General features: G+C 45.0%; 1 protein-coding gene across 1 annotated transcript; it reads right to left on the bottom strand.

Moving 5' to 3' along the window:
• Nucleotides 1-6,187: 6,187 nt before the first annotated feature.
• Nucleotides 6,188-48,805, bottom strand: Ttll6 (tubulin tyrosine ligase like 6). Its single transcript, XM_042674072.1, is given in 15 exon segments — nucleotides 6,188-6,611; nucleotides 8,273-8,633; nucleotides 12,676-12,950; nucleotides 14,281-14,453; nucleotides 15,795-15,983; nucleotides 18,496-18,671; nucleotides 20,124-20,349; nucleotides 23,910-23,995; nucleotides 24,618-24,761; nucleotides 26,017-26,173; nucleotides 32,770-32,900; nucleotides 33,026-33,144; nucleotides 34,324-34,364; nucleotides 35,399-35,614; nucleotides 48,769-48,805. Coding segments are annotated over 14 exon segments (2,520 nt in total). The 5' UTR covers nucleotides 35,572-35,614; nucleotides 48,769-48,805; the 3' UTR covers nucleotides 6,188-6,342.
• Between the last annotated feature and the right edge of the window lie 7,009 nt (nucleotides 48,806-55,814).

A 55,814-nucleotide genomic window follows, 5' to 3' on the forward strand; every position in this document is an offset into this window, starting at 1 on the left:
TTTTTTGCCAGTCCTGGGGCTTGAACTCAGGGCGTGGGCACTGTCTCTGAGCTTCTTTTGCTCAAGGCTAGCACTCTACCACTTGAGCCACAACACCAGCTTTTTTTTTTACTGTGGTATTGAGGAATTGAACCCAAGGTTTCATGCATGCTAGGCAAGCAATGTACTACTGAGTCATATTCTCAGACCCAAGCTGGCCCTATCTTTAGGAGAAAAAGTTCTGGCACCAAAATGTCTCTTAGAAAAATAAAACAAAACATACCTTATGAAGAGATTTTCTTTTTTTCAGTGCAGGACCTTTGATTAGCTGGAACTAGCAAGGAGTAAGAAGAGTATACACAGCACTTTGAAGAGATCCCGTTTTGGTAAGATTTGCATCTTGTGCTTGGGCCAGGCTGTGATTGAAGCAACTTGAAATCAGTGGAATAACTGGCCTCAGGTCAATCTAATTTGAACCTTCTCAATGGCATTGGAAAGGGCTGGTGAAGTGGAGGTTGAGGTAAGCATGAAGACTATTATCTTTTTTTTTTTTTTTTTGGCCAATCCTGGGGCTTGAACTCTGGGCTTGGCCGCTGTCCCTGAGCTCCTTTTGCTCAAGGCTAGCACTCTACCACTTGAGCCACAGTGCCACTTCTGGTTTTTCTGTGATTAATTGGAAGTAAGAGTCTCACAGGCTGGCTTTGAACTGTGATCCTCCGATCCTAGCCTCCTCAGTAGCTAGGATTACAGGTATGAGCCACTGGTGCCTAGCTAGCATGAAGATTTTGTCTCCTGTTCTAACCAAGATCTCCTTCCTCCATCATGTGGCCTTGACTTACTAAAAATAAAACTATGTCAAGAATCCCTGAAAATCAGGCCTGAGAGATGAAGAGGTGTATATCTGTATTTCACAGCTGGACATAGAGTTTAAGTTTGAGTCAAACATCTCCATTCAATAATTTCGATCTTATGCTTGAGGAGTACTATGAGGTTTAAGTATTTCAGATTCTTTTGACATCCTTGAAGCCAGAAATTTATCCCACCAGGAATCCACAAAGGCAAAGTTGGGTTAACATTGTGAAGCAGGTAGACCTCACTTCTATCCCTCCTCATGCTTGCCCTACACAGCTCTTACCAGAGATTTAATGCCCAAAGAGCAAGTCCTGGACCACACTCCTGAAGAGACTAGAGAGTGCCAGGTTCTGGTGGCTCAAGCCTGTAATCCTAGCTACTCAGGAGGCTGAGATCTGAGGATCACAGTTCAAAGCCAGCCCAGGCAGGAAAGTCCATGAGACTCTTTTTTTTTTTTCTTTTTCTCAGTCATGGGGCCTGAACTCTGGGCTGGGTGCTGTCCCTCAGCTCTTCAGCTCTAGGTTAGCACTCTACCACTTGAGCCACTGCACCACTTCCAGCTTTTTCTGCTTATGTGGAGCTGAGGAATGGAACCCAGGGCCTCATGCATTCAAGGCAAGCACTCTACCACTGAACCACCTTCCCAGCCCCTCCAGATACTCTTATCTCCAATAAACCACTAGAAAACTGGAAGTGGAGCTGTGGCTCAAGTCATAGAGTGCTTGCCTTGAGCTAAAGAGCTGAGGGACAGCACTCAGGCCCAGAGTTCAAACCCCAAAACTGACCAAGAGAGAGAGAGAGAGAGAGAGAGAGAGAGAGAGAGAGAGAGAGACTAGAGAGTAAGCCAGCAGATAAGATGAGGTATTAATACCTGCAGTCCAGGTAGGTCCTGTGCTAGACTGAGGTGAAGAAGGTGCCGCCATAATCCAAAGAGGGCCACCTCGGGCTGTGGGCTCCTAGCGAGAAGAGAAGGGCTAACTGTGGCCCATTCATCTAAAGAACTCCTTAAAGGATCCTGACACATTTCAATAGATCCAGAGCTTCCTTAGTGAGGAGACTCAGGAGAAATATCATCCCACCTCTCCCCGACCCTGCTCTGGCTCAGGCTCCTTGAGCACTGGTGTCTATTTTCCTAATGTACATGAGGCAAAGGCATAGCATTTTTGCAGGTCAATGGGAGAAATATCTGCAGGCTGGTTATTCCTATCACCTTTGTCTTTGCCAGCAAGACTGATCGGGCTAGAAAGGGAGGTGCACAGCAGGAAGATGTCTGGGTATGGAAGCAGCTGTTCTTTGGGCTGACTAGGATGGGATCTTTTGCTGGTGAATTCACAACTACCTCAGTTCGCTCACTTAGGACACAAGAGTTATCTGCCATACTCAGTCTTGTCCCCGTTTTCTTTCTTTAGAGAAGAAGACCAACCGGCACAGGCCTGTTGGTAGACTGAGGGCTTTGGGCTCTTAGAAATGATGGGTGTCTCTGAATCACTCCTTCTTCAAGTTGCTGTACCTGGAGGAGTGTTCTGGATGATGGTGCCACCTGAGGGACCCAAAAGAAAGCCCCTGATGAGGCAACTGGAATGTGTTCTGGCACAGCACCCATCAACCTGTACAAGTCATGGCCCCTACAGTGCTGTGAGCTACCTGGGAGGGCATTAAGGCAAGGTTCTTGGCCTTGGAGGTGCCAAGGAGAGGTATGTTTCAGACCACGATCTCTAGGTAGGGATATGAAACTAGTTGTGTTTGTAGACATTGTAGACACTGTGGGGATAGATAAATTATTTCTTGGAGTAGGGGATAGATAGAAAAGGAAAAAAATGGCCAAGATCCAGTCTAATTATGGGGAAAAAAAGAATAAAAGATTTTTCTTATGTTTTTCTTTTAAAGTAGCATCCAGAATGTTCAAATCTGTCATGTTTATTTTGCTTGGTTTTTTATTCTTGTTTTGGTTTTTGTGATCCTGGGGAGTAAGTACAGAGCCTCATACAGAGCTTCAATACTGAGCCAGAGGTATCTCCAGCCTGAAAGTAAAATAATTCCTCATTATTGTTCCTGCCTAGTAGACTAGCAAGTATGTTGGCTGCCTAAAGAAAATGGAAGTGGATGAGAAAGTTAACTTGCCCTTAGACAAGTTACCTAACATCTCTAAGCCTTGGTTTCCTTATTTGAAAAAAAGGAATAAAAATGCCTTGAGGACTGAGGTAAGTATGCCAAGCTTTTAGAATGCCAAAAACAAATGTGTCTTGGTTGCCTAGTTCATGCAAGGCTTAGCAGCAACCACACAATATTGGAATTTATTATGACTCTCACCACCATTACTACTAGCACCATTCCTACCAATCCCGCCATAACCATCACCACCACCATCACCATTATTATCACCAGCATTATCACCACTATCATTACCATCATAACCATCACCACCACCACCATCATGATCACCTTCACCACCATTAAGACATCATTGAAGCTACCCACTTCTTGAAGCTTTACTTATTAAAATACTATAAAATGGGTTATTTAGCCCTTGGATTCAAACTGTCAAAAAGATCTTCACCCTAGGCTCAGTGACCAGCCCCCCATAAAAACACATCCAGAGGAAGGATCATAATAGCAATGTCAGCAGAAAAAATAAAGAATTCATCAGGACTCCTTTCCTCTCCTCGGTCAGCATAAGCTTCAAGTTTGTGGCAAGAAGAAATACTGAGCTGTCTGTCCCGAGTCCGTCACTTACATGAGCTTGGGCAAGTCCATTGAATGTCCTTAGACCTGGGTTTCCTTCCTCTATAAACAGGCGACCCCATGACAGCATCTATTTCCCTTGCCAACTTCACAATTCTTCCATAAGGATTCCATGAGACATGGAATCTAATCCTGATATGTGAAGATGTATCATGACAGGTGCCAAGAAAACCCTGATGTGCCATCTGAACCCTTGTACGACTCTCCCTTCTTTCATTCAGCCATCATTTATTATACAGAAAACTTTTCTTATACCATCCTGTTCCATTTGTGAATCAATGCATGAGAGATGAATGTTCTGCTGAATATAATCAAGCTTTTGTGAGTTCACTATTTACTTTTTATTTTTATTTTTGCCAGACCTGGGGCTTGAACTCAGGGCCTAGATGCTGTCTCTGAGCGTTTTTTGCCCAAGGCTAGCACTCTAACACTTGAGCCACAGTGCCACTTCTGGCCTTTTCGGAGTAGTTTATTGGAGATAAGAGCTTTTCCTGCCTGGAGCTGGCTTTGAACCACAATCCTCAGATCGTAGCCTCCTGAGTAGCTAGGATTACAGGCATGTGCCACCAGCGCCCTACTGTGAGTTCACTTTCTATGTGTCAGTTCTTTATGATCTGTTGGGTTTGGGGAGAATTTGTGGAAGCCATTATTGGTCCTGAAAGCAGAGGGCCAGCTCATATCTAGTGACCCCCTTTGCCATCCCTACCTCAGAGTCATTAGCAAGGAATATTGTATAGATTTGAGTTTTATTCCCAGGATATCTCATTATGTAAATGCAAATATTCTAAAATGCAAAAATATCTGAGATCCAAAACACTTCTGTTCCCAAGCATTCCTGATAAGGACTATTCAATCTGTAGTAGGAATATAAATTAAATAGCGATAAACACATAGCCATTTTTACTTAATCCTAGTACTAGAAAATTGTGAACCCCTGCCGAATGTAGTAAGGATGAGTTGTTGCTCCTTAAAAAATAGGGACTTCGTTGTTGTTTGGGGTTTTTTTTGGAGACCGTGTCCCCTTGTGTACCCCAGGGTGGCTACACAATTTTCTCCTAATTCTCCTGCCTCAGCCTTCCAAATGCTAGTATTACAAGTATGCACCACTCCCCGATGCTAAAATATGTGTGCATTTTTACAAGTATCTAAATGATGCAATGGGCTAATGTTAAGTCTCAGGCCCTCTTGCTGTGTAAGCTACTGGTCACCAGGGGGCCATGTAAGAGTATTTGGTGGGGATGGGAAGGTAGCTCAGTGGTAGAGTGCTCATCTAGCATACATGAAGCCCTGGGTTTGATTTCTCAACACCACAGAAACTGAAAAAGCCTGAAGTGGTGTTGTTGCTCAAGTGGTAGAGTGCTAGCCTTGTGCAAAAAGCAGCTCAGGGACAGCACCCAGGCCCTGAGTTCAAGCATCAGGACTGGGGGGAAAAAAAGAGTGTTTGGTCACATACTGCTTATGGCAGATGAGCTTTCTTCTACAAGCAGCCAGGGAAGAGCTTCCTTCTTCTCCATGCGACACCATGTCACAGGGTTCTCCTGAGATTCTACATATAACTTTACTTTAGAAGCACTAAAGGCTGGAGGAGCTGGGCATGGTTATACACACTTATAATCTCAGCACTCCAGAAGCTGAGGCAGCCAGGTGCTGGTGGCTCACACCTGTAATCCTACTCAGGAGGCTGAGATCTGAGGGTCATCATTCAAAGCCGGCCTGGGCAAAGAAAATCCACGAGACTCTTATCTCCAATAAACCACCAGAAAACCAGAAGAGGCACTGTGGTTTAAGTGGTAGAGTGCTTGTCTTGAGCTGAAGACCTGAGGGGATGGCACCCGGGCCCAGAGTTCAAGCCTCAGGACTGACAACAAAAAAAAAAAAGCTGAGGCAAGAGGCTGGCAATTTGGAAGGCAGCCTGGACTACAGACACAGTGATGAGGCCAGCCTAGACTACATAGCAAGACTCCGATTTAAGAAGAAAAGAAAAAAAAACTGAAAAAAAAAAAGTTATAAGGGCTGGGAAGGTGGCTCTGTGGTAGAGCGCTCGCCTTGCATGCCTGAGGCCCTGGGTTCAATTCCTCAGCACCATATAAGCAAAAAGAAAAAAGCCGGAAGCGGCGCTGTGGCTCGAGTGGTAGAGCGCTAGCCTTGAGCTGAAGAGCTGAGGGACAGCGCCCAGGCCCAGAGCTCAGGCCCCACAGCTGGAACAAAAAAAAAAAAAAGTTATAAAAAGCACTAAAAGTCTTGCACTGACAGCTCATGCCTATAAGCCTAGCTATTCAGGAGGCTGAGATCTGAGAATTGAGAGTCAAGGTCAGCTTGGACTGAAAAGTCCATGAGACTTTTTTTTCTCCAATTAATGAACGAAAAGCTAGAAATGGGAATGTGGTTCAAATGGTAGAGCACCAGCCAGTGAGCAAAAAAGAAGAAAAAGCACAAATCCCTGAGTTCAAACTCCATTATTGACATGCGTGCACATGCACGCGCACACACACACACACACAGACACACAAACATCAACGGTGTTGGAGGTAAGGCTCTGGTGGTAGAACAACAATCAATGAGCAACAATATCAGATACCAAGTCTTGGGGTAGGGGGAGGGAATTGACAAAGAGTAAGGGTCACGTTGACTGAGGCAAGTCTCAGTTGTTGATTTACTTCCATGTCTTTATCAGTCTATCCATTCTCCCACATACTCATCACTCCGGAGTAGTGGAGCATGTACCTGCCAATGCTCCAGCACATTAAGGGATTCTGGGTAGGTACCTACTTAATTCCTCTCATATTCTTTTTGGCCAGAGATCAAGCAGTGGCTCTCTGCTTCCTGATTCTGTGTACACGGTTCCCTTATAGCACCTAGATTGCTTCTGCCAGGTCTTGGATCCAGTCGAGCTTGAGTGGCAACCACCAGAAGGTCACTCCAAGAATTGTTCTGGCTATGAGATCTCTTCAAGAGGAGGAGGGAGGGTATATCCAGCTGTCTCTTCTTGCTAGAGTTGTGACTGTAGGAGCAGCACTCCATGGACAGGGAGGGGTTTTCTGGAAAAGCAAAGCCATCAGCATCATCACTTTGTGCTATTGAACTCATCACAAATTCCCAGAGAGGGCCACCTCCCACAGGGTCTCAAGGGCCTAAAACTGACTGAAGCTCTCAGAACCAGAGTCAGCCATTTGCTCCATTTTTCCAAATAATTTCCCTTCTCTACAGTTGGTATAGACTCAGCTGAATGAGAACCAGAACTCTAGGATTTTGTCCTCTCAGAGTCCTGAAGATGATGGACTATGTCTCCACCATCAGATGGGTCTCTTTAAGGGCAGTGTCTATGTAACCCTCCCTCCTCATTGGCTGGGTATCCCCAAAGACTAGGCCTAGTTCTCATGGCTACTTATGTTGCTGATGGTAGTGTTGTGTTTCAGGGTTTTTGTTTTGTCAAGTCAGAGTGCTGTATATAATCTATGCTGGCCTCCAACTCATGTTTCTACTTCTCACCCTCCCATGTACAATGCCCCACTGTTATAGTGTCTTTTTTTGGGGGGGGTCTGGTTGTGAGGCCTGAACTCTGGGCCTGGGCACTGTCCCTCAGCTCTTCAGCTCAAGGCTATCACTCTACCACTTGAGCCACAGCGCCACTTCCGGCTTTTTTCTTTTGCTTATGTGGTGCTGAGGAATCGAACCCAGGGCCTCATGCATGCAAGGCAAGCGCTCTACCACTGAGCCACCTTCCCAGCCCCTATAGTGTCTTTTTTTTTTTAAGCTGAGGACTGAACTCAGGGTCTCATACTAGCAAGACAAGTGCTCTTCCACTGAGCTAAATTCCCAACTACTGTTTCGTTTTGATGTCAATACTGGGACTTGAACTCAAGGCCTCACTCTCTTACTCTTGCTTGGCCTTTTCATTCAAGACTAGTTCTCTAGTACATGAGACACACCTCCACTTCCAGCTTTTTTTGCTGCTTAATTGGAGATAAGAGTCTCATGGACTTTTCTTCCCTGGCTGACTTCAAACTATCATCAGATATCAGCCTCTGAGTACTAGAATTACAGGTGTGAGCTACCAGCTTCTGCCCTAGTGTTATCGTTTGAATGTTGAGTGCTCCCCAATGGTCCATGAAGTCTTAGTTCTCAGTGAAGTGTGGAACCTTTAGGGAATGTTGTCTAATGGGAAGTTCTTTTTTTTTTTTTTGTTGGTCGTGGGGCTTGAACTCTGGGCCTGGGCGCTGTCCCTCAGCTCTTCAGCTCAAGGCGAGCGCTCTACCACTTGAGCTACAGCGCCACTTCCGGTTTTCTGGTGGTTTATTGGAGATAGGAGTCTCACGGTGTCTCCTGCCCGGGCTGGCTTTGAACCGCGATCCTCAGATCTCAGCCTCCTGAGTAGCTAGGATTACAGGCGTGAGCCACCAGCGCCCGGCTAATGGGAAGTTCTTATATGTCTAGAAGCATATCCTCTAAGGGGAGTATGGGACCCTGACACTTTCCTCTTCCTCTTTTGCTTCCTGGCCACCAAGTCAGTGGTTTTGCTCTATCACATGCTTCCTGCCACACACACTGAAGGCCTCAAAGCAATGAGCCTGCCCAATCATGAGCCCGAATAAACCTTTTCTCTTTATAAGTTACTAATCTCAGGTATTTTATCATAAGAATGGAGAGCTGACTAGCACACCTAAGCTTCAGACACATTACTACATACAGCAGCACTCACGTGACCGGCCAGTCAGCTCTGGGTTGCAGTGAGGTGGGAACAAGAGGCTCCCCTTCAGCTGAACCTTGGTCAGTATCTCTGACATCAGATGATGATGCTTTTTCATGTTATTCTTTAGCAAAGTCCAGTTTGGGTTCAAACTCCGTGAGAAGCTCTGGGATTTTGTAGGCATAGGTTTCAGTATTTTCTCCTGGATGAAATGCTGAGGGACCTTCTGTTCCTTGCATTTAATGGAGACCACTCTAATCATCTCTGGGCTGTTGCGCTCAGACATGGTAGACAGATTCATGTTTGGTAGAGATTCTGGAGAGGCCAACAGCTGGGTGGTGGATTCTACAGGACTTTCTACTGGGGTACTTGGCTGAAAGAGAAAACAGCCTAAAATGAGATTGTAAAACACAAAGAGCTTCTTCTTGTGCTAGTCTTTTTTGTTTTGTTTTGTTTTGGGCTGGTCATGGAGCTTGAACTCAGGGCCTGAGCTCTGTCTCTGAGCTTCTTTTTGCTCAAGGCTAGTGCTCTACCACTTGAGCAACAGCACCACTTCCAGCTTTTTCTGAGTAGTTTTATAGGAGGTAAGAGTCTCACAGCCTTTTCTGTTCAGGCTGGCTTCAAATCTCAGTCCTTAGATCTCAGCCTCCTGAGATCTAAGGACTGGTCTCCATTAAATGCTAGAATTACAGGCAGCACCCAACTCTTGTACTATTTTTTAATAAGACAAGCAGAAACTATAAATTAAGAGCTGGATTCATCAGGAACAAGAAAGACTGGGCTAGAATGTTTTCCTAGCAATGAATCGGCTAAGCACTAGGGCAGAAGATAAATGATGGTAGGGACAGTCTACAGCTTCCTCTAGCAGGCCTCAAAATGAGATTTTCTGGTGGCAGAATCTGGTGGGGGCAGCACACAGAAATGGCACCTGACAAAGGAATGGATAAAAGGAAGAATTAGACTGAAGGTGGCCAAAGGTGAGAAAGTGCCTTTCTTTGCATCCTCTAATAACACTTTATTGTGTGTGTGCCAGTACTGGGGCTTGAATTCAGGGCCTCCTGTACTCACTTGGCTTTTTCATTCAAGGCTGGCACTCTACTGTGATCTGAAGATCACAGCCAGCCTGGGCAGAAAAATTCATGAGACTATTTCCAATTAATCACAGAAAATGCCAGATTGGTGCTGTAGCTCAAGTAAGTGGTAGAGTGCTAGCCTTGAGCAAAAAAGGAGATCCCGGAAAGCACCTGGGCCCAGAGTTCAAGGCCTAGACTGGTAAAAACAAAACAAAAAGCCAGGGGCTGGTTGCTCACGCCTGTAATCCTAGCTACTCAGGAGGCTGAGATCTGAGAATCACAGTTCAAAGCCAGCCCAGGCAGGAAAGTCTGTGAGACTCTTATCTCTAATTAACCATCAGAAAACTAGAAGTGGCACTGTGGCTCAAATGGTAGAGCACTCGCTTTGAGCTGAAGAGCTCAGGGACAGCACCCAGGCCCAGAGTTCAAGCCCCCACAACTGAACATAAACAACAAAAATAACAACAAAAAAAGAAGAAAAAGACTGTTTAGAGAAATAAAATCACAAAGCATTACATATCATTCATCATGTCCAGCATCCAAACATAAAACCACTAGATATGTAAAGAAATGTAATACACACTTGAGAAAAATAGCCAATAGAAATTGACTCTGAGATGACCCAAATATTGAGCTATTAGGTCATACAAAGATTTTAAAGCAAGCATTCATTATAAATATGGTCAAGGATGAGCTGAGAATGTGGTTTAGTGGTAGAGTGCTTGCCTAGCATGCTTGAAGCCCTGATTTCAATTCCTCAGTACCACATAAACAGAAAAGGCTGGGGCTGGGAAGGTGGCTCAGTGGTAGAGTGCTTGCCTTGCATGTATGCCCTGGGTTCCATTCCTCAGCACCACATAAATGGAAAAAGCTGGAAGTGGCGCTGTGGCTCAAGTGGTTAGAGCCCTAGCTTGAGCTGAAGAGCTGAGGGTCAGCGCCCAGGTCCAGAGTTCAGGGCCCACGACTGGCAGACAAACAAACAAACAAACAAACAGAAAAGGCTGGAAGTAGAACTGTGGCTCAAGTAATAGAACATTAGCCTTGAGCACAAAGAGGTTCAGGGACAGTGCCCAGACCATGAGTTCAAGCTCAGAACTGGCAAAAATAAAAATACAAATAACAAACAAACAAACAAATAAGGTCAAGGAATTAAAAGAATATATGCTGAGAAAATTTTCTTTCTTTAATTTTAATTTTTTGGTCGGTCATGTGGCTTGAACTGTGGGCCTGGATACTGTCCCTCAGCTCTTCAGCACAAGGCTAGCACTCTACCACTTGAGCCACAGTACCACTTCCGTTTTCTGGTGGTTTATTGGAGATAAGAGTCTCATGGAGGGCTGGGAAGGTGGCTCAGTGGTAGAGCGCTTGCCTTGCATGCTCAAGGCCCTGGGTTCGATTCCTCAGCACCACATAAGCAAAAAGAAAAAAGCCGGAAGTGGCACTGTGGCTCAAGTAGTAGAGCACTAGCCTTGAGCTGAAGAGCTGAGGGACAGCGCCCAGGCCCAGAGTTCAGGCCCCACGACTGGACCCAAAAAAAAAAAAAAAAAAGAGTCTCATGGACTTTTGTGCCTAGGCTGGCTTTGAACCGTGATCCTCAGATCTCAGCATCCTGAGTAGCTAGGATTAAACAGTCGTGAGCCACCAGCGCCTGGCATATGCTGAGAATTTTTTTAAGTTATGACTAAACCTGGGCACCAGTGGCTCATGTCTCAGGAGGCTGAGATCTGAAGATCACAGTTTGAAGCCAGCATATGCAGGAAAGTCCATAAGACTCTTCTTTTTTTCTTTTTTGTCAGTCATGGGGCCTGATCTGGGTCTGGGTGCTATCCCTCAGCTCTTCAGCTCAAGGCGAGCACTCTACCACTTGAGCCACAGTACCACTTCTGGTTTTCTGGTGGTTAATTGGAGGTAAGAGTCTCATGGACTTTCCTTGACCCTCCACCCACTGCTGGCTTTGAATGGCGATCCTCATATCTCAGCTTCCTGAGTAGCTAAGATTCCAGCCGTGAGCCACTAGCGCCCAGCTTCATAAGACTCTTATCTCCAATTAACTACCAAAAAGGCCAGAAGTAGAGCTATGGCTCAGGTGGTAGAGTGTCAACCTTGAGCAAAAAAAGCTCAGGGACTGTACCCAGGCCCAGAGTTCAAGCCCCATGACTAATAAATAATAATAATTTTTGATCAGTGAATATGTAGGGCTGGTTATATAAAAATTCATATCCAATTTTGTGTCTACATTTATTTATGAGTTTTTTGTTTATTTATTTTTGGGGCTGATCCTGGTCCAGGGCTTGAACTTAGAGCCTGGGTACTGTTCTTGAGCTTTTTTTTTCCCCTCAAAGCTGGCACTCTACCACAGCTCCACTTCTAGACTTTTAGTGGTTAATTGGAGATAAGAGTCTCACACAGACTTTCTTGCCCAGGCTGGTTTGGAACTGTGATCCTCAGATCTCAGCCTCCTGAGAGGCTAGCTAGGATTATGGGCATGAGCCAACAGTGGGGATTCTTACACTCCTTGAGGTCAACCTAGTCATTAATTAAATGCAAATCAAAACTATAATGAGCACAGTGTGGTAGTACAAGCTTATAATCTCAACACTTGGAAGGCTGAGGCAGGAGTTCAAGGCTAGTCTAGGCTACCTATGGGTATTCTGTTTAAAAAAGCAAATAAGAAAATGAAATATTTCTTTGTTGCTTTGTATGTCCCTCCCCCACTGTATAATCCCTGTTTTCACTGTATTTGATGTTGGTATAATTTGTGGAGGGGAAGGGAAAAAACAAATTGTTTAAATAGGGATACAGGCGGACCCATCGCAACAATGAGATGTACAAGATGTCATGTAGAAAAACAAACTTTACAGCTTTGGCTGAGGGAGAGGGGGAGGGGGCGGGGAGGGGGCATGGATGGAAAGGAAGGCGAAACAAAGGAGGAGGCAACAATACTTGATAAGAAATGTACTCATTACCTTGCCCATGTAATAGTAACCCCTCTGTATGGTATTTTCACAATAAAAAATTTTAATTAAAAAAAAGGAAAACAAAATATTACAATGAGATTTCACCTCATAGTTATTAAGGTGGTTAATTACTGCCCCCCAACACACACACATTAAAAAAAACCCTAGAAAGCAAGCATTGACAAGACACAAAATTAGGTATTAGAGAAACAGATCTGGGTTCATGGCTGGAGGCTGAGATTTGTTTGTTTATTTGGAATGGGGAAACTGAGGCTCGGGGAAGGTCAGAGGCTTACTCAAAGGGTTACAGCAAGTGAGAGATAGAGAAGAGACCAGAAAGAAAGACTTTTACAGCTCCTTCCAAAAGCTCAGCCCCTCCACTTACCACAGTGCTGTCATATATGTTCATGGTCAAAGACGACTTGGCTTCTGTGATTTTGGAATTGGGTTTACTGAGCTCTATTCCAAAGCAGCTGAGATTTGAACTCCTGAGGTCAGGTACAGAGCTGGAGTGCTTTACAGATTGAGAGTAGTAGGACTCCGGGCCAGCCTCCTTCTTCGGGACTTCCTGGTCGAGGCTACTGTCCATCACATTTTTCTTTACATCTTTGACACTCAATAACAAATCAGGTGTGCAGGACACTAATGTCAATGGCTGGAAGTGAGGAGACCAAACAGAGCCTGTGGAAACCCAGCATTGTCTACATCCAAATACATCTGCACCCAAGACTAGGTGCAAAGGAGATAATGAGAAGGAAAACAGCCAGTAGTTAAGTCCCTCTAATCTAGGGCTCCTTGACTGGAGTTCCAGGACCCTTGGAGGGTTCTTGAGCGGTTTTAAAGAGTCTTTAACAGCTGGCGCTGGTGGCTCTCGCTTGTAATCCTAGCTACTTAGGAGGCTGAGATCTGAGGATCACGGTTCAAAGCCAGCCGGGACAGGAAAGGCCGTGAGACTCTTATCTCCAATAAACCACTAGAAAACCAGAAGTGGCTCTGTGGCTCAAGCAGTAGAGTGCTGGCTTTGAGCTGAAGAGCTGAGGGACAGCGCCCAAGCCCAGAGTTCAAGCCCCATGACTGACCCCCCCCCCCAAAAAAAAAAGAGCCTTTAATACCTCCCAATTGTTTTTGAAAGGTGTAATGTGAGCCAGGCATGGTGATACATGTTTGTAATCTAGCACTTAGGAGACTGAGGTAGAAGGATCATGAGTTCAAGGCCAGGGTGGATCACAGAAAGACTTTGAGGCCAACCTGGGCTATATAATAAGGCTCTGTCTTTTTTTTTTTTTTTAAGTATACTGTGTATTTTATAGCAAAAGATTCCATAGTTTTTATCAGTCCTCAAAGGGTCTATGATCTTTAGTAAAGTTAAAACAAAAACCCTGTTTTAATCCTGTCTTTCAGGCAAATCTTTAAGATAGAGTAGATGTACTAAAAAAGCAACTGCAACTTTCCACCAAGCTACAAGAGAGTACCAGATACAGAAGATGAAAGCCAGAGACTGAGATCGTAATAGAAATGGACAGCTGTCCACAGTCTGAGGGCTGGACCACCCCAGGCAGAGAATCAGGACAGAAGGAGCAGTCTTGGTCAGCCATTCCCCTGTAACGTTCTGAGGGGCCTGCTGTCCAGAAGCAATTCCCCGTGGCCTGCTGGAGTGGGCCTTCCCACCCAGAGTGGAGTTGAGGGTCTATGTACACTGGTAGTCTTGGAGCTTGCTCCCTACATGGAATCAGGCCCACCTCCCAGCATGGCAAAGGAGGACCAATGAAAGTGCTCTGCTGCCCAGATGGAGGGGTCCTCTGATGGGCGCTGGGCTGTGTGTCCAGGGAACCTCCACCCCCCCATCCCGCCACCACCTCCTGTGGCCCAGCTCTCTGTGCAGCCCATCAGTGTGTTTGAGCTCGGAGTAGTGGTTTCCGCAGCTGCCCCCCATGCATGGGTCCCAGCTGGGGAAGGGTGCTGGGAATGAACGTTCCCCTCCCATCCGGGTTTACTTGTCTGGGGGCTTGGACAATGGTCTTGTATTTCTGTTTCCGTTGCCAGCTCCCTGTTCTTCTGCCTCTTGCTTGCTCGCCTGCAGACTCGCCCTGCAACTCCACCTTCTTCTCTTTCTTATGGAAGGATTTCTTCTCCTTTTTCAGTCTCAGCTCCTCGATCAATTGCCTGCCCATTGGGAACAAATGAGTGTCATGGGCTGTAAGGTAGCCATTCCCCTTGAGGGAAGGACAAGAAAGAGTAGAAGGATGGTGTGCCCCACTTCCCTGCCCCCACCCATTATTGAGGATGCATAAGTCACTAAAGGTTAAAGGGCAAAGATGCCAGTCTGGAGAATGGCCTCCTCTCCAGGAGAGATGTACATTCCCCATCTCTTCCCCACCTCCCAGTTGGCCAGGCCCTAGCTATGGCAGGCGCCGTGAAGACTGAATAGGCTAAGGCTATGATCTTTCACATTGGGCCCTCTGAGCAATGGATCCTGGGAGTGGACAAAAAGAGTATAATATAGTGAAATCACTTAGTCTCTGGAGACAGGGTAGTCCTGGTACATCTAACACGTCTTGCTTATGTGTTCCCTCTTCCTGCTCTGTTTCCCTTCCATAAAATAAGGTGCTTGGCAGGGACTAGACTCAATGGAATGAGGCCCTTCCAGACTCTTTAACCCATGAGGGAGTCCCCAGCTGTCTCATAGAATGGGAGGGGGTATCTGTCCTAGAGAAAAGGGTCTACAAACAGATGCCCATCTGTTTAAAGACGCTCAGTACCATGGAATCTCCTGATGCATTGTCTTTGTGAGACCAGAACAAATACTCCCCCAGCAAGATTGAGAACTAAAGCTAGATGTCTGTGGCTCACAGATTACTCAGGCTTAATGCTGAGGAGTGAAATTCAAAGCTAGTCTGGGCAGGAAAATCCAAGAGACTTCTCATCTACAATTAACCACCACCACCACCACCAACAAAAAAAAACAAAACAGGGGAAGGGGAGGGGGGGCTGGGAAGGTGGCACAGTGGTAGAGTGCTTGCTTCACATGCATGAGGCCCTGGGTTCAATTCCTCAGCACTACATAAACAGAAAAAGCCAGAAGTGGTGCTGTGGCTTAAGTGGTAAGAGCACTAACCTTGAGCAAAAGCAGCTCGGGGACAGTGCCCAGGCCCTGAGTTCAAGCCCCATAACCAGCAAAACAAACAACAACAACAAAAAAAAAAACTGGAAATAAAGGTGTAGCTTAAGTGTTAGAATTCCAGCTTTGAGTGAAAACGCTAATGGACAGAGCTCAGGCCCCAAGTTCAAGCAGCGCATGCGCACACGCATGCACACACACACACACACACACACACACACACACACACACACACACACACACACACACACACACACACACACACACACACACACACACACACACACACACACACAGATTGGGAACTGAGACTCTGCTTGCCTCTTTGACAGGTCAAGCACAATCCCCAGAACACCAATGCCCACCACATCCCAGCAGTCTCCTACCGGGCATACTGCTCCCGAGCCCTGGAGGTTGCAGTGTTCTGGAAGAGGGAGCTATTATCCTGGAAAAACGTCTCATATTTCTCCATATTCTCACAGGGATAAATCAGCCGGAACCCTCCACAGTTTTCCATCTCATATTTCTCAGTTTTCTGTAACCGCATTGCCTGAAACCCCTTGGCTTCCTCCATCCTGTTGGGAAGCAAAACCTGAGGCTGCAGTTAAGTTTTCTTGGAAGGGACATGTCCAGGCTGGGTGTCATCTAGGGCTAGATGGAGGCCTTGTGCATAATAGTGGTCCATCAGTATTGTTAAATAAAAGCAAGAATGTGTCCTTGAAAGATTCTAGCTCTCCTGGGACAGCCAGTGTCACAATGCACTCAGAGCTGGTTAGCTGGAGTCTTTCTAACAGCTCACCAAATTCTCTCCCGTTATAAGTAAAACCCATTTCCCCCTTGGCTTCGTCTGACCAGGCAGACTGTCGCCACCTTCCCATTCACTACTCTTATTACCCTTCTCTGGAGAATGGCAGCTTGGGTTTTTGCTAAATTTGAGGCCTTCTTGGATGAGCTTAATGAGCTTTTATGAGCTGGAATGATCTCACTCTTTCTCATGGCCCTCTGGGGAGGTGAAGGTCAGGTGGTGGGGGTACAAGTCCCCTTTAGAACAGGGAAACCGAGAGCCACTAAGCTATCTCATGGCCAAGGAATATAGAGGAAGTCCTCAGTGTGCTGGCTGCTCTTGAACGCTAGCAGCCTGCTTCCCAAGTGGAAAGTACCCTGGAATCCAGCAGGCAGACCTGGGGATAACTCTGGGTCCTGAGCAGTCACCAGCAAGGTGACCTTGTGGTGCAACGCAGTAGCTCTTCTGGAATCTTAGTCTCCTTGGCTTCAAGGACAGGAATACACAATACTCCACATTATTCTACCTCTCTCCTACTTGCTTATGAGACACTGGAGAAAGTGCCTGAGAGGCATAGTGCTATCTCAGAATGAGTACACATCTGGCCCAGGGTTCTGAAGTTCAGTCCCTAAAGATTAGGCCGGCAGGGTCTTAGTGGGATCTGCAAAGCAACAAGGGGCATGTCCTTAACCAGGCTCCAAGTCTTCTGATGTAGACTCACTCCATGGCATGAAGGTTCCAGTTCTGCAGCAAATGCTACTCAGCAGGAAGCAAGTGGGGGCTTGAGCTCCGATCCCTAGACTAAGAACTGACATGGAGCACAACTAACTAATCTTTCTTTCTTTTCCTTTTCCTTTTCCTTTTCCTTTTCCTTTTCTCTTTCCTTCCTTCCTTCCTTCCTTCCTTCCTTCCTTCTTTTCTTTTTTTTTTTTTTTTGTTGGTCATGAGGCTTGAACTCTGGGCCTTGGTGCTGTCCCTCAGCTAGCAGGCTAGCGCTCTGCCACTTGAGCCACAGTGCCACTTCCACCTTTTTCTGTTTATGTGGTGCTGAGGCATCAAACCCAGGGCTTCATGCATGTGAGGCAAACACTCTACCACTGAGCCACCTTCCCAGCCCTAACCTTCCTTTCTTTTTTTTTTTTTTTTTATAGGTTTATTTATTTTTTTTTGGGTCCAGTCGTGGGGCCTGAACTCTGGGCCTGGGCGCTGTCCCTCAGCTCTTCAGCTCAAGGCTAGCGCTCTACCACTTGAGCCACAGCGCCACTTCTGGCTTTTTTCTTTTTGCTTATGTGGTGCTGAGGAATCGAACCCAGGGCCTCAGGCATGCAAGGCAAGCGCTCTACCACTGAGCCACCTTCCCAGCCCCTAACCTTTCTTTTTTAGAAATCAAAATAATAGAATGGTTTTTAGCTGTGTGCTGGTGACTCAAACCTGTAATCCTAGCCACTCAGGAGGCTGAGATCTGAAGATCCTAGTTCAAAGCCAGCCCTAGCAGACAAATCCAGAGACTCTTATCTCTAACCAGCAAAAAGTCAAAAGTGGAGATGGAGTTCAAGTGGTAGAGCACAAGCCTTGTAAGGATTGGGAATGAAGGGAGAGAGCTAAAAGAGTACAAGGCCCTGGGTTTAAGCCCCAGTACCAGCACAGGAAAAAAAAAGAAGGGTTTTATGTTTATATTTGTAATTTCTAAATGTGCATATATTAACAAATTCACATCTATTATATATAGTTATACATCTATGATTTAAGCTCCTATTTCTAGACTATTTATAGTAAAACTGTTCAAACTGCTACAACTGTAAACTGTAAAAATAGGATTCTCATTTATTAGAAATGATCTGCCCCTTCTCACCAACTCTAGAAATTCAATTCAATTCCTTTCTCTCCTTTTTCTCTCCCCTGTTCTCTCTCTCTCTCTCTCTCTCTCTCTCTCTCTCTCTCTCTCTCTCTTCTCTCTCTCTGCAGTGCTTGGAACTGAACCCAGGGTCTCAAGCTTGCTAGAAAAGTATTTTAGCATTGAACTAACACCCCAGCCACTAGTCAAGATTCTTAATAACCTGCAACAAATTATGATGTCAGATACTGGACTAATACTGTCTATGGTTGATCTCAGTGCCCCTAACAATCTTACATATGATTAGCTTTATTTCACAAACGTATCACTGAAGCTCAGAGAGTAACAGAAAGGCCATATAAATAGTAGCTGCCTGCTGAGTTAGTTAGTTAGTAGTCCTTATAGACAGTCTCACGGAGAACAGGGCAGTCAGAGAAAAAGGCCTCTGGGTTGGGATGGGCCCTTATACCTTATCTCCCGGGAAGGACATTGCTGCAGGAACCTGCCCCGCTGTTTCTCCTCTTCTAAGACTTTCTTTTTGTCACAGCTTCCCAGGTTGATCAGGACCAAGGTGTCATACAGCAAACTGTCTTTTACCTCTCTGTCCAACTTGGAGTCAGTGGAGAAGCTTGGAGAATGATTGACCTGTGAGGGCAAGATGGCAGCTGGGGATGGAGCTGTTCAGAGGGGCAGCAGAAATAAGGCCAAGATGCCACGTCTAGGTGCTGTCAATAGCTACCCCCAGGGTGGGTTGTGGCTACCAAGGCAAATGGAAGGGAGCCCAGAGAGGTTCTGGACCACAGCCACAGTGAGGAAAGCAGGAAGTGGAACTCCCTCTAGTGTAAGCAGCTTTTATCTCCACCCGCCCATTTCCCTCTGGAAGCAGCAGAGGTCCTGCCTGTCTTTGGTTTCCCCCATCTGGAGCGCGTGTGTTCTCTCACGTGCACCGTGCATTCCACAGAGCAGAAAAGGAAGAGCAGGCCAGAAGGACAGGCTTGGGGGCAGAAAGGAGAAAAGAGGGACACTTTCTGTAGTCTAACGAGGATTGAGGGGGAGACAAAAGGGAAGAGGGACTCATTCCTGCCCACAGACAAATCCATATTGTGCTGAAGTGCTATGTGACATTTCGTAGATTTCCGAAGGCTTGCTTCTAGTGCTCATTCTGCTCTTGTGTTGGGAGCGCCAGAGTGAATGAAGGAAAGGTAACTGCCCAGGAGTTCTATCTACAATTCTATCTCCAATCTAATGGGTGCATTGGAAGCTGGGCACTGGTGGCTTACACCTATAATCCTAGCTACCCAAGAGGCTGAGATCTGAGGATCCTGGTTCAAAGCCAGCCTAGGTAAATAAACCTGAGAGAATTTATCTCCAATGAACCAGGGAACACCTGGAAGTGGAGCTTTGGCTCAAGTGGTAGAGCACCAGCCTTGAGTGGAAAAGCTAAAGGATAATGCCCAGGCCTTGAGTTTAAAGCTCCTACACACACACAAACACACACACACACACACACACACACACACACACACACACACAGGCACACAGGCACACAGGCACTTGGTACTAACATCTGACATTTGATTGCTCCTTGATATGTGCTAAATAGTTGCTTCAGAGGGTTCCAAATAGAATTCAAATAGGATTCTCTTCCCCCTTCAAATAGAGAGGAAGAGAGGCAGCCATTCAGGAACCATGGTGTAAAGCAAGAAACTCAGAGTGGCTTTCCCCACCTCTATAACAAGAGGGACTTAGAACTGAGTAGTCTAGGCCCCTGAGAACCAGGAAGGCCGTCTAGCATTGATCATTGATCATCACATTTATCAATTCAGCTTTGAGCACTCCCTTTTATGGCAGCGCTGACTTTAGAATCATCCTGTGTAAGAGATTCGTGGCACTTTCCAAGTCTGGTTGGATCTCAAGAAGGCACAAGGAAGTCTACAATTCCCAGCTGTCTACCCCCCTCTGGTGGCCGCTTCTCAAATAAAAAATGAAGTCCTGCCCAAGCAGCAAAGCTGCAAGGAAGGATGGCAGGGGAACTTGCTCAAAGCAATCCAGATGAGCTAGGAGCCATTTTCACCTCTCACCTCCAAATTTCCCTACCTCGAGTAGCCAGGGTTTGAGTTTGCGATCCAACAAGATGTCAAAGCCCAAGATTTCAAAGCAGGCACTGTTGAGCGTGTGGCTAGGGAAGCAGCTATGGTAGTTATGCTTGATGACAGGCTGAGCTGAGATGAGTGTCTTAATGATGACGTCCTCAATAGATTTCCATATCTGTTCCACATCATAGCCTTTGTTCTTCATGTACATGTTGAAGGTAGAGAGTTTCCTAGAAGTGAACCACAGGCTATAAAGCACAGCAGCTGCTCCTGGCCAGCTGAGGCCATGGTGAAAACTGGAAACTTCTGGAGCTGATAAGGCACTAGAGCCAGTGAAGATGAACACCTAGGAGCCAGGGTAACACTGCTCAGTCTTTAGAACCCTGGAGTAGGAGGGAGTACAATCACATAAAACATGGCCTGAGCACTTTCTAGAAATAATCTGTGGGCTAGGAAAGGGACTGGGTATCTGAGTAGAAAGCTCAATGGATGAATAAAACAGAAGCAAAAGCAAACACATCCTTATATCATTGAGATAGTCATTTGAAACTAGCCCTAGACAGACAAATCTGACTCTTACCATCAATTAATAGCAAAGAGCCTAGAAGTGTGACTCAAGTGGTAGAGCACCAGCTGTGAGTAAAATAAGCCAAATGAAAGCATGAGTCTGAGTTCAAGCCACGGTAATCACATACATACACACACACAATGGAAATACAATAGTAGGAGATGCAGGAGAATGGAGGAATAAGAGGAGAATCGAGAAGAAAAGGGGCTGGGAATGTAGCTTAGTGGTAGAGGCTTGCTTAGCATGCATGAAGCCCTGGGTTCAATTCCTCAGTACCACATGATCAGAAAAAGCCAGAAGTGGCACTGTGGCTCAGGTGGTAGAGTATTAGACTTGAGCAAAAGAAGCTCAGGGACAATGCCCAGGCCCTAAGTTCAAGCCCCAGGACTGGCACCAAAAAAAAAAAAAAAGACAAGGTAATTCATAAAGTTCCCTAGACCCCAGACCAAGAGTTAAAAGAGCAGGAAACAAGTTGGCCAGTTGAGCTTTTACTAAGGGTCTGGTGTGCAATCAGAGTTTTCAGGCAATGAGACATCAAGAAACCACTACCTCTGTCATGGGCAGCCTAAGGACTTTGTGGGGAATCCACACACATATGAAGCAATTCCCCAATTGTTTTTGTACCAGTAATGAGCCTGAATTCAGGCCCTGGGTGCTGTCCCTAAGCTATTTTGCTCAAGGTTGGTGCTCTACCACTTCAGCCACTTCTCTACTTCCAGTTTTATAGTTGTTAATTGGGAATAAGAGTCTCCCAGACGGGCTGGGAAGTTGGCTCAGTGGTAGAGCACTTGCCTTGCATGCCTGAGGCCCTGGGTTTGATTCCTCAGCACCACATAAGCAAAAAGACAAAAGCCGAAAGTGGTGCTGTGGCTCAAGTGGTAGAGCGCTAGCCTTGAGCTGAAGAGCTGAGGGACAGTGCCCAGGCCCAGAGTTCAGGCCCCACGACCGGACCCCCCCTCCAAAAAAAAAAGAGTCTCACAGACTTTCCTACCCAGGCGGGCTTGGAACCACCATCCTCAAATCTCTGCCTCCTGCAGATGTGAGCCACTAGTGCCCAGGAAAGATAAGAGACCACCTTCATAGTTACTACCTTTTCCACCTGTTACAGTGGTTTTTCATAAAATGATGGATCGAAGTCAATCCTCCCAAGTGGGGAAAAAAAAAACCTGTGTTTAATTTGCCAATTAAGAAATACATTTTCCTGAAATAGTTTATACACTTCCCTGACTTTTAACCAACATTACAAAATAGAAGGTAACATTTTCTTGATGACTCAAGGCCCATCACAACGAGTACATATTATTGTGTAATTTTGTTATGCCCCATGGCAAGTCAATTCACTTTAACACCAGCCATTTGCCAGGCACACTGACAGCTGAAGATGACTGGTGTCTACACCAGAATCACAGCAACTTTGGGTTTTTCTCTCTCAGTGTCTGGAACACTAGTTTGGACCACAGGAGGTAGGAGTGGGGAGGGCTGACTAGAAATGCACTTGGTCTTATCTGCCAACTTCTGTTGGGGCAGCAAGACAGCATAAGAAGCTGATTGTCTCAGAAGGTATACACCTGTAATCCCAGCAACTTGGGAAACTGAGGCAAGAAGATCTTAAGCTTCAGGTCAGCCCGGGCTACATAGTAAAACAAAGTATCAAGACTGAAAATAAAAGCCAGGCACTGGTAGCTCATGCCTGTAATCCTAGCTACTCAGGAGGCTGAGAACTGAGGATTGCAGTTTGAAGCCAGCCCTAGCAGGAAAGTCCATGAGATTCTTATCTCCAATTAACCAACAGAAAACTGTAAGTGGAGCTGTAACTCAAAGTGGAAGAGCACTAGCTTTGAGGAAAAGAGCTCAGAGACGTGCCCAGACCCTGAGTTTAAGCCCCATGACTGACAAAAAAAACTCTGAAAATAAATATATATATATAAAGACTTGGAGGTAGACCTCAAGTGGTACAGCACCAGTCTAGCAAGCCCAAAGTCCTGTGTTGAAACCACAGTTCTACATTTAAAAAAAAAAAAAGAGTAAGAAAGGAGTTAGGTGTAGGGGTTGGGGTAGGGAAGGAAGACAGAAAGGAAAGGGGAGAGAAGAGGAAAGGAAAATTCTGCCCTGTAATATGAAAAGCACCCTGAAGGCCAGGACACACTATGGTCTAGACGTGCTCCCCAGTTTATGTTGGAAACAACAGCCCCAGTGCTGTAAAATGCTGTAAGGTTGAGAAGTGGGATCTTCAGGAAGGTTCAGTCCTCATGAACGGATTAATCCATTCAAGCAGGGAAGAGTTATTGTAGGAGTGGCTTTGTTATAAAAGGAAATTCTCTGGCAAACTTGAGAGGAGAGATAGGCAAAAAACAGTCATCATGAGTCCCAACACCTTGATGATCCCCTCCCCCTTCCCATTTTGCTCAATACATTCATACTCCTCAGTCAACCTTTTATCTTTTTTTTCTTTTTTTTTTGGGGGGGGGTCCAGTCGTGGGGCCTGAACTCTGGACCTGAGCACTGTCTCTCAGCTCTTCAGCTCAAGGCTAGCGCTCTACCACTTGAGCCACAGTGCCACTTCCGGCTTTTTTCTTTTTGCTTATGTGGTGCTGAGGAATCGAACCCAGGGCCTCAGGCATGCAAGGCAATCGCTCTACCACTGGGCCAACTTCCCAGCCCTCAACCTTTTTTCTTAACATTCCCATGAAAGCCAATTAGGAAATAACATAAATGGAAAAGCTGCTCATGAAGAGACTCATGAATTCCTCATCTCCCCCTCTGGGAGAATCTTAAGGCCAGCTAGCCACACATCATATGCCACCAGGACATTGTGACATATCAGTTGAGAATCTGAAATGGAGCAGTACCCCAGGGAACCATAGGCCAAGGAGTCATGGCTGGCCATGTCCTTCTCACGTGGCAGACTAGCAATCAATAAATGTCTGCTGATTTGGAAATGGCAGAAAGGGCAACTGTAACAAGGGTATGTTTTGGTGTGTGTATGTATTCAGCTGGGGAAATGCTTGTGTTTATATCTCCTCCTCCCAGCCTCCTAGGGTTTACGATGTGGCCTTCTTTTAATGATTAACAGCCTAGAGGGCTGAGAGCAAGGAGTACTGTGAGATTGAGAGGCAAAGAAAGTCTTTTGCTGAGACCATATGATCCAAGATGGAAACACTGGCAAAGACTGGAGGGAGAGTAGGTAGAATCCCAGAAAGACAAGCAGAGCTGTTCTCTTACCTCTTGCTTCCAGAGTTACCATCATCAATGAAGTTTGTACTGTGTTTATTAATGGAATAATTAGTCAGATGCATGCAGATATCATCCTGGGAGGGAAAACACACACACACACACACATATAAGACAATGGAGTCAGGCTTCCTGTATCTACTCTGCACCCACCCCTGGGTTCTAGAGTTTAAAGGGATAGAAAAGAAGGTCTTAGGGTGTACTTAAACAGGGAAAATAGAGGAGGCAAGAACGGGTATGGTAGGGCCTGGAGTAGAAGCCATTCCAACTCCTCCTGAGATCAGAAATGCCCTATCTGGCTCAAACTTCAGGAGCCCTGGTAGGGGGGGAAGGAGGTGTCTGAGAATGAGGAGCTAACATGGACACTCACCACCAGTCTTTTTTTGGGAGGATCTTTGAACTGGGGAGGTCTGGTGTTAGAATTGGACAGACCTAGCCACAAGTCCCAGACTCTCCTCTTCCTAGCAGTGTGACCTTACTCTCTCTGAGTTTTAATATCCTCATCTATAAAATGGGATTACTAAGTCCTAGCTCTTAGGGTTACTAAGAGAGCTACACAAAAACCCTTCTGGAACCTGGTCCACAGGAAGTACTCAACAATGACAGCCAGATCTACAATGTACGAAGGATCGTGATGTCTAGGATTTGTTGTCATGCTGAAGGGCTAATTGGGGGAGGCAGGGCGTCCCGTTAGCTCACCAGGTTGTCTATGCAGGGATTGGAATAAGATGTGGTAGCAAAGCGAGCCAGTCCTTCATTGTACACAAAAATCCTGAGGGGGTCACAGGACGTCAGCAGCACATAAATCCGTAGGTCAAACTTGAATCCATCAATGATAAAGGGCTAGGGGAGAGGAAAGAAGTCACAAAAGCATCAGAGGAGAAATCCACACATGAAGATCACTAGCTCGAGTCTTGTTTGGGTGGTCAGCTCCAACACTGTGGGGGAAACATGTAGGCTTGGAAGTATAGAGAGACTTGGGCTCTGTGACCTAACACAAGTGACCTTAGAAAGAAGTCACCAAACTACACTGTGCCTAGGTTTCCTGATCTACTGAATAACAACCATTTCAAGAGATCTCTTGGCAACTAAGCAGAGTAACATTAAAAGTCCTCTGATGGAGCTGGGTGCCAATAGCTCATGCCTATAATCCTAAGCTACTCAAGAAGCTGAGATCTAAGGACTGAGGTTCAAAGTCAGCCTGGGCAGGAAGGTCCCTGAGATTCTTCTCTTGAATTAGCCACCATAAAACTGAAAGGAGAGCTGGCACTCAAGTAGTAGAGTGCTAACCTTGAGCAAAAAAGCTCAGAGAGCTGGCCGCCTGTGGCTCACGCCTGTAATCCTAGATACTCAGGAGCTGAAATCTGAGGATCATGGTTCAAAGCCAGCCCAGGCAGGAAAGTCCTCAAGACTCTTATCTCCAGTAAACAATTCAGAAAACCAGAAGTGGTGCTGTGGCTCAAGAGGTAGAGCCCTAGCTTTGAGCTGAAGAGCTGAGGGACATCGCCCAGGCCCAGAGTTCAAGCCCCACAACCGATAAAAAAAAAAAAAAAAAAACTCAGAGACAATACCTAGGCCCTGAGTTCAAGCTCCAAGACTGGCACCAAATAAACCCAAAAACAAACAGTCCTTTGAAAGAAGGATACATGGTCTCCAACCAAGGCTGAAGTACTGTTATGGTTCTCTAAGAGTTCTTCCTGCAATGGTCTCCTAAACATTTTTTTTCCCCTGAGGAGCCAATGTTTTGCCCTCACCCATACAAGGGTTCCTTCTTTGCTGCACCATTTGCTGCACTGTGACCTGGAGGGAAGCTGATTATCATGATTCCCTCCAGTCCTCCACAAACCAAGGTATTCTCCAAGCTCTCATCTGTTGAAGGAAAGGGGCAGCCCAGTGAGCCAGGACCAACAGACAAGAATGGAAAGGTGAAGGACACTCTGGCTCAGACAGACATAGCATCACTGGTCACAGCAGTTGGCTCAACTTCGTCCCTACACCTCTGCCTACCACCAACTTCATTTCACATTCTGTCCCTCAGAGCTAGAGTCCCAGGCTACAGAGGGCAATAAATAAATAAATGATCACAATGACAAAGTACCTTTGTAATATAGAGCTGACAGATCATATCTTCCCCTGGTTTGATTTCTTTCACTGTCCGAGTGACGAATATACCTCTCCCTTGGCAGCCTGAATCCGGCTTACAAATATATGTCTTATTTTTTCTTGACCTGCTGTACCTTTGCAAAGCTCCCCAACTGCCAAGCAGGGAGGGAACAAGAGATATCTTTAGTTGGGGAGCAATGAGAAAGAAGTCTACCTTTTTACAAAAAAAAGACAAACCAAAACACACACACACACACACACACACACACACACACACACACAGCTGAGGTCATGGATGAAGCTATAGAGAGCTTACCTTGCATGTGTGATGTCCTAGGTTCATCCCAGCACTAGAGGCAAAAACACCACACACACACACACACACACACACACACACACACAGAAAACAAAAACAAAAGAAAAGCTATCTGAAGCCAGGCGTCGGTGGCTCACACCTGTAATCCTAGCTACTCAGGAGGCTTAGATCTGAGGATCATGGTTCAAAGCCAACCCAGGCAGGAAAGTCTGGGAGACTCTTATCTCCAATAAACCATCAGAACAACTGGAAGTGGCGCTGTGGCTCAAGTAGTAGAGTGCTAGCCTTGAGCTGAAGAGCTAAGGGACAGCACCCAGGCCCAGAGTTCAACCCCCACAACCGACAAAAGAAAATAAAGAAGAAGAAGAAAAGCTATCTGAGGTGACAAATCTGTGGTGTCATCAATAGATGCCCAGTGGCCTAGCAATGGGTGAGTCAGTAGAACTCACACAGTGAAGATACTGCAGGTGGGCTCTAGAAGGGATTCTGGCCTAGATTCAAACCCAGGCAAGACCACTACCAGGCTGTGTAACCCTTTGCAAGGATCTCTCTAAGCCTCCACTTTATCATCTACACAATGTGGATAATGAAACTCATCTCAGGTAGTGATTAAGTTTTTGTTTGTTTTGTTTTGTTTGTTGTGCTAGTACTGGGGCCTGAACTCTTAGCTGTCTCTTAGCCTTACACAAGGCTGGTGCTCTACACTTTGAGCTGTAGCTCCACTTCTGGCTTTTTTTTTTCTTTAGATTTGAATTCTTTTTTTTCTTTATTAAGTGATTACATAAATTTCACAAAATTCACAGTATTGTGAGATAGTGATACTTAAAGTCACAAACACATTTTAACCTTCACAAGGTGTTTGTCATTATCATGGTCTACAAAGCTTATGGACTCTACAAACTTTGACACTACAACTATTTTTTCCAAATTGGGTGATATGTACATTTCTTTCCTTTTGCACAGTGTAAGCTGTTCCCTCTTCTTTCTCATTCCCTCCCTCCCATTGCTGCCCTTGAGTTGCTTAGTTCACTTTCATCAATGCAACTGATGTAGTTTTTCCCCTTTCCCTCTGATTCTGTACCCTCCTCCTAGCTTCCCTCAGATTTGCACATGTATATACCATATGTGAAGTCAAAAGCATGGAGTCATCTAAAAATGATAGAACAAATTAAGAAGAGGTCCTTTGTTTCTCGAGTCCTGTTTACTTTGTCATATCTTCTTGTATTTTGGATTTAACATCCACATATCAGGGAGACCATGTGCCATTTGTCTCTCTGATGTTGGCTTACCTCACTCAATATGATTTGTTCTAGTTCCATCCATTTCCCTGAGAATACCATTATTTTGTCCTTTCTAATGGCTGTGTAATATTCCATTGTATATAGGTACCACAACTTTTGGATCCATTCATCTGTAGTGGGGCATCCGGGTTGTTTCCATATTTTGGCTATCATGAACAGTGCAGCAATGAACATGGAGGTGCATGTGTCCTTGTATCTTGGTTCCTGTTGGTCAGGGTAGATGCCTAAGGAGTGGTATGGCTGGGTTATAGGGAGGGTCTATATTTTTCTGCGCGATCTCCAGACTGCTTCCCAGAGTGGTTGTATTAGTTTACATTCCCACTAGCAGTGCAATAGGGTTCTTCTTTCTCCCCATGCCCACCAGCATTTGTTATTGATTGAATTTAGAATATGGGCTATTCTGACAGGGGTAAGGTAGTATCTCAGGGTTGTTTTTATTTGCGTTTCCTTTACAGCCAGGGATGGCGAACATTTCCTGATTTGTTTCTTTGCCTTTTTTGGGGGGAGGGGGGTCGGTTGTGGGGTCTGAACTCTGGGTCTGGGTGCTGTCCCTCAGCTCCTCAGCTCAAGGCTAGCACTCTATCACTTGAGCCACAGCTCCACTTCCAGCTTTTTCTGGTTATGTGGTGCTGAGGAATCAAACCCAGGGCCTCATGAATGCAAGGCAAACACTGTACCACTGAGCCACCTTCTCAGCCCTCTTTGCCATTTTTATTGCTTCTTCTAAAAAGTCTCTCTTTAGTTCCCTTACCCATTTAATGATTGCTTTGTTAGATTTGGGAGGGATTAGTTTCTTGATTTCCCAGTAATAATGGATATTAGGCCTTTGATATATTGCTGGTAAATATCTTTTCCCAATTGGTTGGCTATATTTCTAGTTTGGTAGCTATGTCTTTAGCTGTGCAGAAATTTTTTTTTTTTTTTTTGGATTGGTCATTGGAGCTTGAACTCTGGGCCTCGGCACTGTCCCTCAGCTCTTCAGCTCAAGGCTAGCACTTCACCACCTGAGCCACAGTCCCACCTCTGGTTTTCTGAGTGGTTTATTGGAGATAAGAATCTCACAGACTTTCCTGCCTGGGCTGGCTTTGAACCTCAATCCTCAGGTCTCAGCCTCCTGAGTAGCTAGGATTACAGGCATGAGCCTCCAATGCCCAGCAAAACTTTCTTTTTTTTTGGGGGGGGGTGTCAGTCGTGGGGCCTGAACTCTGGGCCTGGGTGCTGTCCCTCAGCTCTTCAGCTCAAGGCTAGCGCTCTACTACTTGAGCCACAGTGCCACTTCCGGCTTTTTTCTTTTTGCTTATGTGGTGCTGGGGAATTGAACCCAGGGCCTCAGGCATGCAAGGCAAGCACTCTACCACTGAGCCACCTTCCCAGCTCTTGTTTTTGTTTTTGTTTTTTTGGGTCCGGTTGTGGGGCCTGAATGCTGTCCCTCAGCTTTTTTTCAGCTCAAGGCTACCACTCTACCACTTGAGCCACAGCGCCACTTCCGGCTCTTTTTCTTTTTGCTTATGTGGTGCTGGGGAATTGAACCCAGGGCCTCATGCATGCAAGGCAAGCACTCTACCACTGAGCCACCTTCCCAGCCCCCCAGCAAAACTTTCTATTTTAAGGCAGTCCTATCTGTTAAGTCTCTCTCCAATTTATTGTGATCCTGGGACTCTGTTCAGGAAGTTCCTGCCTGTGCCTATAAATTCTAGTGTCTCTCCTACTCTGTCCTGCAGCAATTTCAGAGTTTCAGGTTTGATGTTAAGGCCTTTAATCCATTTTGAGTTGATGTTAGTGCATGGTGACAGGCTGAGATCTCTTTTAGTTTCCTGCAGGTGGCTGCCCAGTTTTCCCAGCACCAAGAGTTGAAAAGGCCGTTTCTTCCACTGTATGTCGTTGGCTCCCTTGTCAAATATCAGCTGAGTGTAAGTATGTGATTTTATTTCTGGATCTTCTAATCTATTCCATTGGTCTTCAGGTCTATTTTTGTGCCAATATCAAGCTGTTTTTGTTTTTATAGCTTTATAGTAGTGCTTGAAATCTGGTATCATGATATCTCCTGTGCTGTGTCATTTGCCTAGAATTGCTTTGGCTATTCTAGGTCTTGTTGTTCCATATGAATTTTTGGATTGTTTTCCCTATTTCAGTAGAGAACATCATTGGGATTTGGGTGGGAATTGCATTGAATTTGTATATCATTTTTGGCAGTATGGACATTTTCCTGATATTGATTCTACCTATCCATCAACATGGAAGGCCCTTCCATTTCCTGGTATCCTTTTTGATTTCTTTCTTTAGACTTTTGTAGTACATCTTTGGTTAGGTTAATTCCTAGGTATTAGATTTGAATTCTTTAATTATCTTTAAATAGTTGTACAAAGGAGTTGTCCTTTTACAAAGCAGTTTATGAATACAATGCATTTTTTTTCTTTTTAGCCAGTCATGGAGCTTGAACTCAGGGCCTGGGTACTGTCCCTGAGCTTTTTCTCTCAAGGATAGCACTCTTCCCTTTTGAGCCACAACTCTACTTCTGATTTTCTGGTTAATTGGAGATAAGAATCTCACAGACTTTCCTGCCTGGGCAGGCTTTGAACTACAATCCTCAGATCTCAGCCTTTTGAGTAGGTAGACAATGCATCTTGATCAATGTTACCCCTTTTAACATTCTTACCTCCCCACCCATCTCTTCCCTTACTTTTCTTAATTTTGTAGTATATACAATGAATTATTGACTGTATACTCCCCTGCCCCCTTCTCCTCTTCATTCGTTTATCCCTCTTCCGTTGGCCCTACCATGCCTCTTTTAAGTACCTGATTCCTGGTGCTTCACTTCTGGCTTTTCAGTAGTTAACTGGAGATAAGAATATCATAGACTTTCCTGATGAGCCCTAGCTTTGAGCCTGGATCTTCAGCTCTCAGCCCCCTAAGTAGCTGAGATTACAGATGTGAGCCACCAGTGCCCAGCTGTGTTTAGGTTTCATGACACAATGCACAATGATCCCTGCTCTGTGCCTCAGCAAAGTGGCCGTAACCCAGGTAGTTTGGCTTTCTGGATTTGCAGATGGAAGATTCGGAGTTCTGCACCTGACTCAAGCACTGACAAGTGATACGACTTTAGGCAGATCACTCTCTTACTCCCCTATAGGCCTCAGAATCTTACCTTGACATCTCCACTTCAGCCAGAGAACAGGAGGGCAAAACACACCTTTGGATGTACTTTGAAGAAACTATATTCACCAGAAAGAAACCAAATTAAAGTGCTAGCCCTCAGGGGGCTGAGGCAGGAGGATCTCAAGTTCATGGCCTCCCTGGGTTGTAAGATAGTAAGATAGTATTGCAATATATATATATATATATATATATATATATATATATATATATATATATATATATATATATTAGCTGAGCACCAGTGACTCATGCCTATAATCCTAGCTACTCAGGAGGCTAAGATCTGAGGATCCTTGTTTAAAGCCAGCCCAGGCTGGAAAGCCCATGAGACTCTTATTCCAATTAACCACCAGAAAACCAGAAGTGGAACTGTGGCTTAAAGTGGTAGAACACTAGCCTGAGCAGAAAAGCTAAAAGACTGCCAGTCCCTGAGTTCAAGCCCATATGACAGACAAAAAAATTAAACTATATATACATATATATGCATATGTATATGTCTACATAGTTGTAGACATATACATCTATGTATATATAAATAGATATACACATATATGTGTGAGACCAAATTAATAGATTAATGTGTCTCAGTCTTGCTATCTTCCTCATTTTGTGTTTTAACTCAAAGGAATCTGGTAACCATGGGGAAAAAAATCATTTAACCACCATGTTTCTTAGTGGCCAAGAAATCTGGATGGTACATGTATTTCCTGCTAAGTTGCGACTGAGACCTGGAACTTGAGCTCTTGTTTTGGGGAAGTGCTGGGTAGAGAGGGGAGGGTGAGATTCCTCACCGTGTGAGTAGAATTCTGATGGTGACACTTCTCTAATTCTTTCAGCCCTGTCTTGAACACTGGGTTTTACTCAGAACAAGGGGCTCCATCCAGAAACACCCTGTCCCAGGTACAGACTACCCTAAGCCTTGAATTGCTCTCATCCCTGAGGATGTGGACTCAGGGTGGCAGAAAACGGAGATCAGTGCTGTCACTCTGCCCACAAGATAGGACTTCATAGCATTTCAGTCACAGTTACTTTTGCTTACAGTGTCATATTAACATCAGTGCCTCTGTCCTTTTATTCTAGGATCTAAATAGGGGGCAGAAACTAAAAATCTCTTTGTCCTAGCTGGGCACTGGTGGCTCATGCCTGTAATCCTAGCTACTCAGGAGGCTGAGATCTGAGGATCACAGTTCAAAGCCAGCCCGTGCAGGGCTGGTGGGCAGGTGGTAAGACTCAGAACATTTTGCATATCAGGAACAGATGACTAAGGCCAGAAACTGGTGGCTAGTACCTCTAATCCTAGCTACTCAGGAGACTGAGGTCTGAGGCTCTCAGTTCAAAGCCAGCCTAGGCAGGAAAGTCTGAGAGATTCTTATCTCCAATTAGCCAGCAAAAGTCCTAAATGGAGCTCGAGTGGTGAAAGCTAAAGTACAGTGCCTAAGCCCTGAGTTCAAGGCCCAGTACCAGGGAATGTGTATGTGTGTGTGTGTGTGTGTGTGTGTGTGCATGCACGCACGCACGCGAACACACACACCATACACACACAGGACTAATTACAAATGGGTAAAATTCAACCCAAGAAGGGCAGAGGCTGATGCCATTGAGGGCACAATGGGAATCAAGGCCAGGCAAGCAGCCCTTCCTGCCTAACCTAGGTGTTAACTCTATCTAGAGGCCCCTGGGTCCTTAAATTTTCAGAAAATGCACAGTTAAATGATTGGAACAAGATCAAAACCAACAGCTTTCAGGGTGAGGACAAAGTCTCATCCCAGCTGCAGATCCAAGTTCCAAGGTAGCCAGCCCTTAATTGTCATCACATTTTATAGGCAGTGCTTAGTTTCCTCAACCTTGGACACACCCTTTCCCCCCTTCTCTCTTCCTGAACAGTAGCTAGGAAGGGAAAATAGCCAGTCACCTGGGAATCAGGGCAATTGGGTAAATGCAGGGTGAGGGGTGACAAGAAAGGAGTCACACTCACTCAGCAGGAAGACACCAGGTCCTGGGGAAAAAATGGAATTCCTTAGGGAACATCTTTAACATGCGGCTCATATTCCTGGCCAGCAAATCCTTGCGGCAGATTTCAGTCATCCCAGGGAAGTGATTGATTTTCTGCAATAGAAGCCGGAATTCATGAGCAATGAGAGGAGAGGGGAGCACCAGGAATTTCCCTCAGGAGACTGATAAACATGGGGAGCTTCACTGGGCAGATGCCACACTTAAAGGGAGGGAAATACCTGGTAACTCTTCATCTCCATCACCCGCTCCAGTGACACTGAATAGTCAGTCCAGTAGACAGTCCAGTCCTCATTTTCACCCCCCTCTCGAAGGCCATACTGCTGAGCAGCCCTGCGCACTGCAGTGGAGTCCAAGGAAGGGTTTGTTAGCCCAGGAAGAGAACATGGGATGGGGGAATGCCTTTCTTAGGCATTCCTGGATCAAGAGAGCTGGCTCCTTGGGACTGGCTACCCCATGCAAAGAAAGCAACATGGAAACTGGGCAATGGTGACTCACACCTAAAATCCTAGTTGTTCTGAAGGCTGAAATCTGAGAACTGCAGTTCAAAGCCAGCCTGAGCAGAAAAGTCTATGCGATTCTTATCTCCAACTAACCAGCCAAAAGCCAGAGGTGTGGCTCAACTGGTACAGTGCCAGCCTTGAATAATAAAAAAAAAAGTTAATGGACAGTGTCATAGCCTTGAGTTCAAGGCCCAAAGAAAAACATGCAGAGTTGAAAGCTGATGATGAATACAGCCGCTACTCAGTGATTGCCACAAAGGGTTGTCTGGGATGAATGTTTGACTTGTCTCGGCTTCCCCTTGCCAGAAAGTAGGCCTCTCTCTGGCTTCCCTCCAAATACTAAAGCCCCAAATGTTCAGGGAATGTAAACCAATCCTTAATGTTAACCAGAGCCAAGCTAACCAGAGCCAAGCTTAATTAGTGAAGCCAATTGGTGGGAAAAAAGAATTAAACAACGCATTTCAAAACCACATACAGGCTATTACATCCCTCTGCCCCTGCTCTGGTTAGTATAACTAGCTGGGAGCTGACTCCAATGCAAATCCAAATGCCTTGAAGGGCCTGGGAAGGAAAAAGTACCTACAGTAACCAAGGGAGCCCAAAAGCAACCCAAGGTATTTCCATTTGAACTCAAAATACAACCACAGTATTATGCTCCGCTGTACAAAGTAAGCCTGTAGATTGGGTTCCTGTCTACAGACTGATAGTTGGTAACCCATGTTCTAAAACAGGACCACAGGCTGCAGGGACAACTGCCTCTTCTACCACCAAATCCCCAAATCACCACAGCCCAGAATTATAGGTATCTGAAGTACACAGCATTATGGTCAAACCCAATCATTGGATTCTTTGGATGAGATTCCCAACTTCCTCAAATAGTTCATGGAGCCCACAGAGCCAAGGACTAGGGTTTGGAGATTCCTTCACCCCCTGAGCATATACAAGAGTGACCCCTCCCCTGCCCTTTTTGGGAAGAGACTGATCCTGTCGTAGAATCATTAAGTGCAGATGCTCACCACTCTCATACCGGCAGTTGGAAAGATTGATCACCAATCATCTGGAAAAGAGAAAAAGGAAAGCAGCAAGACAGAGGCAGACACACTGGCCAGAACAAGGGGTTGCATTCAGATATACCCTGTCCCAGCTAAACAGGCTACCCTAAGCCTTGAACTGCTCTCATCCCTGAGGATGTAGACTCAGGGTGGCAAAAAACGGAGATCAGTGCTGTCACTCTGCCCACAAGATAGGACTTCATAGCATTTCAGTCACAGTTACTTTTGCTTATAGTGTCATATTAATATCAATGCCTCTGTCCTTTTATTCTAGAATCCAAGTAGGGGGCAGAAACTAAAAATCTTTTTGTCCTAGCCGGGCACCGGTGGCTCATACCTGTAATCCTAGCTACTTAGGAGGCTGAGATCTGAGGATCACAGTTCATAGCCAGCCTGGGCAGGAAAATCCGTGAGACTCTTATCTCCAATAAATTACCAGAAAACTGGAAGTAGCACTGTAGCTCAAGTGGTAGAGCGCTCACCTTGAGCTGAAGAATTCAAGCCCTTCAACTGACCAAAAAAATAATCTCTTTGTTCAAAATATCATTGCCACCTTCTCCCCATTAAGGGAAGTTGTATTAAGTACATTGATCAGGCTTGATTGGAACAAGGCATAAGGAAATACTAAAGAAGAACTGTAGGCAAGCTGTAGATAGGTCCTGCATGGTTCTGTTACAGTTAAAGTGGAATAAATTCCTGGGGCAAATAAGTGCTTTCTTCCATTTATGCAAGGAAACTTTCTTGCCCTACCCATTCTTTACAAGGTATTCTAAACACAAGTAGAGTGAAATTTTATTATACACACTGTTATTATTTAATTCTATATTTTAATTTTTCATTTTAATGTTTCACTATTTAATTCTATTAAAAAGACTATTAAAATGGTTCCTTTTTATGTATACCAAAAATCACATAATTGTGACAGTCTAAGTGCAAAATGTCTTTTTCCCTGGCTTTACCAGCTTGAGCCCCATTCCCTCCGGATCTCTCCTGGTCTAACCAACATGGATTCACATTCCCAACATCTTTCAATCCTAACCTCTTTTTTTTCTTCTTCTTCTTGGATTGCTGCTCGGCATGCTGTAGCCCTTTTTCTATGTCCTCGTTCACAAAAGCCAGATCAGCGACTTCTTTTAGATCTTCTATGGAACTGTCTTCTCTCTCCTCAGAATCTGCCTCTTCTTCACTCTCTGAAGTCAGGCACTGTAGCATCTTCCTGGCTTGGCAGGAGTCCCTGGAGCAATACCAGTCCTCCCTGAAGGGAAGAGCAGAGGGAGATGCAGTTACATGGATCGACCTGTAGGGGGACCTCCGCCCTTGCTCATGTGGGTAGTGAATCAGGGTTCCAAGACCCGGCAACAGGTTGCAGTTTATAGAATACCACCAAATCTCTACCTGTGGTGCAAGCTCAGGGAGAGAGTGGATTCCATCTTTTGCCATCGACATGACTTTGGGGACCAGGATTTGGCTAACCCTGGCATTGGTTTTTCCCTGCTGGGGTTTTCAGGAGCAAACTGAGATGCTATGCATGGCACCACCAAGTAAACAATCTTATTATTAAAGTCAGTGTCTGGAGACAGCTTCAAAGCTAGGCCCCAAGCCTTCCTAGTTGAGGGATGATGAGTTCCAGAGGGAGCAGTGGAGGTACACAGAGGAGGTGTGTTAACTGTTTCAATGCTCTATTCAACCTCTCACATAGCAATACTGCAATTGCCACTCAGGGAGTAGGAAGCTAACGTAGTTGATTGAATAGTAAGACTCAAGCCCAGGATCAGATTCAATTGTGTAGAGATCCCAACCATGGAAAAGTCTATAACATTTCCTTCACTGTCAACTCCAAATTAAAAACAAGACCAAATCCATATATATATATATATGTGTGTGTGTGTATATATATATATATATGGAAGTCCAGCAAAGTATTTATTTCCTTGCCCCATTAGATTTCTTTGATATTTGCTCAAATTTTCAAATATTAAAAAAAATTAGCTACACACTGGTGGCTTATGCTTATAATCCTAGCTACTCAGTAGCTGAGACTTGGAAAATCCCAGTTCAAAGCTAGCTGGAGCAGAAAAGTCTATGAGACTCTATCTCCAATTAACTAGGCCAATGATGGACTGAGGCATGGCTCTAGTGGCAGAGCACCAACTGTGATCAAAAAGCCCTGAGTTCAAGCTCTCATATTGTCCTTCCCCCTACCTCCACCCCCCTACCCCCTCCTGGCCTCAGGCTCCTGAGTTCTGGGATTACAGGTACACCACAGGTACCCAGCTCAAATGTCAAATAGACTTTAATGTCTCTGCTTCACAGTAGGGAAGCATAAGTACTCTGACATCATTTTAACCAATTTCATCTGATTATTCCACACCTACTATCATAAACATCCTTTTTATTTGAAATTAGTTGAATTTATTTCCTTCTAAGTTTGCATATATACATAAATCATGCATCTACTTTATGTATTTAGTTAGTTAATTTGCTGGTAACTGGGGCTTGAACTCAGGGCCTGGGGGTTATCCCTGAGTCTCTTTGTGCTCAAGCCACAGTGCCACTTTCATATTTTTCTGAGTAGTTTATTGTAGATAAATTTTTCTGCCAGGGCTGGCTTCGAACCACAATCCTCAGATCTCAACCTCCTAAGTGGTTCAGATTATAGACATGAGCTGCCAATGCTCAACTCATATTTTCATTTTAAATCCTTGACTATTTTGCCTGGCCTCTACAACATAAAAAATCACTTTAAATGTAGTATTTGTGTGTATGTGCCAGTACTAGGGCTTGAGCACTGTCCCTGAGCTTTTTAGCTCAAGGATAATGCTCTACCTCTTGAGTCACAGCTCTACTTCTGGCTTTTTTTTATCGTTAATTGGAGATAAGAATCTGATACTTGGGCTAGGAAGGTGGCTCAGTGGTAGAGCGCTTGCCTTGCATGCATGAGACCCTGGGTTCGATTCCTCAGCACTACATAAGCAAAAAGAAAAAGCCGGAAGTGGCGCTGTGGCTCAAGTGGTAGAGCGCTAGCCTTGAGCTGAAGAGCTGAGGGACAGCACCCAGGCCCAGAGTTCAGGCCCCACGACCGGACCCAAAAAAAAAAGAATCTGATACTTTCCTGCCCAGGATGACTTCAAATCATGATCCCCAAATCTCAGCCTCTTACGTAGAATTACAGGGGTAAGCTTAAATTTTTTGCTCAAGGCTGACACTTTACCACTTAAGCCATATGTCCACTCTGGCTTGTTGCTGGTTAATTGAAGGTAAGAGTTTCTTGGGTTGGCTTTGAACAATGATCCTCAGACCTCAGCCTCCTTAGTAACTAGGGTTACAGGTATGAGCCACTGGTACCCAGCAAACGTAATTTTTGGTGTTGCTATTGAGCCAGTAATGAAGCTTGAACTCAGGGCCTCTTGTTGGCTTTCTTGGACACAGCTAGTATTTACAACTTGAGTCACCCCTCCAGTCTGGCATCTTGCAATAAACCTTGTTGCTATAAAACAACAAAGCACTCTCAACTTATAAAAGTACAGCATATGTGTGTGTGTGTGTGTGTGTGTGTGTGTGTGTATCACAGTTCCTATATATATATATATATATATATGAGGTGACCCATTGGTCTACAGATAAACATCCCTTTATAGTGTTAGTGTCAAAGTTCGAAAGTACCTAGTTGTTAGTTCTGTAGCAAGAATATTCCTGAATTTAACAATTAAACTAATCATTGCCTTATTGATGGATATCTAAGTTGTTTCCAATTTTGAGATGTCAACGTATCTTTAAACATATTTTCAAGCTGGGTATGGTGTGGTGGTATGAGCCTGTGATCTAGCTACTAGGTAAACTGAGACAGGAGGATTGCTTAAATTCAGAAGTTTGGGGGCCAGCCTCAGCAACAAACCATCCCTCCTTTCTGTGTGTCAGCACTACAGCCTGAACTCAGGGCCTTGTGCTCTCACTTGGCTTTTTCCATTCAAGACCCAGCGCTTTAGAAATTGTACCACACCTGCACTTCTAGTGCTTTGCTATTTAATTGAAGATAAGTCTAGCAGACTGCCTGAGTTGGCTTCAAACAAGATCTTCAGAGCTCAGCTTCCTGAGTAGCACCTAGCTCATACCCCATCTGTTTACTAGAAAACATACTCCCCAACATACACACACACACACACACACACACACTGGGGTTTGAACTTAGGACTTCATGCTTGCTAAGCAACTGCTCTTACTGCTTGAGTCTCCAGCCCCCCACATATTCCATGTTTACAGGTTTTATGTTAGTGTTTTACTTCTTTGGGATTCTTTCCTTAATAGCCAGAGAATATAGGGCAAATGAATACAAAAATTATACAGCTTTTGGTAGGAGAAGGGGGGGGGGGGGTCCTGGGCTCAAGGCTAGCACTCTACTACTAGACCTACAGCACAACTTCTGGCTTTCTCTGTGATTAATTGGAGATAAGGGTCTCATGGTCTACCTGGGCTGGCTTTGAACTGCAATCCTCAGATCTCAGCCTCTTGGGCAGCTAGGATTATAGACGTGAGCCACCGGTGCCCAGCTACAGAAATCCCAGAAGGATTTCAACAATTTGGACAACTTCCAGCAACATGCAACTGCAACAGGCTCATCTGAGCTTCACCATCTCTTGGGAATCACCTCCTCTTGGTACCCAAACTTGTTAATGCTACACATCTATACTTCATGACCATGTCTTTAACATTACTGCACCCTTCCATTTCAAACTGTCCTTTTCCCAAACATAATATGATGGTAGTGTTTGGGTTCTCACTATGAATTATTTAATAATAAGCCCTTACATAGGATAGTTCCTTGCAAAGAATTTTCATACACCTACCCTCATTGAATGCTCCCAATCAACAACCACTGGGGGGAGAGAGCAGAATTATTACACTGGCCACAGATTATACCCAAGTCTCTTTATGGTGATACAGAGCAGAAGAAGAAAGATCAGGGAAATGGATGGATAAAACCTTGGCCCTGGGAATCAATATTCCCCAGGCATGTCCCTGGCAAAGTTCAAGAAACTATGGAACATGAAATCTTGACCTTGGCCTATTCTGTTTCCTTGCAGTTAAAGGAAAACCCCAACCCCTCCACGATGCTTCCTGTTTACCCAGCCCTCCTGGAGGAGTGGCTCGTTGACATAAAGGTTAATGTTAACTTGGGGAGAAACTGACACAATTCTACCTTTAGAGTTGTGGGTTGTCTTTGCCCTTTTCTGAGTCCTTGTGCAAATGGTAAGAACAAGTCATGGCTGCTTATATTCATGTTCCTCAAAAAGAAAATAAGCATTTGGGAGGCTGAGGTAGGAGGATGGTTAAGGCCAGTCTAAGCTATCTAATAAGGCCCAATCTCAAAACAAACAAAAAGTCAAAGGGCCAAGCACCAGTGGCTCATGTCTGTAATCCTAGCTAGTCAGGAGACTGAGATCTGAGGCTCAAGGTTCAAAGACAGCTTGGACAGGAAGTCTGTGACTATTATTTCCAATTAACCACCAAAAAGCCAGAAGTGGAACTGTGACTCAAGTGGTAGAGCACAAGCCTTGAGTGAAAAAGCTCAGGGACAGTGCCCAGGTCCTGAGTTCAAGCCCCAACACTGGCACAAAAAGGAAAAAAAAAAAAGGTCAAGCTGGCATTACTAGCAGCTCAAAGTCAGCCTGGGCAGCCTATGAGACTCTTATTTCCAATTAATCAGCACAAAGCCAAAACTGGAAGTGTAGAGTACCAGTTATAGGGTACCACATGAGAGCTCCAGGCCCTTGGTTCAAGCCCCAGTACTGGCATACACACAAAAAGTCAAATTCTGTCTGCTCTTATCTGAATGGGTAACTGGCTAACTATGGTTTTCTAGCCTACCCTCTCCTATATTCTTGACTACATGGATGATACTATGATGGTAGACAATATCCCTTGCCAACTTTGGCTGTCATTTATTCTCTGGTTTTCTTTTCCCCCAGACTCTGCTTTGTGTTTAATCCCCAGGGCTGAATGCTGCTGGCTTAGCTCCAAAGGCTCCTGGAAGAGAATATTTTGTTCAAAGGTTGCCTGCCAAGGATTGGCATGATGAGTGCTGGCCCACAGTACTGAGTTGTTATCACTAATGTTGCTCAATAGAAGTAGTTGCCATTAACTAGAAAACTCGTAAAAACCCAGATTCTTATTTCTTTTAGAAAAGTAGGCCTCCATTCCTTCGTGCTAGCTTTAACATTTCCCCTCACATTCCCTTTGGTCACCCTGACATAGCAGCAAATGTGTACTATTCTTTCTCTTACAGTAGCAACCAGAAGAGACTCCTCCCACCCTCCCTGCTGCTTTTACTGGAGTTTGAACTCAGGGGACTTCACCTTGCTAGGTCTATGACTATGATTTGAACCACACCCTAGACCTTTTTACTTGTGTGTGTGCTGTGTGTGTACGCACACACGTATGCACATGCACACCTGTCTAGACACTGTCCATGAGTTTCATTGCTCTAGGCTAGTGTTCTATCACTGGAGCCTCCAACTTTCCTGCCTTGGCTGACTTTGAATCTGGATCCTCAAACCTCAACCTCCTGAGCGACTAGGACTGCAAACATGAGCCACTGCTGCCCAGTTACTTTAGTTTTTGCATAGGGTTTTACATTTACACCTGGACTAACTTGGACTTTGATCCACCTATTTGTGTTTCCTGCTAGGTAAGATGACAGGTGTGCAGTACCACATCCCCAGCTTTTATTGATGGAGATGGAATCTTGTTAATCTTGTTTATCCAAATTGGCCTTGGACTTTGATCCTCCCTATCTCTGACTCCATAGTAGCGAAGATTACAAGTGAGATATATTACTCACCCCCCCCCCCAATACTGAGGTTTGAACTCAGGCCTGGGCTGTCCCTGAGGTTTTTTGCTCAAAGCTTACACTCATTACTTCAGCTACAACTTTGCTTCCAGTTTGTTTGGGATTTTTTTTTTCCCCTGTTCAAATGGAAATAAGAGTTTGTTTGTTTTCCGGTCACGGGGCTTGAACTCTGGGCTTGGGTGCTGTCCCTCAGCTCTTCAGCTCAAGGGGAGTGCTCTACCGCTTGAGCCACAGCTCCACTTCTGGTTTTCTAGTGGTTTATTGGAGATAAGAATCTCACAGACTTTCCTGCTTGGGCTGGCTTTGAACTATGATCCTCAGATCTTAGCCTCCTAAGTAGCTAGGATTACAGGTGTGAACCAAGGGTGCCTGGCGAGATAAGAGTCTTACCCACTTCCTATTTAGGCTGGCTTCAAACTCCAGTCCTCAGATCTCAGCCTCCTCAGTAGCTAGGATTACAGGTGTGCTCCACCAGAGCCCGGAATCAACACTTTCTGGTTTTTGTTTTGTTTTTTGTCAGTCATGGGGCTTGAACTCTGGGCCTGAGCTCTGTCCCTCAGCTCTTCAACTCACAGCGAGTGCTCTACCACTTGATTCACAGTGCCACTTCTGGTTTTCTGGTTGTTTATTAGAGATAAGAGTCTCACAGACTTTTCTGCCCGGTTTGACTTTGAACCTTGATCCTCAGATCTCAGCCTCCTGAGTAGCTAGGATTACAGGTATGAGCCACCAGTGCACCACAGCAACTTTTTTAACCAGCCTGTTCTCATTTATGGTACATTCTTGACCTCATAGTCATCTCAATTTATAAATTCTGTTTCAGTATATTTCTGGTCTGCAAGTAGGTGGCTTATTTTTTTTTATTTTATAGGGCTGAGGGTCAATTCCTGTGTCTTACCAGGCTAAGGCTCTAGTGCTGAGTTATGTCTTCAGTACCCAACTCCCAGGTTTGTTTTTGTTAGTGTTGTTTTGCAAGCAGATTTTGAGTTTCCCCCAGAGCTGAATAAAAAGCACGATTAACATTTTATTTATTTATTTGCTTATTTATTTTATGGTGCTGGAGTTTAAACCCAGACCTTCAATGTGCTACACAAGCACTCTACCCCCTCCAGCCACACCCATGTCCCCAAACAGCATTAGAGTGTGTGTGTGTGTGTGTGTGTGTGTGTGTGTGTGTGTGTGTGTGTGTGTGTGCCAGTATTGGGGCTTGAACTTAGGGCTTTGGCCTCACATTCTGGCTCTTTCAGCCAAGGCTGGAGCACTACCACTTGAGCCACTACCACTTTCAGCATTTTGCTGGTTAATTGGTCTGCTCGGGCTGGTTTCACATTCTGATCTTTAAATCTCAGCCTCTTCATAGCTAGGATTATAATCAAGCATGAACCACAGGCACCCAGCTCCAAATAGCACTTTAATTTCCTGGTTTTCTTCCTTCCTTCCTTCCTTTTTTGTCACTCATGGGGCTTGAACTCTGGGCTTGGGCGCTGTCTCTGTGCTCTTCAGCTCAAGGCAAGCACTCTACTGCTTGAGCCACAGCGCCACTTTTGGTTTTCTAGTGGTTTATTGGAGATAAGAGTCTCACAGACTTTCCTGCTCAGGCTTGCTTTGGATCGTGATCCTCAGATCTCAGCCTCCTGAGTAGCTGGCTTAATTTCCTGGTTTTCAAAACAATTAGAACTTCAACCCAGTTGAAGCTAGACCTCTAAATAGCTGATATGGGTTCCGATATGGGTTTTATTTGGTAGAACAAACTTCTCTCACTCAGTCTCAGCAACGATTCCCTGTTAACTTGGGGGCAGGGGCTGGGAGCAGGGAGGGGTAGGGGGATGCAAAATGTCCCTACTCATTGTCCTACCTAACAGTTTGGCTGGTGTCAATATCAGAAGCAGACTTATAGTAATGAGGAATAAAAGGATGAGGGGCAATAGATCCAAAGGTCAAGGCCCAAGAATATATGTGAACACTGGGAGTTGGAGAGGCATCCTGATATACACATATATCACGGTATAAGGGCTCCTCAAGCCATCCAGAGATGACTTCAAGTCACTTGTTAAAAAGGCAGATCCAGTGAGATAGCTAAAAATACTGATTCTAGAGTCAGCCTGGATTGAAATCACAGCTCTGTCACTTCCTAGTTGTCTAATTTGGGGCGGTTTCTAATTAACTTTCTTCCACCTTGGTTTCCCCACCTGGTATAGCAATTACAAGAAGTAAACAAGTCACCTTATTTGAGGTAACACAACACAAAGTTCTTAGAACTATGGTTAACTACACACAGTAGATGCTCATGTGACAGAATAGTCCAGGTCTGTGCGTTCTCAGCAAGGAGGTCAGTGTCTGGCCATATAGGTGATGTTTGCTTCTTAGTGTGTGTGTGGGGGTGGGGGGGTGGCACGTGTGTGTGCGCATGCATGTATGCTAACACTGAGGCTTGAGCTCAGAACCTTGAGCTCTTGTGTGGCTCTTTGAAGGCTGGGCTCTACCATGTTAATCATACCTCCACTTATTACCGGCTAACTGGAGGTAAGAATCTCTTCAATTTGTCTTCCCTGTCTGACTTAGAACCTCAATTCTCTGATCTCAGCCTCCTGAACAGCTAGAATTACAGTTGTGAGCCATTGATGTTTGGCTTTGTATGCTTCTTGGATTAATGGACTGGGAAAATGAACAAATTTAAGTTCCTCCAATGTGCATTTTCTTCATCTATAATAATAAAAGTATTATTATGAGCACTAAACAAACATTTTAAAAACATCAACCAACTGCTGTCAGTAGTAGAGGCCTGTAATCCTAGCTACTCAGGAGACTGAGATCTGGAGTATTGCCATTCAAAGCTAGCAAGAGCAGAAAAAGTTTGCTAGAATCCATCTTCAATTAACTAGCAAAAGCAAAGTTGCCTGGGTGCTCAGCACAGTGGCCCACATCTGTAATCTTAGCCACTCAGGAAGCTAAGGTCTGAGGACTGAGGTTCAAAGGCAGCCCTGGCAGAAAAGCAGATGAGACTCTTATCTCCAATAAACTACTCAGGAAAATCCAGAAGTGGAGCTATGGCTCAAATGGTAGAGTGCTAGCCTTGAGCACAAAAAGGCTCAGGGACAACACCCAGGCCGAGTTCAGGTCCCAGAACAGGGGATAGGGGGTGGAGGAGGCGGGAGAAGGGGGAGGGGGGGAATGCATTGCTTAAGTCATGGAGTGTCAGCCTGGTAAGGACCAGGTCTTGAGTTCAAACCCCAGGACTACAAAAATAAATTGGTCCTAAATAATTTTCCTTATCGCCAACAGCTTCTAAATTTCCACCTCCTAGGAGGGGCTTGGATCTCCTCAGATTTGCTGTAAACTGGAAGCAGTTCTATCATTTCTGATTTGTATTTTTTATTCTTTCTTTCCCTTTTCTTCACCCAGGTCCATGTTATCTCATTAAGGATATGGTTGGCATATTTTCTAAGTTTTTATGGGATTCCTAAGAGAGTTAGGAAGAAATGACCTTGAAGAATGTCTTCAAGGTCTATCTATTTACTTTGAAAAGAGGGATTTTTGTATTTGTTTTGGTGGTGGTGGTTTTGGTGGGGTTTGAACTCAGTATCTGGGCCCTGCCCCTAAGCAATTTTGTTCAAGGCTAGCACTCTACCACTTTGAGCCACAACTCTGCTTCCGGTTTTCTAAGAGTTAATTGGAGATATGAGTCTCACAGACTTTTCTGCCTCAGATGACTTCAAACCTGTGTCCTCAGATCTCAGCCTCCTGAGTAGCTAGGGTTTACATGAGCCAGCCACCAGTGGCTCTGCTCAAACCAAATCTTAGATGACATGACAATGCCCTTTATTGGCCACCAGGGGGCGAGAATGAGCGGTATGATTGCTCCACACAAATACACTGTAAATTAGGGAAAAATCTGGTCAGAGTTGGTGTGCACCTGTAATACCAACATGTGGAGGCTGAAGCAGGAGGATCCTGTTTCAAAAAGAAAAGAGAGATGGTCAACTAGGAGGTGGGGAAGAGAAAGAGAAGAATTCATGTCTCATTTCTGAAGGACCGTACACCTCCCTCTCTGGGAGTGTTCCAATAGGTGGGAGAAATGTTTAGTATTTCTATTGCAAGCGTGAAGGAATGTAGATGACCTATAAGTGGGAGGAAATGCAAATTTTTTGTCAGTTGTGGGGGCTGAACTCTGGGCCTGGGCGCTGTCCCTCAGCTCTTCAGCTCAAAGCTAACGCCCTACCACTTGAGCCACAATGCCACTTCCAGCTTTTTTCTACTTATGTGGTGCTGAGGAATCGAACCCAGGGCCTCATACATGCAAGGCAAGCATTCTACCACTGAGCCAACTTCCCAGCCCAGGAAATGCAATTTGATGGTTGATTGACGCAAGAATGAAAGGGGATGGTGAGTCAAGGATTAGCGGTTTTCCTCCCAGCCCTTCACAGCTTGGACTTTTCTTCTAGACTATATATGGCACTGAAGGCTCTCCTACTCTGTCTGCTGCCTGTGACTTCCTTCTGTTCTCCCAAATAACAGGTTTTTCTTCACAAACTCCCTCTTTCCTTTTTTGGTCAACATTCACCTGTGAGAAGCTTTCCTCTGAAGGCCTCCAATGCCAGCTATTGGTAAAATGGGTGAGACACACAGAGTGGAGGTGCCAGCTCCGAATGAAGCTTTGCCCTTCTGATTTGGAAGAACATGAGAAGCAAAGTTGTTATTCCCTGTCATTCCCTACCCTTCCTGTGGTTACAACCACCAGGAACTTTAAAAGCTTTGATCTAAAAATTAGGATGCTTTTATGTACTCTTTGCCTTTCATTTTAGCTACCTTTTGAATTTTTGCAAAATATAGGCTATCAAGGGAGGGAAAGTGGTAAAGTGGGGCTTGCTTGCTTTCTTTTCTTTCTCTTTCTTTCTTTCTTTTATTTCTTTCTTTCTCTCCCTTTCTCCCTTCTTCCCTCCATCTCTCCTTCCTTCCTTCCTTCCTTTCTTTTTGTCAGCCCTGGTGCTTGAACTCAGGGCCTGGGCTCTGACCCTGAGCCTCTCTGTGCTTCAGGCTAGTGCTCTACCACCTGAGCCACAGTGCCACTTCCAGTGTTTCCTGTTTATATGGTACTGAGGAATCAAGCCAGGGCTTCATGCATGCTAGGCAAACACTACCACTAAGCCACATTCCCAGCCTTTAATTTCTTAAAGTATTTACCAATAAGAAGTGCTAAGAATGACAGGTTACATTTATTAAAAACAATAAGATTCTTGCCCACTCAGAAGCCATCTTGATTTTGCTAGAAATTGATTGGAAGATGCAATTTTAAAGTCAGGTTCAAGCTCAGCCATTTCCTCCACAATAATCAGGGTACTTCTAGAAAAGACAAAGCTGGATCCAAATTCCAGCTCTACTCCTTCCTTCCTTCTTTCCTTTTTTTTTTTCAACAGGATATCATTCTGTAGTCCAGGTTGACCTCGAACCTGTGATCCTCTCTTCTTACCTTCCAAGTAGCTGGGAATGTGGCTTAGTGGTAGAGTGCTTGCCTAGCATGCACGAAGCCCTGGGTTTGATTCCTTAGTACCACATAAACAGAAAAAAACCAGAAGTAGCACTGTGGCTCAAGTGATAGAGTACTAGCCTTGACCACAGATATGCTCAGGGACAGTGCCAAGGACCTGAGTTCAAGTCCCAGGACTGGCAAAAAAAAAAAAAACACCATACCCTGCAGTGTTGCTACTTTCTGGGATGGTGAATCTGTGTAACTTAGCCTCTTTATACTTCAGTTTCCTCACAGGTAAAATAAGGATAAAAAGGGAAAAGAAGGCAAAACAGACAATGGAGTAAATTTCATCGAAGTACATTTTATGCATATATGGAAATACCACAATGCCTCTCTTTTGTACAATTAGGTTATGCTAATAAAGCATGTTAATTATTTGGCATGCATTCAATTAGCATATATTGATTGCTATATGCTAATTATGCATTCCCATGAGGATAACAGTATCCATAGATAGGTTGAGTTAGTATTTCTAAAGCTCTTGAAGCAGTCCTTGGTTCAACATAGGTGCTATATTGTGAACTGAGACTAGAGGGGTTGGAGATGTGACTCATTTTATAGTTTCTGCCCAAGGCCCTAGGTTCAATACACAGAACCATAATATAACAGTAATAGGATTAATACAAATATCAAGTAATTTTCTGCAGTGCCTGGCACAAACCAGTGCTCAATAAAAGTTAACTCCCTTCCCACTTCATTTTTTTTTTTGGGGGGGGGGGAGGCTGTCGGTCATGAGGCTTGAACTCTGGGCCTGGGCATTGTCCCTCACCTCTCCAGCTCAAGGCGAACACTCTACCACTTGAGCTACAACGCCACTTCCGGTTTTCTGGTGGTTTATTGAAGATAAGAGTTTCATGGACTTTCCTGCCCAGGCTGGCTTTGAACCGCGATCCTCAGATCTCAGCCTCCTGAGTAGCTAGGATTACATGGCGTAAGCCATTGGTGCCCGGCCCCACTTCATTTTTTTTTTTTGCCAGTCGTGGGGCCTGACCTTTGGGCCTGGGCGCTGTCCCTCAGCTCTTCAGCTCAAGGCTAGCACTCTACCACTTGAGCCACAGCGCCACTTCTGGCTTTTTCTGCTTATGTGGTGCTGAGGAATCGAACCCAGGGCCTCATGCATGCAAGGCAAGCACTCTACCACTGAGCCACCTTCCCAGCCCCCCCACTTCATTTTTTAAACGACGTATTTCCCTAGGGTCCCAACTCCTTTCTCAACACTAGAAAAGTATTGCCTCAGTAAGTATGAAAACTGGAAGTCTAAGAAAAAAAAAGAGGCTGGAAATGCGGCAAGGACATCTGCACAGGGCCACTTTGGATATGAAAAACAAATACGCAGGCGTCGGGGGCTCAGGTCTATAACCCTAGCTACTCAGGAGACTGAGATCTGAGGATCCAAGTTCGAAGCTAGCCCTGGCAGAGAAGTTCATGAGACTCTTCAATTAACTACCAAAAAACAAGAGGAGCTGTGACTCAAGTAAAATAGTACACCAGCCTTAATCACAAAAACTCAGGGACAGCGTCCAGGCCCTGAGTTCAAGCCTCAGGACCGGCACGCACTCGCGCGCAAACACACACACACACACACACACACACACACACACACACACACACACACACACACACACACACACACACACACACACACACACACACACACACACACACACACACACACACACACACACACACAGGTGTCGTTTTTGGAAGGTTTCTTACGACCAGGGAAGAAAAGTGATCAACTGAAGGCCCCAGGTTGGGGAAGAAGGAGATGAAGAGCTGTTCTGAGTCCCAGGGATGGCTGGTATCTACGGGACAGCTCCTGCGTGTCTCCGGGGTTGGTTAGGGAAAGGCGGGAGGGCAGGATGAGAGCGTTAACACGAGGGGCTGGGGTGGGTAGCTGGCGTCCAGGACACCCTTAGGGATGACAGGTGGGGGTCGCCCTTGGGAACTAGGGGATGTGTCAGGTTTGCGGTGGTGTGGGGAGCCTCTGGAGGCCGCGGTTTGAGGCCAGCACCGGACTTTGGCGCATTCTTACCCGAAATTCCGACCGCCCCGTCTCGCCCGGACGCTGCGGCTCCAATCGCTCCCTACTACACCTGTGGACTCCCACGCCCGAGTAGTAAGGAGCCTGGTTCCCATTGGCTGCCTGACAATCCCGACCCCAGTCGGTGCTGCTCCCAACTTTGGGCCCGTCCTACCCTTGTATTTGCATATAGGGCCACTCAAGCCTGCGATTGGTCCGCGGCGCGGGCGGCCATGGCCCCTCCCTCCTGAATCTCATTAACCGCCCCTGGGCTCCAAGACCAAAGCGCCGGAGGTTGTCCTGGGAGACGCGCAGGACGCACGGGCTAATCACTCCCCGGCGCGAGCTCTGCCGACCGCTCGTCTGGGTCTACTCGCGTACTCGCGTACCCGCGCCGCACCGCCCCGCCCCACGTCCCCCAGGCCGCGCCGCCGCGCCCCGCACGGGAGCCGAAGTTCTCTGGACCCGCGCCGTCGGGCGGGCCGCTGGGCTCCGACGCAGTGGCAGTCGGAACGTTTAACTCGAGCTGTTTCTGTACTGGTGGCGAAAGTCCGGAGAGCACCTTGAAGTCCTCGGGCGATCATCAATATCCAAAACCAGAAGAGGCTAAATTTAGGAGGTCTTTGGCCTCCCCTGAATGATCAGTAAAATTGAGCTGTCCAACCGACTGGAGAGCCCGACTTAAGAGGTCAGGGCTTTTAGCTTCTCACAACAGTTAAGTAGCCACATCTCTTAATTTGGTGCCTATTGAGGTTAAACTGGAGTTTTAAGTTTCCTGCAGGATTTTAGAGGAATATTCTGCCCATGTGTCCAGGACTTCATACTGTGTTGTAATGGAAAAATGGCAAAGTGAAAGGGGCTTGGGGGAACACCAAGTGAAAACAAGTAAGCTACAGCAAGCAGATGCACAAATAAGCTTACTTGCATTTCCCTCATCTGAATAAAGCAGCTACAACAAGCCCTGTAAAGGAAGGTGTATCTATCAGATTTTCTGTAACACACACAAAAAAATGTGCTAACTGAAGTTGTAGCTCAGTGGTAGAGCACTTGTGTGCATAAGCCCTGAGTTTGATCCCAAAAGCTGCAAAAATAAAAGGTGTGTGTGTGTGTGTGAATGGCTTCATCAGAACCTTCCCCCATAAAGCTGATGTATAATTCTTTATTCCCAGCTGTATGGAGAGATACTCATTAACTGAGCTAGAGAATTTAAGTTCCTCCCAAAGAAAGGAAATGGCTCCTTCACCAGCTGATCTGTGCAGGCAGGCAACTAGAAGCAAAGACACAGCCCTAACAGGGACACTGGCAGGCAGCCACAGGCTATGTATGAGGGGCTTGCTTTCATCGTGGACTGAATAGATGATCAAGGTAGAATTGGCAGTCCATCTGCTGCTCTTCCAGCAACTTCTCTGCCATCCAGTCCTCCTCTCTGCAGGTGGCCCAAGCTGTACACCCTCCCCCCCTTGCGTGCCCTAAGGGCCCAGGTGACCAACATCAACTGGTCACCCAGCAGATGCTTCCCTAAGACCAAATGTCCCACTCTTCCCCTCCTCCAACCTGCCTCTTTCTTTCCCCAGTGTACTACCAATCTGCTCCACCAGGCTGTCGCTTCAGTTTCTGTCCCTCTGGAGGGACATTGTGATGGAAATGAGGGGGAGAGAATGCTGGAGGGAGCAGCCAAGATTTACAGCTTCCAGAGGGTCTCCATTAAAATCCCTGACAATTGGCTATTTATGACAGAGTTGGTGCAACCAGAGCTAATAGGCTACAGCCTAGCACTGCTGTCCTTGGGGGAGGGGAATGATGACAAGAGCAAACCAAGTGAATGGTGAGTTCCTATCACTGTAGGCCAAACCAGGCTTCAATGGTCAGCCACACCCTTCAGGGCAGAGACTAACAGCCAGAAAATCAGAAAACATGAAGATTTGTGCTAGGCAAACCAGAGACAGAAAAACCCAGCTGGATGGGGTGTAACATGCCTGTAATCTCAACACTCAGGGAGCTGAAGCAGGAGGATGGAAAGTTTCAGGCCACCAGCATAAAGAGTTTCAGGCTTTGCATAGCAAAGTCTTATAACAAAACAAAGCAAAACAGAAAAACCCACTTGGCAAGCAGGGAAGTAATTTCGGGGGCTTGGCATGGAAAAGATGAAGCAGGGTGTTAGAAGGCCTTTACAGTTGTCAAAATATTTGAACTGTATCCCCACCTCTGAGCTTTAACTCAGGCAAGAATGTGTGAGAAAATAAAGAAGAAAGAAAATGCCAGGCCCAAGACCATTGCTTTGTTCCTCATATACCCACCTGATTCAATAAATACGTAGCAAGACAACAATTACCAACAATTACACTTTCAGAAGCTTGTGTTTGTTGCAGCTGACACACAAATGTTTTTCTCGGCTTGGGATTCTTTTAAGTAATTATAAAAGGAGATATCTGTGCTCGCTTCGGCAGCACATATACTATAAAAGGAGATATCCTACTTCTGTACCCTGAATCAAGGTCCATCTTGGAAACTTTTTCTTCCTGTGCCAGTCAAATTAAACTTCTTGGTATTTGTTCTGGGGATAGGCTAAAGGTAGAGAGTAGTAATGAGGCAAGGAGACTGAAAAACTGAATTTTTGCATGTTCCAGAATTTTATTTATTTTTTTTGGTGAGTTGTGGGGCTTGAACTCTGGGCCTGGGCACTGACCCTCAGCTCTTCAGCTCAAGGCTCATGGACTTTCCTGCCTGGGCTGGCTTTGAACCGCTATCCTCAGATCTCAGCCTTCTGATCTGGTGTGAGCCACCAGTGCCTGGCTCAGAATTTTGTTTCTTTAACTCTGTGATGCATGTATATGGGGATGTCATAGCTGAGTTATACAATCACAGAATCAGGAACTTTGCTAAGTCAGAAACATCCGGTTTTTGGTTTTTTAGTTTTGTTTTGTGCCGGTACTGTCCCTCAGCTATTTTTTGCTGGCTAAAAAATGTGGTAGAGGCTGGCACTCTACCAGCTCCAATTCTGACTTTTTTGGTGACTAACTGGAGATGAGTGTCCCAGACTTTCTTGCCTCAGCTGGCTTTGGAAGGTGATCCTCTGATCTCAGCCTCCTGAGGAACTAGGATTACAGGCATGTGCCACTGACACTTGCCTTCCAAGCTTCTTCTTCATCTTTCCCAGCTTCTTCATCTTCCTTTACTTTCTAGGAAAACACTTTCCCTGAAAGGAACTGCTCATAATTTTTTCTTCTTTTTGTGTCAGTTATGAGCTTGAACTCTGGGCCAGGGCACTGTCCCTCAGCTCTTCAGCTCAAGGCTAATACTCTACCACTTGAGCAACAGTGCTCCATTCCAGTTTTCTGGTGGTTAATTGAAGATAAGAGTCTTACAGACTTTCCTGCCTGGGCTGGCTTTGAACCTCAATCTTCAGATCTCAGCCTCCTGAGTAGCTAGGATTATAGAGTAAGCTACCGGTGCCTAGCTTGTTCATAGTTTTTTAAGGTGATTTCCTTGGTGAGGATGGAGCCTAAAAACAATCTCATAGAAATTACCACACTTCAGGAGAAATAGAAAGCATATTTCTTATTTTTCATTCTTTCTCTTTTTCTTTCTTTTCTTCCTTTTTTTTTTTTTTCTCAAAGCTGGGGATGGAACTCATAGCCTCATCCTAGGTAAAATACTCTACCATTGAGCCACATCTCCAGCCCCAGATATATTCCTTCAGCTTTTTCTGTAAGTCACAGTAGACACAGAGACCATGTACTTAAACTCTACACAGAATTAAAGGGCCTTCTAAAGCTGCCCTTTTTTCTTCAAAGTGTTTTTAGCATCCATTTTCACTAACACTGTTTTTGTCAGTTGTGGGGCTTGAACTCTGGGCCTGGGTGCTGTCTCTCATCTCTTCAGCTCAAGGCAAATGCTCTACCAATTGATCCACAGAGCCACTTTCCATTTTCTGGCAGTTAATTGGAGATAAGAGTCTCATGGACTTTCCTTGCTCAGACTGGCTTTGAAATGCAATCCTTAGATTGAAGCCTCCTGAGTAGCTAGGATTACATTCGTGAGCCACCAATGCCCAGCTCTCACTAACACTTTTGTTACATCACTTGGTATACTTATATGTAGCTGATAGGGTACACAGAGTCTTCTACTTACACATTGGTATTATTTCATCTGATAATAATAGTTTGTAGTCATGTCCAAAAGCAGTTTACTACATACAGAATCTTTGCTTTCTGAAGATTACTTAAGGAACAACTTAAATTATTCTATGGTTAGATAATAGTGAAGTAAATCACAGTAGAATCTCAACAAGAAAGCAGCTAGGCATGGATGACTAATACCTTTTATCCTACCTACTTGGGAGGCTGAGAGCTGAGGATCTTGGTTCAAAGCCAGATTAGGCAGGAAAGTATGTGAGGCTCTTATCTCCAATTAACTATCGAAACAAAACAATTGGAAGTGAAGCTGTGGCTTAAATGGTAAAGTATTAACCTTGAGCACAAAAGCTCAGGGATAGCACCCAGGTACTGAGTTCCAGCCCCAGGACCTCCATGTGTGTTCATAAGCGTACGCACGTGCGCACATACACACAAAAGAAAAACTGGACTTATAGCTGAGATTTAAGAGATGAGAGTACAAGCTTTTAGTGGAAAAAGCTAAGTGAGAGCTTAAGGCCCTGAACTCAAGCCCCAGTACCAGCACAAAAATACACTAACAAGGGCTTAGAAACTACTTTTGCCAAAAGCACTAGCTTCCTACTTCATCACACAAACGAAACTAAAGGCAAGCAAAAGCTTGGTATCTCAACCCCATTTTGTTTATGGCTCTTGGCATTTCTCTCTGAAGCCACCTTGCAGCCATGTTGGAATTGAAGAAGGATAGGACTGATGAGTAGTATCTTTACCATGAAAGCAGAAATTACACCCAAGGAAAGGATCAGCATTTCTGCAACAGACAGACCACCCCCCACCCTCAAACAGGAGTAATCATCTCATAGGAACTAGTTTCTCTCAGTACAAGGTAATGCTCAACCAGGCTATACTTTGACAAGGGCTATTTATATCTACCTCTCTCCCCTTATCCTAAATCATTCTCTGAGCCTAATGATGATGTCTGTATACCCTGAAGATGGGTTTGGATGCATGCTGCATAATAAATCTCCTTTCCCTAGCCTTTAGTTCTTCAACTCTGCATTAGGTATTGCATTAGATCTGCATAGGTATTATGCATTACATAAAAATTCAGTTCCTCAGTCTCACTAGACACATTTCAAATATTCAGTAGTGGCATATACTTAATGGTGACTAGATCAGAAAGTACAGATTTCAAACATTTCCATAAGTACAGATAATTTTATAACAGCCCTCCTATGAATAAACATCCCCCCCACCACCTGAATTTCTTTTAGCTTTTTTTCCCCTGTGAGCCAATATTGTTACTTCAATAATCAGTTGCCAGTTGGGTGCTGGTAGCTCACACCTGTAGCAATCCTAGTTACTTGGTAGGCTGAGAACAAGAGGATCATAGTTCAAAGCCAGATGGGACAGAAAAGCTCATGAGATCAATTCTCAGCCTATAGTAGATCACAGTAATATGTGCCTGTTATTCCAAGTTATGTGGAAAGCTGAGACCAGGAGGATTGTGGTTGCAGGCCAGCCTGGGCAGAAAAGTCTGTAAGACTCCATTTCTACTAAAGGATTGTTGGATGGATGGGATATGTCTGTTATTCCAGCAACATGATAAACCTGAAGTATACAAGTCATAGTTCAGAAATACACTTAAGTGGGAGAGGAGTCCCTATCTCAAAAACAACCAGTGAAAATAGGCTGCAGGCTTGTCTTAGAGATATCCTATCAGCCTACCAAACTCAAGATCCTGAGTGCAAACTCCAGGACTGCCTAAATAAATAAAGTTGCCATCTCTGACAATGCCTCTGTTCTTTATTAAACTTCAGGTCCCTTTGAACACGTTTGTCAAGTGAGCCTTAAACTTGGGTCTCTATGTCTTTGCCTAGTCTAGGAATCCCAAGGTCGTATTAAAAGAATGCCCTAATGTGGCATTTTTCAGTATCTAATATATTATCACTTTATTTGGTGAAATTCATTCCTCTCTCTTGATTTCCTCTCTAGCCTACTGTCATCTCTTGTCTTTGTAAGTTTTTACCCACGGACTCCTCACTCAGACTAGAAATTTTCACCTGTCTTTTATGTATTCAGAGTTGAGGTCAATCTCTCTTCCTTATTAGAATGCTCCTATTACAAGAGGCCTAAATAAATAATCTTCTTTTTGTTTTGTGTGTGTGGGAGGGTGTTTGCTTTTTGTTTTTTGAGACAGGCTCTTGCTATGTAGTTCAGGATGGCCAAAAAACCAGAGATGGAGGTATGGTTCAAGTGAGCACAAACCTTGAGAGAAAAAAGCTAAGAGATAGCATCCAAGCAGTGAGTTCAAGGCAAAGCAACAACAACAAAAAAAACTGAGTTCAAGCTCCACTAGCAGCACAAAAATATGAAATAAAAGAATTTTTCCATTTGTTACAATGCAACAATTTGGTTTTTATTCAAAACCAAAGAGAGTAAGGCAAGTACTGGGCCCTAAGTTTACTCTCGTGTGCATGAGTAATGGGGAAAATCAAAGCTCAAAGATACTGTGTTTAATTTCTGAATATAATATGAACAAGTGGAGATTTATAACAAGTAGAATGAGGCATTAATAAATGCAAAATTAATAAGACATCAGAAATCAAGGTAGGATTTTTTTTTTTGTCGTGGTGCCTGAACTCTGTCCCTCAGCTATTCAGCTCAAGGCTAGCACTCTACCACTTGAGCCACAGCACCACTTCTGTCTTTATCTGCTTAAGTGGTGCTGAGGCATGGAACCCAGGGCCTCATGCATGCGAGGCAAGCATCCTACCACTGAGCCACCTTCCCAACCCCCAAGGTAGGATTCTTGCTACAACCAACTAAATAGCCAGCTTGGGCAATCTAAGCTAACTAATAAGACTGTCTCAAAAAAAAAGAAAAGAAAAGAAAAGAAAAAGGAAGGAAGGAACTAAGGATAAAACAGAGAAACTAGGAGACCTG

The sequence above is a fragment of the Dipodomys spectabilis genome, unplaced genomic scaffold (assembly GCF_019054845.1).
Source record: "Dipodomys spectabilis isolate Male_0828 unplaced genomic scaffold, ASM1905484v1 ptg000018l, whole genome shotgun sequence".
Classification (NCBI taxonomy): domain Eukaryota; kingdom Metazoa; phylum Chordata; class Mammalia; order Rodentia; family Heteromyidae; genus Dipodomys; species Dipodomys spectabilis.